Below are 72,089 nucleotides of genomic sequence, written 5' to 3'. Positions count from 1 at the left end.
TCTCTGTTGCACTCCTCTGATCACAATCTCATATCTGTATCTTGTTCTATTGCTCCAATCCCTTCTCAGGATCCCTCTAAGTGGAGGTGCCTCTGGCATTTTGGCTCTGCTAGATGGAGGGACCTGAGGAGATATTTTGCTGATTTTCCTTGGAATGACTACTGCTTCCATGAGAGACCCATCTCTGTGTGTCAAGCGCATAACAGAGGTGATAGTGTCTGGCATGGAGGTGCACATTCCTCATTCTTTTTCTTCACTGAAATCTTCCAAACCTTTGTTTAACACAGCCTGTTCTTGTGCTATACATGATAGAGAGGTGGCCCACAAAAGGTACTTAAACCTTCCATCACCAGAATCTCATGCATTTTATATTTCTGCCCGGAATCATGCCAAGTCTGTTCTCCAACTAGCCAAAAGCTCATTCATTAATATATGAAAGTGTCAAAATCTTTCGAGATCTAACTCGCCTCATGACTTCTGGCATCTAGCAAAAACCATCTCCAAAACTTTCCTCCTTCTTTGCATCCTTTATTTCAACCAGATGGCACCACTGTTATCACATCTATCTGTAAAGCTGAATTATTTGCTCAAACCTTTGCTAAAAACTCTACCTTGGATGATTCTGGGCTTGTTCCTCCCTCTCCACCCTCTGACTATTTAATGCTACCTATTAAAATTCTTCGCAATGTTGTTTTCCATGCCCTCACTGGCCTAAACCCTTGGAAAGCTTATGGACCTGAAGGGGTCCCTTATATTGTTCTCTGAAACTGTGCCTCTGTGCTTGCACAGTGCCTAGTGAAACTCTTTCAACTCTGTCTGTCAACATCTACCTTTCCTTCTTGCTGGAAGTTTGCCTACATTCAACCTGTTCCTAAAATGGATGACCATTCTAATCCCTCAAATTACCATCCTATTGCTTTAATTTCCTGCCTGTCTAAAGTTTTTGAATCTATCCTCAACAGGAAGATTCTTATACATCTATCCCTTCATAACCTTCTATCTGATCGCCAGTATGGATTCCGTCAAGGCCACTTTACTGGTGATCTTCTGGCCTTTCCTTACTGAGTCTTGGTCATCTTCTTTTAGAAATTCTGGTGAAACTTTTGCTGTTGCCTTAGACATATCAAAAGCTTTTGAAAGAGTCTGGCAAAAAGCTTTGATTTTCAAACTACCCTCCTATGGCTTCTATCCTTCTCTCTGTAACTTCATCTCAAGTTTCCTTTCTGACTGTTCTATTGCTGCTGTGGTAGATAGTCACAGTTCTTTTCCTAAATCTATTGACAGTGGTGTTCCTCAGGGTTCTGTCCTGTCACCCACTCTCTTCCTATTATTCATCAATGATCTAAACCAAACTTCTTGTCCTATCAACTCCTTCGTTGATGATACCATCCTGCACTTTTCCACGTCTTTTTGTAGATGTCCAACCCTTCAGGAAGTAAATAGTTCATGCAGGGAAGCCACAAAATGCCTGACTTTTGATCTCTCTAAAATTTCTGGTTGGGGCAGAGCAAGCTTGGTATTGTTCAATGCCTCAAAAACTAAATTCCTCTGTCTGTCAACTCAACACAACCTTCCAGAGAACAATCCCCTCTTCTTCAATGACATTCAACTGTCATTCTATAGTGAACATCCTCAGACTATCCTTTTCTTATAATCTAAACTCTCTGTGTATCAAATTTTCATCTTTAGCTACCCACCTTCTCTCCATATGTGTTCATTATATTGAGGGTTACTGTAATTTACGATAACTGAAAGAATAATCCAGACTGTTTGGGCTGAAAGACTGGCCTGGTGGTGACATCTGGCAGCTCTGAAAACTTTCCATTAGTTAGGCTAGGTCAGAAAAAAATCCGCGAATATGCAAAACCTCGAATACCGAATCACAAATATGTGGGGGAACACTGTATTCAGTATTGAGTAAATTGGACTGACATATGATAGATAGCGATTATGACATGTCGAAAAAAAGGATAGGAGTGTTGCAGAAGGTGGAGAAGTAATGATGAAATTGGGAGTGAAAATTAAAAGTGAAATATGGAGAGGGAAAAAAACAAAAATGCAAGTGTGCCAATTAAAGATAATGGAGAAATGTATACTTATTCTTGTGTACAGCCTATAACAAATATTTGAAATGATAAAGAATATAAGAAAGTAAAAAAGGATACCTTGTAGTGCTTAAGTAAAATACAGGTTGACTATCAATACTCCAGCATCATTTAATGTGGAACTTTCTTTAATCTGGCATGCTTTCATTTGCTTGTACAGAGGCTCCCACTTACAAGCAAGTTAGGTTTCAGTTGTCCATTTGTAATTTGTTATTTTGGATGTACATTAACCTCAAGAGTTTTGTGTTTGCTTTCTTCCTAAGCCACAGCACTAAACTTGAGGATCATGAAACTCAGGGTATTGAAAACACTGGAAGCACTTATACTGGCCATACAACCTGGCATTGTGATTGTTTATTCTGTCAGTGTGATGTAGTGGTGAGGCACAGTGTAAACAATATGATACTTCTTGATCTTGATGCTACAGGTGACTCAGGATTTCTCATGAGCCTTTCATTTGTACCTCCAGATGTTCATGAGTCAGGGAACGTTTGTTTTCTCAATTTTTTTAAACATGTGGACAAATTAATTTCAACATATTTTCACCATATATAGGGAGTTACACTGACAATTTGCTATTGCTCTGTTGTCTTTGTAGTATGTTAGAATAGAAATACAGCAAGAAAACAAGAGTAATAAGTGGTAACAGAACACTCTTTGTGCGAGTGTATAGATTTTACATATCATCAACATATATTTGGAGTTATATTGACAAGTAACTGTTGCTGTCCGTGGAATATGTTCAGATAAAAATGGAGCAAGGGAGTAATTTTGATGATGGGAACAATTCTTCACCACAACAACAGTCAAATTGATCCTTTCACACACTGAACATACATGTGCATCAAAATTTCTTCATGCGAAACAGCACTGACACACAAGTGCATCAGAAAATTTATTTAACCCCTTTAACATGAGGACATGTATACTGAGTCCTATTGCCACCTCTGATGTATTTGAGAATGTGTCTGCAGCGTTCTGGGTCACTTCAGCTCCATTACATGTAATTCCTTCTCAGGTATGGTGTAGGGCTCTCAGAATGCAGACCATATGTATGAGAGCTTGATTATCTCAAAATGTTATGTTGGAGTGTAAATGTGTTTGTATATATACACTCAAAGTGAACTTTAGAAGGTAATAACTGGCATGAATTAACAGAAAAAAAGGCAGAAAAATTTTAGTATTGATGTGTTTGGCACATCACTCGTCTCAAGTTGTGATTACATACATACATATAGTCTCTGCCAGCTCCCTCCCTTTCAAACACTGTTTTCTCTTCCTCTTTGCTCTCCTTTTTCCTCTCTTCCTTTCATCTCTTTTGCTTTCCTCACTGTTTCCTCCACTGGATATTGTAAAGAGAGAGAGAGAGAGAGAGAGAGAGAGAGAGAGAGAGAGAGAGAGAGAGCAAGTGTGTGTGTGTGTGTGTGTGTGTGTGTGTGTGTACTCCCTGACTTGAGTCTTGACCTCATACCACTCCTCACTACAACAGTCTTCCTCACCAAAACAGCCTTCCTTACTGCAACAATTTTCCTTACCAAAAAAACCTTCAGGTGACATCACACAGGGCAAATTTCTCCCCAAATGTTTGTCATTTTTGTTGGTGATTGGGCAAAACAAGCAGCAAACAATGTCTTGTTGCTCATTTTCTGTTATTGGAGAGAATAGAAAACAGTTATGTTGCTGGATGTGTTGTATTTGTAGTTAAATGACTGCCATTATAAGCTATAAATATAAACAAATATACGAGTGAACTATTGTACTTTATGAGACAAATTGGCAACTACAAAACAAAAACACAAAAATTGAAATACTTATGTGATTGTATGATTGTGATTTGATTGCCTCATGTTAATTTATTTATAGTCCTTATTTGACAACTACAGTTAGCAAGATGTGTCATAATGGAGTCCTGTGCTAAGTGAAAGCTTGGCACAAATTAACAGCTGTAGTGGATTCAGACCATTCAAATTGATACTTGGGCTGTTGGCTGTACCTGCTCTCTCTGTTGCCACCTCAACTCCTGAGTGATCTGACCAGATCTGACCATGGCCAGCAGGGCACAGTGTGTGGAGACAGTGCTGCATGGCCTGTATGTGTTGCCAAGTGGATTGAAAGATATGCAGTGTTGTTGTTCCATCATCATATTGAAAGCCATTCAAAAAAACATGCATTCATATATATTAACATATAATTTTGGAATGATTAAGGGAAAATAAAGTGGCTGAAGAGACACTAATTCGGGTTTGTTGTTATGGAATGACCAGGTATCAAAACAAGAGTCCTGTCCCTGTGAGATGCCAAACTTATTGGGTTCGTGGTATCACCAACAAAAACAGCCAACATGTTGGGAGGAGTTTGCCCTGTGTGATGCCACCTTTCCTCACCACAGCAACCTTTCTCACCACAACAACCTTCCTCGCCACAACAACCCTCCTCTCCATAACAACCTTCCTCTCCACAACAACCATCCTTACCAAAACAACCTTCCTCTCCCCAAGAATACTCCTCACCACAACAACCTTCCTCACCACAACAACCTTCCTTTCCACAAGCCTTCCTCACCACAACAACCCTCCTTTCCACAAGCCTTTCTCTCCACAACAACCTTTCTTACCACATCAGCTTTCCTCACAACATCAGCTTTCCTCTCCTTGCTATATGCTTCACCATTATGCACATGTTCACCACTGCCCAGCTCTTCATATCACAATCATGTTCTCCCCATTCCTTTATCAGCCATCCTGCCTTCATCTCCTCATCCTTCTCCCTCATCACTACCTGGCCCATCACATTCATCCCCTCACCACTCACCATCATCACTATTACCTGGCCCTCCTCATTCTTCATCCTGTGCTCACTCACCATCTCCCTCTTCATCTCCCATGTCCCCACCTGTGGTCTGGTGCATCACAATCATTCTGTCATTACTCACTGTCTTCCTCACCACCACCCATTGCATCAAAACAGCTGAGTCAATGTATGTTCTTTATCAGGTTGAGGAGGAATAATACTATCCACTCTTACCTGCCAGTTTGGATGAGGAGTGAAGTGAGTATAGTGTTCGTAGGTTATGTAATGAAAAGAACATTCTTATTTTGAGGTTTGTTGATATAACAAGGACATATGTTAAATTTTGCTTCTTTTGATATATAATACATTGTTAGATTTTATGGCTTATTGTAGTTGTGTTCAATGTAGAAGCCTCAAATTTTAGTGGGCATGGCAATTCTGGATATGACACCTGATGGTAGTGAAAGTTAAATTCATTAAAAATATAATTTCTGATGTAAGTGCTTCAATTTTTTGGTGAATCAGTTGTTGTGTGCAGTGATATAAGGCAATGTAAAACAAAGAAAGAAGTAAGTATGAATGAGAAAAGAATAATGATGGAAGGGAAGAGGGAGAGAGGCTGGGGATGAGACTTGGATGTGTCTCTGACACATAGCCTACGCAGCCTGAAGCTCTAGTATATTATTTATCTGTACAATCACTCATATTCCCCACATAAATTTCCTTATTTCCCCTTGTCCATTCAATTTAAGTCTCACCCAGTATTTAGTAGAAGAGTTGCTCTTGACAATAAAGTAATCAGTATTCATCTAGTCCCCTTAGTTTAATCATTAGCATTTTCAGAAGTGAAATGTCTTATTCATATAAACCCACACAGGTTACAGAGAAGCAAGCAGGTGGGTTTATGTATGTATGTATGTATGTATGTATGTTGCCACTCCCCCCCCTTCCTTGTTGCCTCCTCTAACCCCTCCCACATAGCAGCAAAGTGGGAGCATTTTGGCACATTTTCACACAGTCAGTCACTATCCAGCACTTAGAGCAGATGTATTGAGATGGGCAATAATATCTGGCTGAGACTAAGGCAAGATTACAGTTAGTTGGGTCAGTTGCTTTAAGGAAATAAGTGAGTCATTACTTGCCATATGCCCCGGCCTACTTACATAGTATAGGAGTCTCCATATCCAGGGAAGTTACTCCTCGGCTGTGTGTGTGTGCAAGCCGAGTTCTTGTACAGTGAGCGGTGAATTACCCTCCTGTGTGTTTGTTAGCACTTTTCTGTAGTCATTTCCCTTGTTAGTGAGCTCGTTGTGTTAAATGCCACTGTTGGCTGATGCTGCTTAGCTGCAGAATACTTAAGTGAAAAGCTATGTAGTGGAACTTTACTCCTTCCTCAGGCCCTGACAAGGCCTGCTGTCCAGGAGGTAATAAACAACACTGCTTTGTGAGAGATATAAGACATCTTTGGACAGTGGGAGGATTTATTACTTAAATCCAAGTTTACTTCAACCAGATGGCACCACTGCTATCACATCTATTTCTAAAGCTGAACTCTTCACTCAAACCTTTGCTAAAAACTCTACCTTGGACGATTCTGGGCTTGTTCCTCCCTCTCCTCCACCCTCTGACTACTTCATGCCACCTATTAAAATTCTTCGCAATGATGTTTTCCATGCCCTCGCTGGCCTAAACCCTCGGAAGGCTTATGGACCTGATGGGGTCCCTCCTATTGTTCTCCGAAACTGTGCCTCCGTGCTTGCACCTTGCCTAGTCAAACTCTTTCAGCTCTGTCTGTCAACATCTACCTTTCCTTCTTGCTGGAAGTTTGCCTACATTCAACCTGTTCCTAAAAAGGGTGACCGCTCTAATCCCTCAAACTACCGTCCTATTGCTTTAATTTCCTGCTTATCTAAAGTTTTTGAATCTATCCTCAACAGGAAGTTTCTTAAACATCTATCACTTCACAACCTTCTATCTGATCGCCAGTATGGGTTCCGTCAAGGCCACTCTACTGGTGATCTTCTGGCTTTCCTTACTGAGTCTTGGTCATCCTCTTTTAGAGATTTTGGTGAAACTTTTGCTGTTGCCTTGGACATATCAAAAGCCTTTGATAGAGTCTGGCACAAAGCTTTGATTTCCAAACTACCCTCCTACAGTTTCTATCCTTCTCTCTGTAACTTCATCTCAAGTTTCCTTTCTGACCGTTCTATTGCTGCTGTGGTAGATGGTCACTGTTCTTCTCCTAAATCTATTAACAGTGGTGTTCCTCAGGGTTCTGTCCTGTCATCCACTCTCTTCTTATTATTCATTAATAATCTTCTAAACCAAACTTCTTGTCCTATCCACTCCTACGCTGATGATACCACCCTGCACTTTTCCACGTCTTTTCATAGACGTCCAACCCTTCAGGAGGTAAACATATCACGCAGGGAAGCCACAGAACGCCTGACTTCTGATCTTTCTAAAATTACTGATTGGGGCAGAGCAAACTTGGTATTGTTCAATGCCTCAAAAACTCAATTCCTCCATCTATCAACTCGACACAACCTTCCAGACAACTATCCCCTCTTCTTCAATGACACTCAACTGTCCCCCTCTTCTACACTGAACATCCTCGGTCTGTCCTTTACTTATAATCTGAACTGGAAACTTCACATCTCATCTCTAGCTAAAACAGCTTCTATGAAGTTAGGTGTTCTGAGACGTCTCCGCCAGTTTTTCTCACCCCCCCAGCTGCTAACTCTGTACAAGGGCCTTATCCGTCCATGTATGGAGTATGCTTCACATGTCTGGGGGGGGTTCCACTCATACTGCTCTTCTAGACAGGGTGGAATCAAAAGCTTTTCGTTTCATCAACTCCTCTCCTCTAACTGACTGTCTTCAGCCTCTCTCTCACTGCCGCAATGTTGCATATCTAGCTGTCTTCTACCGCTATTTTCATGCTAACTGCTCTTCTGATCTTGCTAACTGCATGCCTCCCCTCCTTCCGCGGCCTCGCTGCACAAGACTTTCTCTTTCTCTCACCCCTATTCTGTCCACCTCTCTAATGCAAGAGTTAACCAGTATTCTCAATCATTCATCCCTTTCTCTGGTAAACTCTGGAACTCCCTGCCTGCTTCTGTATTTCCACCTTCCTACGACTTGAATTCCTTCAAGAGGGAGGTTTCAAGACACTTATCCACCAATTTTTGACCACTGCTTTGACCCTTTTATGGGACTGGCATTTCAGTGGGCATTTATTTTTTTTTATTAGATTTTTGTTGCCCTTGGCCAGTATCCTTCCTACATAAAAAAAAAAAAAAATGTTTCATCTTGTAATCAAATTTGTTGCATCAATATTTTCTTTTTCTGTCAAACATTTATACATCACGATCATTTCACCTCTTATCCTTCTTTCTTCATAGCTTAACCCTCTAAGGGATGGCACCATTCTTGATGCTGCCCTTTGAACTTTCTCCAGTTTGGAGATATGTTTTTTTAAGTGTAGGTTCCATACCACCACTGCATATCTAATGTGGATCTTATGAATGATGTTATAAATTTCTTTTCATCTCTTCATCTGTTTATGTGAATGCTGTTCTCATATTTGGCAACAGGACATACATATTTCTCACCTTATCATTTATATGATTATCTGAAGTTAGCTTATTATTTATTCTCATGTCTAAATCTCTCTCTTTCTCAGACTCTTAATTTTTTATTTTCTAATTTATATTTCCATTCTGGTTGTGACTCACTTCTCCCAGAATTCGGAACATGATATTTATATGCATTAAATTCCTTTTGCCATTTATCACTTGTTCATTGAACTTATTAACGTCATCTTGCAAGTCTCTACAGCAGTCTTAATTTTTTAGTTCTTTGAATTTTGCATCATCAGTAAACATGTTCACATAGCTCCCTTCTGCAATTACCTCAAGCATATCATTTACATAATCAGAACATAATCAATGCTAATACAGAGCCTTGCGGAACTCCACTACTTATATCCTTCCAAGTAGAGTATTTACCTCAATGTTCTCATTTTCCTCTCTTTTAAAAAAATTTCCATCCATTTTAATAAATTTCCTTGAACACCTCCGTAGATTTTTAATTTCCAGATAAGCCTCTGATGAGGAACCCTGTCAAAGTTTTTTTTTTTTTTTTTTTTATCCAAGTAAATACTATCAACCCATCCATCTCTTTCTTGTAGTTTTTTAGATATTTTGGTTTAATAGCTTAACAAGTTTGATACACAGGATTTTCTTTTCTGAAACTAAATTGTTTGTTTGATAGTAATTTGTTACCTACCTTGTATGTGATCTACCCAGTTCTTCCTTACTATTCTATCCATGACTTTGCATATTACACTTGTTAGAGAAACTGGCCTATAGTTGAGAGGGTTCTGTCTGTTTTCTTTCTTAAATAGTGGTACTCTGTCTCCTTTTTTCCAGCTTTCTGGCAGCTTCCCTTGAATTAGGGAATCTTGCATTAATATGTTTAGTGCCTTACTTAATTCTTTTACACATTCCTTCAATACCCAGCAGGAAATGCCATTATGACTCATAGCTTTGTTTTTGTCCAATGCTTCCATCTCAGCTTTTATTTCTTCACAACTTATTACTAAGTTATCCAATGTTTCTTTTTCTGGATCTCTATTTTTGCTCTTCCAGAAATGTTTTTTTTTCATTTTTAAATACTGACTGGAATTTCTTATTCAGTATCTCACACATTTCTTACTCAGTATAATATTTTTTTTCTTCATATGTCAGCCACTGAATTCTGTCTTTCACTTTAGTGTTGCTTTTAACATAACTATAGAATAGCTTGGGTTTGTCTTTACATTTGTTTACTGTGTCCTTTTGATATTCAATTTCTGCTTCTCTTTTCTTCGGTGTATATTCGTTCTTTGCACTTTTGTGTCTCTCATAGTCTCTTTAATCTTTATGTCTTTTGTATCTGTTCCACAACAAATCTCTCCTCTTTCTTGCAACAATGCAATTACCATCCAACCACTCATTATTGTCTTTGTCTTTTTGTAAGGGATGTATCTTCTAACTCCTTCATTGTAAATTTCACAAAACTTTGAGTACTGATCATTTTATATCCAGTTTTTCTCCCCAATTTATTGAATCAAAATATTTTCATAGTTCTTCCTAATCTCCTTTTTTATAATTAAGCTGTCTTTTTGGTTCATTCCATTCCATTCCATTGGTATTATGAATTTTTTTTTTACTTTGCATTTACTCCAGTCTATATCACTGTTAAAATCTCTAGTTAATATTATTCTTTTGGATTTGTCTTCTATATTTTGAAGCATAACTTTTATGGTTTCCTCAGTTAGGTCTTCTAACTCATTGTACTCTTCCATCTCCTAAACTCTTGTCCTTGGAGGCATATATATTGGTGCTATCATTATTTTTCCTCCTTTTGTTAATACCTCAATAGCTACTAATTCAACTTTTTTTTACTTTTAAGTCTTTACTGTGTGTGTGTGTGTGTGTGTGTGTGTGTGTGTGTGTGTGTGTGTGTGTGTGTGTGTGTGTGTGTGTGTGTGTATACACATGTGCATTACCTAGTTGTATTTACCTAGTTGTAGTTTACAGGGCCTGAGCTATGCTCATCTGGTCCCATCTCCATATCTACACTTGTCCAGGTTTTCCTTTAACTTGTGCACACTCGTTGCCAATACTACATCTTCACTTAGCTTGTTCCAAACTTATATATTTCTCTGTGGGAAACTATATTTCTTTATGTTATTCAAGCATCTCCCTTTTCTTATTTTTTTTGCTGTAGTCTTATGTGTATCTGGTATTTTATACTTCTCATACCAGTAGTTTCTCATTATCAATTTTTTCACTCTATTCCACAATTTATAAATCATTATTAAATCTCCCTGTTCTCTTCTTTGTTCCATTGTTAGCAAATTCATTTCCTTTAACCTGTCTTCATATATTAATTCTTCCAGGTCTGGTGACCACAATGATTCAGCATATTCCAGCTTTGGTCTAATTATAGTGGTAATTATCTTTCTCATCATAAAGGGGGATTCACACTTGGCAATTCGCTGCTGAATTGTCAGCCGCCGCAAGCCACATTGGCCCACCTGCTAGACTTCTGGTGTCTGGCAGCTGGAATTGCCAGCCGTGCCAACAAGACTGACAGGTTGGTCTTGTCTAGCCATGCACTGCTTTGTTTACATTGTGTCCTTGGGAAGAGTTGTGGAAGATGTAGTGTCCAGAGGCAGAAAAGTTAATGCTGGAGCTAGTGAGGGACCAACATCATCTCTGGGACCTGAAACATGATATATATATATATATATATATATATATATATATATATATATATATATATATATATATATATATATATATATATATATATATATATATATATATATATATATATATATATATGAGTAGCAATCGCTACAGATGGAGCTAAGTTTTTAATAATTACCAATCTCTCTCCCGTACCTCTTGCTAGATAACTCAATGTAAGTGTCAGGCATTCACCAGGGGCCACTGCATCCCTCATGTGGGTATCATCCTTCTTGATAAGGGGAGTCACAAACTGCAGGAAACCATGGTACTGCTCCTTGTTGAGGTGTATCCACTGTCTCATGATGGTGTTTGGGTCTTTCATGCTCAGCTCAAGCCAGAGAGTGTAGTAGATACTTTTATTCAGCCAGGGACGTGTCCACAGATGTTTTCTTTTCCATTTTAGTTTCCAGTACACCAAAAGAAATGCAATTATCACTTCGGCATCACTGGAGGAAGACATCTTGCTGAGTTGTTGTTTGTTTATATTTATTTCCTGTCAACCAGCAGCCCCTTCCCAGCTGCCTGTATGAACATACATCCAGCTGGGAGGTTGTATTGCTAGCTTGTGGTGGGTGGCAATCCAGCAGTGAATTGCCAAGTGTGAACCTGCCTTAACTTTATCCATGTAGTGGAATGCTGTTCATTATTTCTCAGCATTTTATGTGTATCTCTGATGATCTTTTTTACATGTTTCTCAAACTGTTGACTATCCTTTCTCTTCCTGTACTTTTATTATTTCTTCATTTCCCATTTTATACATCCATTTTGGTCTCTTTTCGCTTTTTTCCCATTTCCATTACATGACATTTTTTCACATTAAATTTCATCTCCCATTACTTACTCCAGTCCCAGATTTTATTCAAGTCCTCTTGTAGAATTTCAGTCTTTGTTGTTTCTTATATGTCTTTGTAATTTTGCATCATTGGCAAACAAACTCATGTAACTCTTTACTCCTTCAGGCACATCATTTATGTAGATCAGGAAAAGTATTGGTGCCAGCACTGATCCTTGTTGTGCTCCACTATCTACTTTTCTCCATTTTGATTTCACATCTTTTACTACCATTCTTGTTTCTCTTCCCTTTAAGTAACTTCCCATCCAGTTTTTTTTTTATTTTTCCATTTAATCCTCCTGTATTTTCTAACTTCCATAGTAACCAATTGTGGGGAACTTTGTCAAAAACTTTTTTTTTTATCTGAATACACACAGTTTACCCATCCATCCCTATGTTATATCAGTCACTCTTGAATAGAAGGTCATCAAATTTGTTGCATATGATTGCTTTTGTCTAAAAACATACTGTTTTTCTGTTGTTATATCATGTTTTTCTAGAAAGTTTGTCCACTGCCTCTTTATCACTTTTTCACAGATCTTACATACTATGCTTGTCATCAATACTGGTCTATAGTTTAGTGGTTCTTCTTTCTTTCCATTTTATAAATTGACACTATGTTTGCTCTCTTCCAGTCCTTGGGCACTCTTCCAATTGATAATGAACACTTTATTATATCATATACTGGTTTGATTAATTGTTTCCTGCACTCTTTTAAAATGAAACCTGCTACTCCATCTGGTCCTGTTGCTTTTCTTCCTTTCAGTTCCTCCATCATTTTATGAACTTCTTTGATTACTGTAATTTCCCACATTTTCTTTTTTGTTCTTCTCATCTTGTGGTTCTTTAAATTCTGATTCTTCTGTGAAAAATTTGCTGAAACTTTTTTGTTTTGCAATTCACTCTTGTCTTTTGGGTCTTCATATGTTTCATTTCCATCCTTCAATCTTTCTACGTTTTCTTTTTGTTTAATTTTTCCATTTATGAATTTGTAGAATAGTTTTGGTTCATCCTTGCACTTTTCAACTATATCTTTTCATATCCTTTCTCTTCCTCTCTCCTTATTTTCAAATATTAATTTCTTGCTATCATAAAATCTTTATTTTTTGGTTTGGATTTCATTTGATTTCTATCTTTTTTTTTTTGGCACATTTTGCACTGAACCTCACCTGTTTTCCTTTACCTTTAGGTTTATATAGTGGGACCTACTTATTCACTCCTGTCTTATATAGTTCCATAAAAATGTCATATTTATTAATTTGCCCTTTTCAGCTTTTCCTAGTGCATTTCTTCCTAAAGTTTCTTAAGATCATCTATATTTGCTTTCCCATAGTTTCTCCCGTTTTCTTTGCATGATTCATCCTCTTCACTGACATCATTATCAGTCTCAATTTCTATCATTACTTGGTCACTTTTTCCCATGGGGCACACATATCTTAATTCTTTAGTTAAGTTGATTCCTTTTGTTAATATTAGGTAAAGTCTTGTTGGTTCATCATCTCCCGTATATCTTGTATTTTCAGTCACCCATTGCATCATTGTGTTTTCCATAGCTTCAGAAATCTTTCTCCCCATGCAGTCTCATTTCCTCCTCTGTGTGTGTGTGTGTGTGTGTGTGTGTGTGTGTGTGTGTGTGTGTGTGTGTGTGTGTATTTACCTAGTTGTGGTTTATGGGAGGGGAGTAATCTCATAGTATCCCATCTCTATATCTATCCAGTTTGGTCTTAAAAGCACTGACAGTTACAGAATTGACAATGTCTTCACTGAGTTCATTCCATTTCTTCACACTTCTGTGAGGAAAAGATATCTTTTGATATCTCTTCTACAGTTAACTTTCTTCAACTTCTTACTGTGTCCCCTTGTACTCTGTGTATCTAAATTTATAAAACATTCTTTGTTCACTTTTTCCATACCATTTATCATTCTATAGATGTTTATTAAATCCCCTCTCTCTCTTTCTCTCGTATTTTCAAGGCGTAGGAGTTTCCAACATTCTTAATCTCTTCATAGGTTGACTTAACTACGGAACCATCTTTGTACTCTTTCTAATTTTATAATATTCCTCTTTATATGAGGAGACCACACCACTGCCGCATATTCCAGTCTTAGTCTTATCATGGAAATCAACAACTTTTTTTATCATTCCTTCATCTAAATAATTATGTGAATGCCATTCTTATTCTTTTTAACAAATTCATCATCCCTCCAGTAAATTTATCAATGTGTCTGTCCAGAACCAAGTTCTCAGTAACTGTTACTCCCAGATCCACTTCCTTTTTTGATTTCTGTAACTTCACACTACCCATCTCGTAATAATATTGTATTCTTTTCTTTCTCTTATCAACTCCATTACTTTACATTTACTTAAATTGAATTCCATTTGCCAAGATTTACTCCATCTATTTATCTTATTTAAATCATCTTGCAGTACCATACAGTCATTTACATTTTCTACCCTTCTCATCAGCTTGGCATCATCTGCAAATAAATTCATATAACTGTCTATTTCTTCATTTATATCATTCACATATATTACAAACATTATTGATCCCAACACTGACCCCTGTGGGACACCACTAGTTGCTTTCAGCCAGGATGAATTCTGGTCTTGTATTACAGTTCTCATCTTTCTATCATCCAGATAGTCATCCATCCACTCCAGCAGTCTTCCTCCAATTTTTCCATAATTTTATATCTTCCATAGCAATCTTCGGTATGGTACTTTGTCAGACAGTATCTTCAAGTTTAAATAGACACCATCCACCCATCTGTCTCTCTCCTGCACAATATTGATTACCCTTGAATAAAAGTACAATAAGTTTATGGAGTATTATCTTCCCCTCCTAAATCCAAATTGACAATTTACCAAAACTTTATTTTTTTTCCAAGTGTTCCATCCATCTTTCCTTTATTGTTCTTTCACATATTTTTCCTACAAAACTAGTCAAAGACACTGGTCCATAATTTAATGGGTTTTCCTTATTTCCTCCTTTGAATATTGGTGTAATATTTGCTCTGTTCCAGTCTTTTGGTACTCTTTCCTGTGATAGTGATGTTACCACTAGATTGTGAATTTTATCATACCATCAATATCCAGTTTGATACTCCATCTGGACCAGTTGCTTTATTTACTTCAAATTCTTCCATCATCTTAAGTATTTTCTCATAATTGACTGGGACTGTACTTAGTATATTCCTCACCAACTTATCCCTTCCAGTATCAAACTCCCCTTCCACAGTAAATACTGATCTGAAACTATTGTTCATAACCTCCTCCATCCTCATAGATTTTTCCTTCAGCTTTCAATCTTGATACACCTTCCTTCTTCATCTTCCCATTAATATGTCTAAAGAACAGTTTGGGTTCATTTATACACTTATCTATTATATCTCTTTCATAGTTTCTTCTCTCCATTCTTATTATCTCAATGTACTTATTTCTAGCATTAATGTATTCCATCTGCTCTCAGTTTTTCTCTTCTTCCATCTGTTCCAAGCATTTAGCTTACAATTTCTAGCCTCTATGCATTTTGTATTGAACCATTCTTTACCCTTTCTACATCTTACTCCTCCTCTAGGTACAAATTTCTCCATAGCAGAATTATATACCCTTATTAATTAATCCCATTTTTTTCCGAACAACTTTTGTGTCTTCAAAGTGTTTCCAATCCACAGCAACTAAGTATTTTCTTAATTTTTCAAAGTCAGCTTTACTATATTTAAATCTTTTTACCTTGTAATTTTCATCAATTATTACATTTTCACTTTTCAAGTTAAATTCCATCAACACATGATCATTTTTACCTAAAGGGCTATCATAGTGTATAGTTTCAATAATTTCCATGTCCTTGGTAAAACACTAGATCAAGTCTTGATGGTTTATCTCATCCACCAAATCTGGTATCACAATCAACCCAATGAGTCATTAAGTTTTCCACTGCCCAGTTTAACAGTCTATTACTCCATGAATTTTCACTTCCAGTAGTTGTCAATGTCTCCCAATTTATCTCCTTACAGTTATAATCACCAACACTAACTATATCACTACTTTCCATCACTATCTTTTCAAGATCTTTTAACACATCTACCAACATCTCTTCTTGTTCTTTTTACCAAGCATTGGTCATAGGTGGCACATACATTCCTACATAATTCATTATCTTTCCATTTCCACTTGTAATCATCACTTGTAGAATTTCAGACTTGTCTTCACTTTTTATTACCCTTTCCTTTCCATTTTAACACATTTTTTAGTTAGAATGATCACTCCCCCTCCCCTTGTCACTTCTATTTTTCATCCATAAATCATATTTATCATCACCAATGTCAGGAGTTCCCCATTCATTTTTCCATTTTGCCTCATAATACAGCAACATCCAGTACAGTTCTGTTTAATAACTCATTTAACTCCATCTTTGTTGACATTAATCCATTTACATTAGTATAACATACTTTACTTACTGTTTGATGTACCATTTCTTTATTCTTATATCTCTCTCTCTCTCCAGAAAACTTCTCCTCCTCCGTTCATTGTTAATATTTTTGTTTAGCCTCATTTACCAGCTCCTTTTGCCTCAACCTTTCAGTCTCATCCATATCCTTTTTTATCCATAAATTCCTATATTCTTCATCTCCAGATGACCTCCAAGACCCATTAATTACTACTTCTGCTTGTGCCTGTGTTGCAAACCTTATTCTTATGGGTCTCATTTTTTCTTCTTCATATTTCCCAATTCTATGGAACTCTTCCACTTGCTTTACTATCTGACTGTCCTCATCCATCACTTTCTTCAGTAACTTATTGAACAGGTTCTTTTCCTTTTTTCTCTTTGAATTCTGCCTACTATTTTCTCTTCCTTTATACCAAATAATTGCTTGTTTATATTTTTCTACAGTATCTCTCACCAATTTTTTCTCTTCTTTAATAACATTTACCACTTTCTGTCTCAGGTTTTGTTTGTCACTTTCTTGTTCTATTATTTTCTTTTGTGATTCTTGAAATTTACATTCATTTAACCACGTATTTGGCATCATTTCCACTTCCTTTACACTTGCCTTCATTTCCTCATTTCCTTTTTGAACAGTTTCAACTTTTTCCTTTATTTGCTTCTTTAAACAGTCATTTTCCACCTTTAACTTCTCATTTTTATCTTCCATTTTCATCAACTTTGCTGTAATAGTCACCAACTCCTTACCTTTCTCCTGGTGTGCCTCCAGTGTCTTTATTCTCTCCAATGACTTGTCCATCATATCTTCCATTTACCAAATTTTTCTACACTACATTCTATATATTAGTTCTCTTTCTTCACCTGTAAATCTTTTTTTACCAGTAAATCTTTCTTCATCAGTAAAACCTTCAAAGGACCCCCATTCTTTTAGGGTGCTGCTCTCCGCCATTTTTTTTCCTCTAGAGATGGGATAACTATACTCGTGTACTGTTTCTCCCCTCCCTACTTACCACTAGATATTCCTGTGTCTTCACAACATATCTTGTTCCACCGTGAGCAATTTGTGTTTTTCAAACATTCTATATGCAAAGCACTAGGAAACACGTCCTGTCAGTTCTGCCATCTCCGTGTGTGTGTGTGTGTGTGTGTTTACCTAATTGTATTTACCTAGTTGTAGTTTATGGGAGGGGAGTAATCTCATAGTATCCCGTCTCTATATCTATCCAGTTTGGTCTTAAAAGCATGGACAGTTATGGCATTGACAACATCTTCTGTGAGGAAAACTATACTTCTTGATGTCTCTTCTACAGTTAACTTTCTTCAACTTCTTACTGTGTCTCCTTGTACTCTGAGTGTCTAAAGTTATAAAACCTTCTTTGTCCACATTTTCCATACCATTGTGTGTGTGTGTGTGTGTGTGTGTGTGTGTGTGTTTAACCAGCGCTGATCAAAAAAGTTGTTTTCCTCTGATTTTTATTTCTGGTCCAAATTTCACACTAGCTGTGACTTCAAAAGGAGAAGGAAATGGAAGTTGTGTCACGAAATATAAACATAACACAATAATGATGAAAGGAAAGTGGAAGTGTTGCAAAAAGCTGGACTGTGGTGTTTGTGTCTATCACCTGTGTGAAGCTTATGGCACAAGATCATCAGTTGGGTATGATGTAGACGAGCAGCAGGAAAAGTTGAAGCAGCTCTTTGCTGACAATGATTCAAAGAAACATATGCATACAAAAACAATGAAAGACAAAAAGATTACAGATCATGATTGAGTAATGACAGTGATGGCGTGGATATATCTGATTTGATGATGAATAAGTTAAGGGATTTTATAGAGTTTGGTGTAGAACATCACTGAGTGTACTCAGGGATATTTGCAGAGATTCCAGAAGTGCCAAGGTATTTCATTGCTTGAGGTTTGTGGAGGAAAATAATTGGTGATTGAGGAGAATACATCAGCAAATTCATCAGGCTTGTTTCACATTTCCTGTATGCTTGTGTTTAATTTACATTTAGCTGTTTCATTTTATTTGAAAACATTCTTTGGCACACCATTTAGGTCTTTTCAGATGTATTGGGAAGTGTATTAGAGGTGTCAATGGATAAATTTTGGTTAATCTGGGAAAACAGCTAATTCAGGATGGTTCTGGAACCAAGTCTCGCGGTCCCCAGGTGCTTCACACGCAGTCTCAGGACAGCTGCGTTTTGGAGGCAAGAGCCTGCCACTTCAGGATTATATCAAGATCCTGGGCGTGTCTGTGGACCGCGGCCTACGCTTCGATCACCACATCAGTGTCGTCGCCCGCCAGACCTCTCTCCGAGTCTCTGCCCTGCGTAGGATGGCGAACACCCTCGACCCACGGGGCATCCTCACGCTATACAGGGCACAGATACGCCCATGTATGGAGTACGGTGCCCTGTCCTGGATGTCGAGCGCCGCCACCCACATGCAGAGACTGGATGCTGTGCAGCGGCGAGCCCTGCGCTTGGTGGCCACCGATGAGGACCAACAGCACCCACCACCAGTAACGTCACTGGAGCACCGCCGGGACGTGTCGGCACTAGTGGTGTGCCACAAAACTCAGGTGCAGAGGGTCCCTCACCTTGACCCCCTGAGGCTGCTGCCACACACAGTACAGAGGTGCACCAGAGTTGCAGCCAGTAGCGACGAGCTAGTGAAGGTGCCTCGATCTCGCTCTAGCCAACACCAGCGCACCTACACAGCCAGGACTTCGCGGCTGTGGAACATGTTCACGGCGGCCACGCCCCAAGTGCAGGACATGTCCACGCACCAGGTGAAGCTGGCAGCCCACAGCTGGCGTAGCACGCACCTGTCCCCACTGGCGCTTTAAATTTTTATTATTTTATTGTATTAACATTATAATCTTTATGTTAAGCATGTATAGTGTTGTTCCTGTAAAAATACTATCATAGGCTTTTTAAATAATTCCACACTCAACGTGGAATTTTAAGCCTTTCTGTAAATATTTGTTTAAAAAAAAAAAAAAAAGTATGCTGAAGTATTGATGCTTAATCTGTATATGTAATAGTAGTAGTAGTAGTAGTGTCATTATTATTATTATTATTGTTAACATTATTTTATCTATTATCTGTTCATTCATATATCTAATGCTGGTTTTTAAGAGTTCCATTTAAAAGAGGTATCTTATTGCATTTTCTTGTCCTTCCATTCCTTTTTTTGCATTCTTTAGTCTCTCTCTCTCTCTCTCTCTCTCTCTCTCTCTCTCTCTCTCTCTCTCTCTCTCTCTCTCTCTCTCTCTCTCTCTCTCTTATATTCACTGCATCTATCATGGTTGCATATTGTTTCTTTGTATTTATTTTTTTCTTTTTGTATTGCATTTTTTCTCAATCACAACAGCCAGAGTATCCCTTGATAATCAATCCCAAGAGTTATCTGCAAAAATACCCCAAAGAACAGCTGGTCTATTTAACACCTCACTGTCAAGAGGAGCTGCTGGTGTATGACCACAATGCTGTTTACATTATTGGTGGTGTAACGCTCCTTTTTATTATTTCTGTGTTTCTTTGAGTCTCCCCAATAATTGTTTTCTTTTGTAGCTTGCGGTGAAGAGGAGGATAATAGCGGTAATTAAAGGTTTAGTGATTATATGAAAAAGTATATTTATAAGGCGTGTATTCGTGGGAGTGATTTAAAAGTCTTGAAACATTTGTTATAAATAGTCTTTACTTATTTCAACTGTGGTTTTCTCTAATCAGTGGTAATACGAATAATAGGATTACATCATGTTGCGTCAGCCTACCAGTAACTCATAAGGTGTCATTCCCTAGCTTATAAAATATGTTAGTAATTTAAAATTCAATTATTAACTTCAACTAATGTCCAGCCTATATGCTCACCTTGCTAGCCAATTATTCCTGCATTTTTATTTAAACTCACGGTTCAGTAAAATTATTTGTGAAAGAAGAGAGAGAGAGAACTAGCTAAGGTTCCAATAACTTCAGAGGCCTGGGGGTGTTGAGGGGGAGAGTACAGAATGGCGTCTCCCTTCCCTCTGGCAACAGGTGGGTCTCGTAGCTCTGAAATATTTAATTTTTCTTTTATTTAGAAGTGAATATTACTGTGTTCATGTTTATTATTCATGTCTCTAGTGAAGATATAGTGACTGTACGTGTTGACAGAATGGCGTCTCCCTTCCCTCTGGCAACAGATAAAATAGCCGGTGTTTGTCCCACGTGGAGACAGGCCACAGAGTCTTGGGAAAGTGTTAGCCATGTAATGTTTCTTTAGTCAAATATAGTCTACTGTGAATGTGTTGTGGGCAATATTGTTGCCGTAGAGAAGTGATGGATGAAGGCTGTGACGCTATTTAGGGATATAACGGTGCCCAGAATCAATGGTACTCTTGAGGAGTTATAAAAGTAATTATTTTCTTGTGTATTCGTAGTGTTAAGTAACGGAATGTAAGTGTATATGCCATACCAGAATTTCAAGTGTCATAGTGGGTCAGTCAACCCAAAGAATCCCATCAGTATTATTCATGTAATTATTTTTGCTATTTTTATATTTTTCGTTCCTCATAATTAAGCCACACTGTAGGTACTGTGTGATCATTAACCTCTCCCTACCCTCTGGCCATGACGATGAAGGCGAGAACCATTACCAATCAAAAATGTTTTCTTTTTTTCTATTGTGTGTGCGTGCTTCACCTCTTCTCTCTTCCTCTTCTTTTTTCTTCTTCACCGTGAAGATCTTTGCCTCGTCTCATTAGAGCTCTGATCGGACCGGTGAGGAGGAGGGAGGAGGGGGGAACCGGAGGAGGGGGGGGGTGGCGTTACAGTGGCATTGTTGACAAGTCCTCAGGAGAACCACTGACCCTCGCCAAGGCCAAGAGGGAGGGAGTCCGAATGCAGAAACTTCCATTGGATAGGTGAGTAGTGGAGATTTTAGTCTGGTTTTGTTATTTTATTAATTTCTCCTTTTCCTCCTCCTCCTCCTCCTCCTCTTTTAAATTATCCTCCTCCTCTTGTGTTAGGGTACAAGTGTTGGATGTGCTGCATCACTGACCTACATGTGTTGTTGTTCTGTCAGGTCACATGCACTTATTGTTTCTGGAATTCATAACTCTAGTCTTAACATAACATAGCATAAGAAGGCACATTCTCCCTTGCTATACCAAACACCACAACATAATGGTGTTCAGTCTCTCTCTCTCTCTCTCTCTCTCTCTCTCTCTCTCTCTCTCTCTCTCTCTCTCTCTCTCTCTCTCTCTCTCTCTCTCTCTCTCTCTCTCTCTCTCTCCCTGCTACTTTAAGGGTGACGGAAGAAAAGATGGCATAACTTATCATATATATGTATATTAGTACCATTACCAAATTACAAATAACTTATAACACAAATAGATCCTTAACATTAATCTAAGACAAAGACAAGTGGTAGAGACAAGCATGGAAAGTGATACTCTGAGCTGAACTTCAGATACAATACCACATAATACCACGTAAAACATTTCACTTTCAACTGTAAATGAGGCTGCATGTATAGGTGTTGCTCATATGTGCTCTGTAATAATAATAATAATAATAATAATATTAATAATAATAATAGTAATAATAATAATAATAATAATAATAATAATAATAATAAATGGTTTATTCTTTAGGCAGTTTACAAACGGAAAATGTACAGAGGGGGTGGGGAAACACTTAACATTAATCCTAAAGCTAAGTCTAATCTAGAAGCAAAATACTATTGATTGATGGCTCACACCATGGTGGGAATTGCACTGAGTCTGTACCGGTCCGTGCGCGGCACCTTTAGGGGCATTATCTTGTTGTTGTGCCTGGTGGCACAGACCGGGCAAGGTGTGTCAGGCGGCAGCATGTGTCTGAGACGTGGATGATGCAGAAGTCCCCTTCCAAACTTCTTCAGAGCCTCTCGGTGCCTGATGGATAGTCTGGACAGACTCAGGGTGGTCAGGGCTTCATCATAGGTGGTGTAGGCAGGGCCAAGGATGACCCTGCACACTCTCCAGCTATAGCTGTTAAGTGTCTGTGAGGTAGGAGGACCACGCTGGGGAGGCATACATGAGTTTGGGGAGGATGAAAGTGAGGTACACCCTCCTTAACTCCTCTGTCAGTGTCCCCAGCAACCTGAGTCTGCACAGCACATACAGCCTGTAGGTAGCGGATCTTATGGTGCTGGCGACATGCTGCTTCCAGGTCAGCTGGTTGTCCACTGTGACTCCAAGAAGCTTGACACATCAGACCACCCGGAGGGGAGTAAGGGGCCACTGTGAGCTGGAGAGGGGGCACTGGTACAGAGGAGGTACAGAAATGCATCACCACAGTTTTGCTGTGGTTGATGGTCATCCTGCTCTCCTCCGTCCACGTCTGCATTCGCTCCAAAATTACTTGCAGTGGCAAGTAGTCCGGGTTCTTGTTGGAGACTGTTATGCCCACGGTGCAGTCGTCCACATACTTCCAGCAATGGGGGGTGTCATTGAGGGCGTCGTTAATCATGTAAGTGTTGGTTCAGACACCGAGAGGTGAGAGTCCTTCACTGTGTGGGTTGAGACTGATTTGACAGGGTGTTGGGCTTTCTTGTAAGGCTCCTGAGTGAAGCCTAGCTGCTTCATGTGGAAGTGATTGATGCCAAGTGATACAAAACACTTTAGGTGAGGAACCAAGGCCCCAAGTGAAGATAAATGAGACATAATGCATAACAGGAGTCCAGCGGATGTTAGAGTAGTTGGTTGTCACACCTCCACCCTGAAGATGACATAACAGCGTAGGTTAGAGTAGGAGTTGGGTAATCACACCCTTCAGAAATACTGTGGAAACACTTATTCATATAAACTAATCCCTATGAGAGTCAGTTAACGGCATTTGGCACACATCAACAGTGATGTGAGGCACAGTTTAGAGAATGTTATAAGCACTACCAACCCCATTTTGAGAAAATAACATCTGAAGATGAACATTGGTAATTTCATCCATAATAAAGATAAAGGAATGATATTTATTTTAATCTGTAAGTTTTAACTTTCAAATTTTTACAGAATTTTTCATGAAAATTGCAGGTTTTTTTTTCTTTAGCAAGAACCAGAAGTACCTCTCCTAAATTTGGATTATTTATTTATTTATTTATTTATTTATTTATTTATTTATTTATTTATTTATTTATTTACTTATTTATTTCCATCTCTACCAGTCATTAAAGCAATGCATTAAGGATAACTGTGCTTGTATTTCGATCATAATAATCGTAAAATATGAGTGGGTTGCCACAGGGATCAGTTTTAAGGTCATTATTATTATATTTAATATGCAGTAAACCCTTGTTATAGTGGATTTCCACATTTAACAGATATATATGGCCTACAGACCATTCATCGGATTTACTGGATACATGTCTGTAAATGAAGCAGAATGTCTTTTTATGTTTTTACGTAGGAGGGACACCAGCAAAGGGCAACAAAAATCCAATAAAAAAAAAAAAAAGCCTACTGAGATGCCAGTCCCCAAATAGGGTTTGAAGCAGTAACCAAAAATTGAAGTATGTTTTGAAACGTCCCTCTTGATGGAGTTCAAGTTATGAAGGTGGAAATACAGAAGCAGGCAGGGAGTTCCAGAGTTTACCAGAGAAAGAGAAGAATAATTGCGAACACTGATTAACTCTTGAATTAAAGAGGTGGACAGAATAGGGGTGAGAGAAAGAAGAAAATCTTGTGCAGCAAGGCCCCGGGAGGAGGGGAGGCATGTAGTTAGCAAGATCAGAAGAGCAGTTAGCATGAAAATAGTGGTAGAAGATAGCAATAGCTGCAACATTCCAGCAGTGAGAAAGAGGCTGAAGACAGTCAGTTAGAGGAGAGGAGTTGATGACACAACAAGCTTTAGATTCCACCCTGTCTAAAAGAGTAGTATGAGTGAAACCCCCCCAGACATGTGAAATATACTTCATATGTAGACAGATAAGGCCCTTGTACAGAGTTAGCAGCTGGGGGTTTAGAAAAACTGAAGATATCTCAGAATGCCTAACTTCATAGAAGCTGTTTTAGCTAAATATGAGATGTGAAGTTTCCAGTTTAAGTTATAAGAAAAGGACAGACCGAGGATGTTCAGTGTAGAAGAGGGGGCAGTTGAGTGTCTGAAGAAGAGGGGATAGTTATCTAGAAGGTTGTGTTGAGTTGACAGATGGAGGAATTGAGTTTTTGAGGCATTGAACAATACCAAGTTTGGTCTGCCCTAATCAGAAATTTTAGAGAGATCAGAAGTCAGGTGTTCTATGGCTTCCCTGTGTGAAATGTTTACTTCCTAAAGGGTTAGACATCAAGGAAAAGACATGGGAAAATGCAGGGTGGTATCATCAGCATAGGAGTGGATAGGAAAAGAAGTATGGTTTAGAAGATCATTGATGAATAATAGGAAGAGGAACACCACTGTTAATAGATTTTAAGAGAAGAACAGTGACTGTCTACCATATCAGCAATAAAATGGTCACAAAGGAAACTTGAGATGAAGTTCCAGAGGGAAGGATAGAGCCGTCAGATGGTAGTTTGGAAATCAAACCTTTGTGCCAGACTCTATCAAAAGCTTTTGATATGTCTAAGGCAGCAGCAAAAGTTTCACCAAAATCTCTAAAAGAGGATGACCAAGACTTGGTAAGGAAAACCAGAAGATCACCAGTAGAGCGGCCTTGACGGAACCCATACTGGTGATCAGATAGAAGGTTGTGAAGTAGTGACATGTTTAAGAATCTTCCTGTTGAGGATAGATTCAAAAACATTCAAAGCAACAGGACAGTAGTTTGAGGGATTAGGAACAGACTGAATGTAGGCAAACTTCCAGCAAGAAGGAAAGGTAGATGTTGACAGACAGAGTTGAAAGAGTTTGACTAGGCAAGGTGCAAGCATGGAGAAGCAGTTTTGGAGAACAATACGAGGGACCCCATCTGGTCCATAAGCTTTCCAAAGGTTTAGGCCAGTGAGGGCATGGAAAACATCATTGCGAAGAATTTTAATACATGGCATGAAGTAGTCAGAGGGTGGAAGAAAGGGAAAAATAAGCCCTGAATCATTCAAATAGAGCTTTTAGCAAAGGATTGAGCAAAGATTTCAGCCTTAGAGATGGATGTGATAGCAGTGGTGCCATCTGGTTGAAATAAAGGAGGGAAAGAAGCAGCAAAGTTATTGGAGATGTTTTTTCACTAGATCTTGAAAGATTTTGACACTTTCTATTAATGAAGGAGTTTTTGGCTAGTTGGAGAACAGACTTGGCATGGTTCTGGGCAGAAATATAAAGTGCATGAGATTCTGATGATGGAAGGCTCAAGTGCCTTTTGTGGGCCACCTCTCTATCATGTGTAGCATGAGAACAGGCTGCGCTAAACCAAAGTTTGGAATTGGAAGGCTTAGGTCAAGAAAAAGAGTGAGAAATGTATACCTCCATGCCAGATACTATCTCCTCTGTTATGCACTCAGCATACAGAGATGGTTTCTGACATGGAAGCTGTAGTCATTCCAAGGAAAATCTGCAAAATACCTCCTTAAGTCCCCCCCAACTAGCAGAGGCAAAACACCAGAGGCACCTCCACTGAGGGGGATCCTGAGGAGGGATTGGAACAATAGGACAAGATACAGATATAAGGTTGTGATCGGAGGAGCCCAATGGAGAAGAGAGGGTAACAGCATAAGCAGAAGTATTAGAGGTTAGGAAAAGGTCTAGAATGTTGGGCCTATCTCCAAGACAGTCAGGAATACGAGTAGGGTGTTTTTTTTTTTTTTTTTTTTATGTAGGAAGGACACTGGCCAAGGGCAACAAAAATCTAATAAAAAATAATGCCCACTGAAATGCCAGTCCCATAAAAGGGTCAAAGCAGTGGTCAAAAATTGCTGAATAAGTGTCTTGAAACCTCCCTCTTGAAGGAATCCAAGTCATAGGAAGATGAAAATACAGAAGCAGGCAGGGAGTTCCAGAGTTTACCAGAGAAAGGGATGAATGATTGAGAATTCTGGTTAACTCTTGTGTTAGAGAGGTGGACAGAATAGGGGTGAGAGAAAGAAGAAAGTCTTGTGCAGCGAGGCCGCGGAAGGAGGGGAGGCATGCAGTTAGCAAGATCAGAAGAGCAGTTACCATGAAAATAGCGGTAGAAGACAGCTAGATATGCAACATTGCAGCGGTGAGAGAGAGGCTGAAGACAGTCAGTTAGAGGAGAGGAGTTGATGAGACGAAAAGCTTTTTGATTCCACCCTGTCTAGAAGAGCAGTATGAGTGGAACCCGCCCAGACATGTGAAGCATACCCCATACATGGATGGATAAGGCCCTTGTACAGAGTTAGCAGCTGGGGGGGTGAGAAAAACTGGCGGAGACGTCTCAGAACACCTAACTTCATAGAAGCTGTTTTAGCTAGAGATGAGATGTGAAGTTTCCAGTTCAGATTATAAGTAAAGGACAGACCGAGGATGTTCAGTGTAGAAGAGGGGGACAGTTGAGTGTCATTGAAGAAGAGGGGATAGTTGTCTGGAAGGTTGTGTCGAGTTGATAGATGGAGGAATTGAGTTTTTGAGGCATTGAACAATACCAAGTTTGCTCTGTCCCAATCAGAATTTTAGAAAGATCAGAAGTCAAGCGTTCTGTGGCTTTCCTGTGTGATATGCTTACCCCCTGAAGGGTTGGACATCTATGAAAAGACGTGGAAAAGTGCAGAGTGGTATCATCAGCGTAGGAGTGGATAGGACAAGAAGTTTGGTTTAGAAGATCATTAATGAATAATAAGAAGAGAGTGGGTGACAGGACAGAACCCTGAGGAACACCACTGTTAATAGATTTAGGAGAAGAACAGTGACCGTCTACCACAGCAGCAATAGAACGGTCAGAAAGGAAACTTGAGATGAAATTACAGAGAGAAGGATAGAAACCGTAGGAGGGTAGTTTGGAAATCTAAGCTTTGTGCCAGACACTATCAAAAGCTTTTGATATGTCCAAGGCAACAGCAAAAGTTTCATCAAAATCTCTAAGGCCCCGAGCACACTAGCCACTCTGTGGCACCACAAGTGGCCGCGCAAAGTGGCGGGCCAGAGCACACTAGCCACTTTTTAGAGCCACAAGTTGCGACCACATGTGGCGACCACATGTGGTTATGTTTTGAATACCCGGCCACATTTGGTCGCCACACCACACCTCTACGAAGTTTCCTGCATCACTGATTAGCAGCCACATGTGGTCGCCAGAGGTCGCTAGTGTGCTCTCAGCCAGCCACAAAACGCCGCCACAAAATGCGCTGTTTGTGGCGGGGACGAGCGACAGCTTGCCACAGTCGCGAGCCACAGACACAAGTGTGATCGGCAAAGCTTGAAAACAATGGGAACCTATGGGAGAAAATATCCCCGCCACAAAACGCAGCCACTTGTGGCTCTACAAAGTCGCTAGTGTGCTCGGGGCCTAAAAGAGGATGACCAAGACTCAGTAAGGAAAGCCAGAAAATCACCAGTAGAGCGGCCTTGACAGAACCCATACTGGCGATCAGATAGAAGGTTGTGAAGTGATAGATGTTTGAGAATCTTTCTGTTGAGGATAGATTAAAAAACTTTAGATAGGCAGGAAATTAAAGCAATGGGACGGTGGTTTGATGGATTAGAACGGTCACCCTTTTTAGGAACAGGTTGAATGTAGGCAAACTTCCAGCAAGAAGGAAAGGTAGATGTTGACAGACAGAGCTGAAAGAGTTTGACTAGGCAAGGTGCAAGCACGGAGGCACAGTTTTGGAGAACAATAGGAGGGACCCCATCAGGTCCATAAGCCTTCCGAGGGTTTAGGCCAGCGAGGGCATAGAAAACATCATTGCAAAGAATTTTAATACGTGGCATGAAGTAGTCAGAGGGTGGAGGAGAGGGAGGAACAAGCCCAGAATCGTCCAAGATAGAGTTTTTAGCAAAGGTTTGAGTGAAGAGTTCAGCTTTAGAAATAGATATGATAGCAGTGGTGCCATCTGGTTGAAATAGAGGAGGGAAAGAAGAAGAAGCAAAGTTATTGGAGATGTTTTTGGCTAGATGCCAGAAGTCATGAGGTGAGTTAGATCTTGAAAAGTTTTGACACTTTCTGTTGATGAAGGAGTTTTTGGCTAGTTGGAGAACAGACTTGGCATGGTTCCGGGCAGAAATATAAAGTGCATGAGACTCTGGTAATGGAAGGCTTAAGTACCTTTTGTGGGCCACCTCTCTATCATGTATAGCATGAGAACAAGCTGTGTTAATCCAAGGTTTAGAAGGTTTAGGACAAGAAAAAGAGTGAGGAATGTACGCCTCCATGCCAGACACTATCACCTCTGTTATGCGGTCAGCACACAAAGACAAGTCTCTGACATGGAAGCAGTAGTCATTCCAAGGAAAATCAGCAAAATACCTCCTCAGGTCCCTAGCAGAGGCAAAATGCCAGAGGCACCTTCGCTTAGTGGGATCCTGAGGAGGGATTGGAGTGATAGGACAAGATAAAGATATGAGATTGTGATCGGAGGAGCCCAACGGAGAAGAAAGGGGGACAGCATAAGCAGAAGGATTAGAGGTCAGGAAAAGGTCAAGAATGTTGGGCGTATCTCCAAGATGGTCAGGAATACGAGTAGGGTGTTGCACCAATTGCTCTAGGTTATGGAGGATAGCAAAGTTGTAGGCTAGTTCACCAGGATGGTCAGTGAAGGGAGAGGAAAGCCAAAGCTGGTGGTGAACATTGAAGTCTCCAAGAATGGAGATCTCTGCAAAAGGGAAGAGGGTCAGAATGTGCTCCACTTTGGGAGTTAAGTAGTCAAAGAATTTCTTATAATCAGAGGAGTTAGGTGAGAGGTATACAGCACAGATAAATTTAGTATGAGAGTGATTCAAGAGCATGGGCACGAGAGCAGGTTAAGTCATTACACACATAAATGCAGCATCCAGCTTTGGATAAAAAATGAGGATAGAGAAAGTAGGAGGGAACAGAAAAGGGGCTACTGTCAGTTGCCTCAGACACCTTAGTTTCAGTGAGGAAAAGAAGATGAGGTTTAGAAGAGGAGAGGTGGTGTTCTACAGATTGAAAATTAGATCTTAGACCGTGAATGTTACAGAAGTTAATGAAGAAAAAGTTGAGGGGGGGGGTGTCAAGACACTTAGGGTCGTCGACAGAAAGGCAGTCCGACCTGGGGACATTTATGGTCCCCTCCCCAGATGGGGACTCTGAGGCTGGTGTAGGAGTCGCCATGATGATTTTAAAATTTTTGAGTGAAGGGTGTGTGTGTTATTAGGTGCTTGTAGTTTTGTGTGGAGGAAGAGAGTTGTCTTTAGAGGGCAGGCTGTGACTGCCCCCTTGTCTTGTGAGACACAAAGGGAAACATTCAGTGAGGTCACAGCTGGGTTTAATGATAAGTTCACAGCACCCCCTGAACAGTGCTTTAGACCTCACTGGGAGTAATTATTGTTTTGCCAGGTGTCTACTGCCTTCTCCAGTTGCACCAATTGCTGTAGGTCGTGGTGAATAGCAAAGTTGAAGGCTAGTTCACCAGGATGGTCAGTGAAGGGAGAGGAAAGCCAAAGCTGGTGGTGAACATTAAAATCTCCAAGAATGGAGATCCCTGCAAAAGGGAAGAGAATCAGAATGTCCTCCACTTTGGAAGTTTAATTGTCAGAGGAGTTAGATGAGAGGTATAGAGTACAAATAAATTTAGTATGGGAGTGACTCTGTAGTCATAGCCAAATGGTGGAAAACTTGGAAGATTCGAGAGCGTGGGCGCAAGAGCAGGTTGTCGTTATGCACATAAATGCAACATCCAGCTTTGGATTGAAAATGAGGATAGAGTAAGTAAGAGGGAATAGAAAAGGGGCTACTGTCAGTTGCCCCAGATACCTGTGCTTTAGTGAGGAAAAGATGAAGTTTAGTAGAGTAGAGGTGGTGTTCAACAGATTGAAAATTAGATTTAAGACTGCAAATGTTGCAGAAGTTAGTGAAAAAAAGTTAAGTGGGATGTCAAGACATTTAGAGTCGATACCATAAGAGCAGTCTGACCTGGGACATTTATGGTCCCCTCCCCAGATGGGGACTCCAAGGCTGGTGTAAGAGTCGCCATGATGATTTTGAATTTTGAGTGAAAGTTGTGTGTGTAATTAGGTGCTTGTAATTTTGTGTGAAGGAAGAGAGTTTTCTTTAGAGGGCAGGCTGTGACTGCCCCCTTGTGTTTAGAGAGACAAAGGGAAACATTCAGTGAGGTCATAGCTGGGTTACTGATGAGTACACAGCACCCCGTGGTCCAGTGCTTCAGACCTCACTGTGTGTAATAATTTCAGTAGTTGTTTAGTGCATCTTCCTCTCCCGTCCTATATATATATATATATATATATATATATATATATATATATATATATATATATATATATATAGTGGAACCTTGGTTCTAGAACTTAATTTGTTTCAGAATGCTGTTCAAAATCTGAAATGTTAAAAAACTGAGACCACTTTCTCCATAGGAATCAATGTAAAATGGATTAGTCTGTTCCCAGACACCAGTCTACTCTGTATTAGCGGCTTATGACATATGCCCCCCACAGCCAAAATGGTTGATTCACAACATTTCCAGCTCGCAAATTATTTATTCAGAGAGAATGTATTGCATGAACTTAGTGACAGAACTCATCAGAAGATTCTCTTTGTCACCAATCTAGTGAGAGAAGCCTTACATAAGGATACAGAAAGGAACAACCCACTTACTGCCAAAATGAAGGTGATCATAACACTGCTGCTGGGAAAAAATAATGGAAAAATACAGTTGTGCAGTAGAGATGATGTTGTGGGGTCATTGAGAGATAAAACTCCTGAGCACCAAAAACTGTTTGTTTACATCGAGGCTTTTCAGTGGAATCACATTTAACTTATTTCAAAGATTGAGTTACTGTCTTACAAACTGTATCTTTCCTCCAATATATAGTATCAAGATATATATATATATATATATATATATATATATATATATATATATATATATATATATATATATATATATATATATATATATATATATATATATATATATATATATATATATATATATATATATATATATTACAGTCAAAACCCGGAATCAGTCAAAACTAGTTTTAACTAAACCCAGAATCAGTCAAAACTAGTTTTAACTAGGTATTTTCAATGTGTTGGTGAACAACTAGTATTACCTAGGCAAAACTAGTTATACTTTAATGTGTTTGATATAACTAGAAATATCAAAGTTTAACTAGTTAAATCTAGTTTTATCTGATCGTGTAAGTTAAAACTAGATTCAACAACGGTACTGAATGTCAAAAGTAGGTGAGGGATATGACCACTCGTGTGAGTACCATTGCTCGTTTGAGTACCATTTTTGGGGAACTCAAACATAACATCCTCATCTAGCCTAACCTAACCTAACCTAACCTAACCTAACCTAACCTAACCTAATGCTACTTATACATATAAATGTTTTCCCCGGCACTACACCAGTTTCACTTTTAGTCTAACCTAGTTAGGTTAGGTTAGGTTAGGTTAGATGGGGATGTTATGTTTGAGTTCCCCAAAAATGGTACTCAAATGAGCGATGGTACTCAAACGAGTGGTCATATTCCTCACCTACTTTTGACATTCAGTACCGTTGTTGAATCTAGTCTTAACTTACACGATCAGATAAAACTAGATTTAACTAGTTAAACTTTGATATTTCTAGTTATATCAAACACATTAAGGTATAACTAGTTTTGCCTAGGTAATACTAGTTGTTCACCAACACATTGAAAATACCTAGTTAAAACTAGTTTTGACTGATTCCGGGTTTTGACTGTAATATATATATATATATATATATATATATATATATATATATATATATATATATATATATATATATATATATATATATATATATATATATATATATATATATATAGAAACTATAAATTAGTAATAAATAGCAGCTTTTGCTTTGTCTTTTCATAATTGAAATAAAGTAACTTTTTTCTAAAACTGAATTATGGTATTGCAACCGAAGCAATAACATGTTCAGAATTTTGTTCAAAAATTGATTTGTTCAAAAAGGGAGGTGTTCGGTAACCGAGGTTCCACTGTATATATATATATATATATATATATATATATATATATATATATATATATATATATATATATATATATATATATATATATATATATATATATATATATATATATATATATATATATATATATATATATATATATATATTTGTAAGATTAAACGAATACTTAGCAAGTGTGAAGTTTGATCGTAATTTCACGAACATTTTAACTGCGTCACTTAGGGATTAAATGAGATGCCTGTGCCACCTGCCACATACTAGTCATTTTAGAGAGTAGGTTTGAGGAGGCAGCATTAAACATTAATAAATATATCTACATAAATCATCTAGTGATTTCTACACTCAACACTGTGAAAGCAGTGTTGAATGAAGGGAAGTGAAGGGAGGGCATTTAATCCCTAAGTGACGCAGTTAAAATGTTCGTGAAATTATGATCAAACTTCACACTTGGTAAGTATTCGTTTAATCTTACAATTTCATTTCACAATATTTTAACTGCGTCACAATGGATTCAATGAGAGCTTTAGAGTGGTTCCTCAAACCTACAAGAAAAATTTTATATATATATATATATATATATATATATATATATATATATATATATATATATATATATATATATATATATATATATATATATATATATATATTCATGGAAAGGTATATAACCTGAAACACTTATGTATGCATAAGAAAACGTGGCATTCCCAAAGATTTTCTTTAATCAAGTGACTCAACTACAGAGAAACTGAGATACATTTGTTCATAAAAGTGCATAACCTTATACACAAGACAAAGTAGTTAAACCCGACATACCCAAAAACTTATGACAACACTGCTTTTGCAAACCGACAAAGTTTGTTTAATGGTCTCGTAATATTTTGCAAAAGTTGACTCATTGGTCCAACCTACAGTGGACAAAATAGTGGACAGTGGTAGCTTCAGGGCTGCTTTACTGGATGAAGCTGACCTGGTGGAATGAGGAGAAAAGATAGTGAGATCTATACCAGCAGCTTTCATGATATCTCTTGTCCAGCGTCGTAAAGTGTCTCAATGCCAGTTTTATGGATGGTTTTGTTGTTAGAAAGAATCTGGTAATTTTCCCCCTTTTTTTCTTTCGTTCTGTCAAGGTAGTGTAAACTAGTGGTGTGTACACATACTCGTCTGTCTGGTACATATGCTTCAAAAACTAGTTCAGACATATGATAACCTGGCCTAGATGTTTTGAGAGGGTCTCCTATTCGGAAAGAGATTCTGGAGTCTGAGGTACTCATGTTCCTGGTGTCCATTAAGTGTAACACTTGGCCACGTTGGCCAGATATCAGTAACATTAGCATTGTTAATTTTCTCGACAACTGGATGAGTGACAAGTCTTTATTCTGGCCTAGGCTCTTTAGGTGATTTAAAACCAATTCTGGGTCCCAAGTAGATTGAAGGCGAGCAAAGGAAGGTTTCTCCTAGAAGACTGCTTTCATGAACCTACTGACTAAGAGGTGCCTCCCTGCAGGCTGACCTTTGATAAGGTCTACTGTTGAGATGCCTGACCGGATAATGTTCATAGAGCTATAGCCTCGAGCTTTCTCTTTCTTAAATTCTAGGAATAGGTAATCCAGCAAAACATTTACAGGTGGTGAAAATGGATCCATATCCCTGCTGAGACAAAATGACATCCATCTTTCGATATGTTTCCCATATTGTAATTTTGTGCTCTTTCTCCACTAGTTAAGCAGAAATCCGGCAACCTCTGGCGAAAGGCCTTGATTTTGGAAGGCATGCCCGATAAGATCGTTGCTATTAGAATTAACCTTTGGGCCTGTGGGTGTACAAGGGAGGGATATTGAGGCAGGATTAATGAATATCGAGGGAGCAGAAGAGGAGTTTCTGCCAGCAGTTGGAGGGCTTTCAGGAACCATACTTGGGTTGGCCAAAGAGGGAGAATTGTCATAGCTGTTGCTCTTCTTGTATCTTCTGCAGTACCTTGCTGATGATCCTGAAAGGTGGAAAGGCATATAATTCCCCATCAGCCCAACTGAGCGTTAACGCATTAACATATGTAGGTGAAGGATCTGGCTTCCAGGAAACATAAATGGGTAGCTGGGCATTGATTCTACTGGCAAAAAGGTCAATATCTGGTGTATAAAAGGTCTGGCACAGTAACTTGAAGACCTTGGGTAGTAACATCCACTCAGTATCTAAGTTCTTTACTCGGGATTCTCTGTCTGCCTCTACATTATGGAGTCCCTTTATGTACTCTGCTGACAATGTAATCCCTCTTGACTCAGCCCAATCAAAAATATTTTCTATTACAGCATTCAGGTTAGGTTTAATGCTGCCACCCCGGTCTATACAGGCAACAGCAGTGGTGTTGTCCAATCGAAAGCAGGTATGTGTATCCCTGCAATCCTTGCATAGAGATTTGAGGCCCAATAGTATAGCTTTTAGTTCTAAAACATTAATATGGTCTAGTTTCACATGAGCCCAATGACCTGTCTTGGCATCTCCTGTTGTTGCACCCCAACCAGTCAGGCAAGCACAACAGCACAACATGTACTGGTGATCAGATATGAGGTAGTAAAGTGATAAATATTGAGGAATCTTCCTATTGAGGATAAATTAAAAACAAAAGAGGCAGGAGATTAAAGCAATAGGATGGTAGTTTGAAGGATTGGAGTGGTTATCCTTTTTAGGAACAGGCTAAATGTAGGTAACTTATAGCAGGAAGGAAAGGTAGATGACAAAGTTGATATAGTTTGACCAGGCAAGGTGTAAGCATAGAGGCATAGTTGTGGAGTGCAACAGGATGCACCCAATCAGGCCAGCAATGGCATGAAGGACATCATTAACAAGACTCTTAACCAGAAGCATGGAATAGTCAGAGGATGGAAGAGAACATCCCCTGAAACATCCAAGGTTGAATTTTTAATAAAGGTCTGAATGAGGAGTTCAGATTTAGCAATTTATGAAATAGTAATGGTGCCATCAGAGTGAAGCAGAGAAAGATAAAGAAGAAATTTTGAAGATGTTTTTTTGGGGCTTGATGCCAGAAGTCACAGGGGGAGTTAGATCTAGTAAGATTTTCACATTTTCTATTGAAAGTTTTTTTTAACTAAATACATGGAATAAAGAAGAATGATATGATCCCTGACAGCAAATCAGTATTTTTTTCTGCTAGAACAATATTGTCCTTTGTCTCCACCTGAATCTCATCACTTTGGGAACCAGTGAAATTCTCCTCCAGCACTGCCACATTTTGTAGTCTTTTTAGAGGAGAAAACAGATCTTCACTGACCATACTTTTATGAGAGTCAGTCATACAAGCATTATGTGGTTCTCTGTGCATGAGGAGCTGACAACAGAACTGGTTTATCCCTGTTACACCATAACATTGATCCATTCCTTTCCTGCATCTGATCCAGTCTGCTTATCAAACAAGATGCAAGAGAGCTTCCTAAAGAAGCCCTCAAGGTTGCATCACATTTATGCATGTATCAGATAGGAACCAAACTGATCATACTTGTAAGAGTATATCTGTTTATCTATCCATACATGTTGGCCCAGACAAAGCACCACACACTCATACACACATCATTCACACTCTTAGCCTTACTTGCCCTTGATAGAATGGGATAGTCTCATGGACCACCCTACTGCACCCCAGGAACTTGTGGCCACATACTTCCACATAAAGACCCAACAGTATACACTGGTTTATCCATGCCCTTTCGTAATGAGGCCATTCTCTATATTTACTTATTTTACAATAAATTAAGTGTGTGCTGTATTTTTGTTGCAGGTATTTGGCATGGGGGATTGGCAATAAGTGCCTTACACTCAACCAGATCATTAATATCATGTTGGACTTTAAGATGACAGGTGAGTGTGCATGATTTGAGATTAAGCTCATACACTCTTGTTTTCATATCCTCTGTGGAAATTAAATGATAATAGGATAGTGATCTTAAATTCTGAGACTTAACCATCTCTCTAGAGCTTATAATACCTAGCTGCAAAACTATTATGGATTCAAGGAGAAAATAATAAATAATAATAAACCTAAAAAAAAAAGATAGGAAATGTTGACAGCCAGCTAGTGTCCATTGTTCTGCTTGGGTTGCATAAGAGGATTTTTTTCCACTGTCCTGTTCTATGTATTAACTTAATAATGTTCAGTTCTATGTATGAAACAATTACTGGAGCACAGTCTTTAAGTTGGATGATAAGGAGGCTCACTGGTGGACTGACTCAACTCAAAATATTATTATATACATCATGTATCATTTTTTGCTCTTGGTCTAACTTCATAGTTTTCATGTGATATAATGCATATCACTCCATTAGATTTACCCCAGCTATTATTGATCCTTCAACCTTAAGATCAAAGAGTTAAGAGGATAATTTACACACTGGGGCCTAGCAAATGAACTTCAGTCTTCAAGCAGCCTTCTGCTGAGTTCAAGATGGTCTTGTACTGGTATGACAAGATGCATCCACAAGATTACCTGTCAACTAAAATTAGATAACCTCCCTATATTTGGGAACAGTATTCCATATTTGGACAAATAAAACTCATGTTTAGAGTAAAAAACTGGGAGGAGGAAGAATATTGGCAGAAGTGACACAAGAACACTTAGTTCTTCTCCTTACCATTCTCATTCAGTGCCAGTCATAATATATCCCTTTCTTACCATTCTCAACCAATGCTGGTCATAGTATATCAATTCCTTATTGTTCTCATCCAGTGCCAGTCATATCATATCCCTTTCTTGTCTTTCTCATCCATTGCTAGTCAGAATACAGTCTGTGCCAGAAAAGGGGATAAAAATCTCAATCAGCATGCCATCCAACTAGTTTGATCAAGTTGCATGGGAGAGCAAAGCTCTGATATTATCTGACATGACAACTCAAGACAGACAGTGGCCTTGGGTACATTGACACATTAATGGTTTTAGTATAGATTTGACAGATGAGTGATGAGAAGTCTTTTATGTGTGCACACCTGCGTTGACTTTCGTAAGTTAATGTTATACAGTGGAACCTTGGTTCTTGAACTGTTCAAAATCAAAAATGTTAAAAACCCAAACTATTTTTCCCATAGGAATCAATATAAAACAGGTTAATCTGTTCTGATGCACCTACCCACCATGTCTTAGTGGCCAGTGATCTCATTGCTAAGATGGACACTCCATAACATCTCCAGCTTAGAAATTTTCATCCATAAAGGATGTACTGAATGAACTTGATGACACAGAACTCATTAAAAGATATTGTTTAGACCATGCAGGCATTCTCTTTGTCACTGATCAAATGAGGGAATCCTTACAGAGTGACACAGAGAGAAGCAACCCACTCACCGCCAAACTGAAGGTGATCGTAACACTTAGGCACCTTGCTGCTGGGAAAAGCTACTGAGAAAATGTAGTTGTGCAGTAGTGATGGTATTGTGGGTCATAGAGAGAGCCACAGGAGACTCAGGATTACTCATGAGTGGCAAACCTTGTTTGTTTACATTGAGGTTCTTCAACTTCTTCCATGGGATGATATTTAACTTATTTTGAAGATTGAATTACTGTCTTACCCTCTGTGTCGCTCCTCCAAACATACAAAAATGAAGGAAATATTTATAGAAACTATAAATTAGTAATAAATGGCAAGTTTTGCTATGTCTTGTAGTATTTGAAATCAAGTAACTTTGTTTGAAAACCAAATTATGATACAGTATTCGAACCAATTAAGAGTTACAATTTTTGCTCAAAAACCAAATTGTTTGGAAAGGGAGACATTCAGTGACCGAGGTTCTACTGTATATGTATTTAGAAATTTTCTTCTTATATGTTTGTTTAATTTTACACAACATTAAGCAAGAAAAACTTTTGTTCAGGATTTTATCAAATTTCTGTATAAATTTTCTTTTTCATATTAAAACAATGGCTAAAAATTTTCTGAAGCAGTATCCCCACTAATTTTAGCCATGAGCTGGCACTGGTTGGCACATCTGCAAGATAGTAAAAAATGTGAGTAGGTTCTGCACTAATTGCTTTAGGTTGTATAGAATAGCAAAACTAAAGCCATGTTTACCAGATTAGTTAGTGAAAGGCAATGGCAAAGCTGGCGGTGAATATTGAAATCTCTAGTCATTGGAAATTTCAGTAAGGGAGAAGTGGTAAGTGGTTGAATATGTGTTCCACTTTACAAATTGAATGGTCAAAACATTCTACATAGTGTTGTTGAGAGATACACAACACAGATGAATTTAGTGACTGGCAATGAAGTCTTTGCCAGATGGAAAGTTCTGAAAACAAGAGTGTGGGTACAATTACACTGTATTGTTGCATACATAGAAACAACAGCTAGCTCTGTATTGTATTGTTGCATACATAGAAACAACAGTCAGCTCTGTAATGATATTGAAAGAGAGTAAGAGAAACAGAAAAGGGTTTGCTGCCAGTGGCCTCAAGCCTCTGAGTTTTAGATAGTGGTATTGTCAGTAATTGGTCATTTTAAATCACTGGAATGCTTGTATAAAGGTTTCACTGTTCAAATCTTCCACAGTCTTCTAAACGTATGACCACTGTTGAAGCACAAGTAAAATAAGAATATGCATTTTCTTTAGGAGAATAGATTCTCCTATGATCACTGTGGTCCCTGAATAGTAATCTTGAATGGCCTTAGTAATGTGACCCTATATGATGGAAGTTCTGAGGACCATGGACCTGTGTCAAGACTGACTTGATGTCTCCTCATATCAATTCCTTACAGCCTGCCTCCCTTTAGGTAGCCAGAATTGCTTTCTATTAGAATAAAACATCTAAGATGGAATAATGAGCCCTCACAAATAGTGGAATTGTGACCTATCCATCCCCTCTCCCCAGTACAATACTGTATGCAATATCATTGTGTCAGTATGCAATATCAGTTTGTAGTATGTAAATTTTGCCAGTAGATGGAGGGCTGATGTAAAGGAGATGGAAGGAGGGATCATAATCACACATGATTTATGCACTTAGAGTATAACACAACACTCAAAACTTGAAGATCTAAACACAAGCATTGTACAAGACTTGTACAGTAAGGTACACGACAATACACGGTCATTATAACGTACAACTGCAATAATGCACTGAAATTTTTAATAAGTATTTAATCAGAATAATGAACCAAAACTGGCATAACAAACTCACCACTCATGCGAGCACTGGTATCTTGATAAATATCTAATCAGAATAACGAATCAAAAGTAGCAAGATGAACTTGCCATTCGTGCAAGCACTGAAATTTTAATAAAAATTTAATCAGAATAACAAACTAAAACTCGCAAGACACACCTGTGTGAGCTGCTGCTCACCTATCAGGTACTTGTACCTTCCTCCCTTTTTTCCTTTCCTCTTCTTTCTTTCATCTTTTCTCAGACCTCTTTCCCTGTCACTTCCCCTCCCCATTATCTGTCAGAGATAAGGGATTAGGGAGTTATACCTTGCTCTCTCTCTCCAACTCATTCATTTTATGTCATCTTTGCTTCATCATTTCTCACTCATTCTCAGTCATATATGTAATTTCATTTTCATTCTCAGTCAGTCTCATTCTATTTTAGCAATCCTTAGGATTGTTCTAACATTCAGAGAGAGAGAGAGAGAGAGAGAGAGAGAGAGAGAGAGAGAGAGAGAGAGAGAGAGAGAGAGAGAGAGAGAGAGAGAGAGAGAGAGCTCCAACTTATGGGGTGTTTACTGTATGTAAACATGTGATGCCAACATGTGACCTATACTTGTCAAAGCAGTGCAAAACTTGGGATGGTAATGCGCAAAACTCAGCATAGTTAGAAGTTAGGACTAGGTGTGAAACTCGGGAGGGTACTGTATAAATTTGTTGTCATCTCAAATGCAGTAGTGCCTATTGTACTACATACACTATATTTTCCACCACTGCTAATATGGATCAATTTGGTGAGCATAAAGACCCCTGCATCCATCATGGGAAGGAATTATAATTTAACATGTGGATTCTGAATCTAAAGCTTTATCCCCTTCCTGCTTCTGGAAGCCTAGGGTACAATAGTTGACACATTGCACAGTAGTAAAGCTGGATAATCACTTCAACATTGAGAAGGAGATACACTGAATTCAGAAGAGCAGGAGTGATTGTGATGGTGGTGGTGTAAACAAGATGCCAGCAAATGCAGTACTAGTGATGTGTTACTTATAGGAGTGTGTTGGCATGTTGAGTGGTGTTTATTCCATGCAATTCTACTCATTTGTGACATCCAAGATTTTATTGATCCCTTTTTTAGATTTGTGTATGAATATTATCTAGCAACTACAATATATCAGTAATTCCTATCAAACAAATTCCAACTTAAAGATGCTGTAAACTAATGAGACAATTTTAGAATGAGTATAGAATGACAAGTATAATCAGGCATATACCCTTGACAGCTTATAATACCATCTTTGTGTAGGCAGTGTTACAACTCACCATGAATGAGAATGTTACGAGCGTAGGGACTATCAGATCGTAACAAAATCTCAAAGTAAATAAATTCCAGGATTGAGGAAATCACTGACAAATTCAAATACAACAAATACAGTAACATTCATTTATTATCTACACTGCATAACTCAGCATTAACAGTACTCTTACCCTAGATTACAGAGTTGAAAAGAAACTACTCTCAAAAATTACTTACAAACGCATGATTATTTGATTAAGTTCACCACCTGTAGTCACCTAGCAAAATTCTTATTATTAACTATGATGAAAGTTCATACTTATCAAGGAGTCACTGCTGAGGGCATGGAAGACAGGAAAAGCCAAACGCCTTCACTGCTCCTCAGTCTTGGTGGGTGAGGGAAGAGGACTGAAGGTACTCCCACTCTCCCACCACCACCACCACCTCAAAGTGTTTGTGTGCTTTAACAGGCTCTGAAACCAGTGTCTCATTGTTGATTCAAGTCTGGTCAGCAAAGATCTTGATGGTACAGGTGGCACAGGATCACTCCTGAGCCAGGCCTTTGGACTAGCAACTCCTGTAGAAGGGGGGAAAAAAAAGAAACGAACAGCATCCTCTATCCTAATTGTTCATACATGTGGCACGCCACATTCTCTCCAGAAACTCTTTCACCGCCTCAAAGTTATACTTGGCGCTGGTCAGACCTCATCTAGACTACGCTGTGCAGTTCTGGTCCCCACATTACAGGAAATATATAGGTCTATTAGAATCAGTACAGAGGAGAATGACTAAAAGGATACAGGGGATGAGGAGTATTCCTTACGAGGCGAGGTTGAAGCTGTTAAATTTACATTCTTTAGAGAGACGTAGGTTAAGAGGGGACCTGATAGAAGTCTGTAAGTGGTATAAGGGTTATAACAAGGTGGATGTAGGCAAAATTCTTAGGATCAGCAACCAGGGTAGAACAAAAAATAACAGGTTCAAGCTTGAAAAATTTAGGTTTAGGAAGGAGATAGGAAAAAAATGGTTCTCAAATAGAGTGGTAGATGAGTGGAATGGACTCAGTAATCATGTTGTTAGTGCTAGGACACTAGAGAGCTTTAAGAGAAGATTAGACAAGTTTATGGATGGGGATAATAGATGGAAATAGGTAGGTATATTTCGTACAGGGACTGCCACATGTAAGCCTGGTCGCTTCTTGCAGCTTCCTTTATTTCTTATGTTCTTATGTTCTAATCATCCTTTCATTCGCCTCTCTACACAGTCCCAGCAACAACATTATCCACTCCTTTCCTGTCTTCTCCACTCTTTCATTCCTATTATGTCCTAACTCAGTCAGTATCACTTGCATCATCTCATTCCTGTCTCTAGCATACTTCACACACTCCAACACCACATGTTCCACCGTCTCATCCTCTCCCATGTCACACATCTGGCACACTTTGCTGCGGGACTCAGACCACCTGTAACTCCTTGCATTCACATGCAGTGATCCTAAAGATTTAACCAATTTCTGCTAGACTTGGTTTGAGATAAATGATGATACTCATCCTTAAAAAATGTCTATAAATGGTTCTGATTGAAAAAAAAATATGTATAAGATATATCCATTCTGATAAATTAAAAACAAATTTGTAGTTTTAAAACATTTGCCTGACAGGGAGAATTAACAGGTTTTAGTTATAAGGTGAGGGATTAATACAGGATACACTTTAATGTTTTATTTAGACAACTGTAGCTCACTCTAGATCTTAGAATAGACTAGTGTTCACTATTCCTTTGCAGCTATGAATGTTTATAAAAAGACCGAACCAAACTATGTCATCTTGCTTACTCTTCTTAACCCCTTCAGTCCTTACTACACCACAGTCAGATGTGTGAATGGGGAAATCACTCATCATTCCAACTGCATTTTATCTAACCCTTACAGAATGCCAGAGTACAGTTTGGTTTATGAAAGACACTTGTAATACTAAATATAGTGATGCATTTCCTAATGATATCATGTTGCCTCAAATATTCCCTTCTTTTAGTCCTTCAGACTGGTGTGAAGCACAGGGAAGATGAAATACGTTAACCTCTCTCTCTCTCTCTCTCTCTCTCTCTCTCTCTCTCTCTCTCTCTCTCTCTCTCTCTCTCTCTCTCTCTCTCTCTCTCTCTCTCTCTCTCTCTCTCTCTCTCTCTCATACACACACCTAACTCCTCTGACTATAAGAAATTCTTTGACCACTTAACTTCCAAAGTGGAGCACATGCTGACTCTTCCCTTTTGCAAAGATCTCCATTCTTGGAGACTTCAGTGTTCACCACCAGCTTTGGCTTTCCTCTCCCTTCACTGACCATCCTGGTGAACTAGCCTTTAACTTTGCTATCCTCCACGAAATAGAGCAATTGGTGCAACACCCTACTTGTATTCCTGATTGTCTTGGAAATATGCCCAACATTCTAGACCTTTTCCTAACCTCTAATACTTCTGCTTATGCTGTCACCCCATCTTCTCTGTTGGGCTCCTCCGATCACAATCTCACATTTGTATCTTGTTCTATCACTCCAATCCCTCCACAGGATCCCCGTAAGCAGAGGTGCTTCTGGCATTTTGCCTCTGCTAATTATTATGTTGATTTCCTTGGAATAACTACTGCTTCCATGTCAGAGACCCATCCCTGTGTGCTGAATGCAAAACAGAGTTTGATAGTGTCTAGCATAGAGGCATACATTCCTCACTCTTTCTCTCAACCTAGACCTTCCAAACCTTGGTTTAACACAGACCGTTCTCATGGTATACAGGATAGAGAGGTGGCCCATAAAAGGTACTTGACCCTTCCATCACCTGAATTTCATGTGCTTTATATTTCTTCTCAAAATCATGCCATCTATTCTCCAGTTAGTTAAAAATCATTCATTAATAGAAAGTGTAAAAATTTTTCAAGATCTAACTCCCCTCATGATTTTTGGCACTAAGCTAAAAATATCGCCAATAACTTCACTTCATCTTTCCCTCCTTTAGTTTAACCTGATGGCACCACTGCCATCTCATCTATTTCTAAAGCTGAACTCTTCGTTCAAACCTTTGCGAAAAACTTTTGTATGATTCAGTGCTTGTTCCATGAGAACAGGCCTTGTTAAACCAAGGTTTGGAAGGTTTAGGTTGAGAGAGATAATGAGGAATGTAATGATGTGAGTAGTAAAACACATCTGACCAAATGATTGGCATTAATCAACACAAAATGTAACAGGAGTTTGTAAAGAGTACAACCCAAAATTGTAATACACAAGTATTATCCTTCCACTAGTAACTCTTAATACATGAAGAAAACCCACACTGTCAAGACATCTGCTAATACACACCTGGCAGTAATGAGGAGCTGTCAATGAGAGAAGCTGAGCCTCTCATTTCCCTCCCAGATCACTTAACGAATGTACACGCCCAAACCATACGATACCTTCTATTAAACCATCCAGTGCCTCAACAACCAACCACATTTAATCATAGTTGTCATGGTTTTATTGTTACAATTATCACCACTTTCTCCACCTTCTACAAAATTATATCCAAGATACCTCGAAGCAAGTAGGAGGATGTCTCATATTGCCTGAGGGCCTTAGTACTGAAGTATCCTCACTGCATTTGTGTTGATGAGGAGTAGTTGAAGTGTCCTCAGGAACAGAACTATACTGAAGAGTCATATTTGTAGAATCAACAGAATGAGTAGCCCAGTTGCTCATTTCAGGATTTGGCTGTACATGAGGTTCACTACTGGCAGGAACTAAGTGTTTGGTAGCTACCATGTCTTCCTTGTCATCAGAGTACCTTATGGGAGCATAATGGGGATTTGCCTGTAGGAGCTTAACCTCATCTACCAGCAGATCAGTCTTACTGGGCCATACGTGATGCCTAAGTAAGACAATGCCAGGACTGGACAGCCAAGATGGAATAGAGGTCCCAGTGGAAGACCGACGAGTGTACCCGAAGAGCCATTCATGTGGGGTCTCATTGGTTGCCATGCAGAGCAAAGAATTAATTAAATGAAGGGCGTCAGGAAGGACAACTTGCCACCACTAGATCAGCAGGCCACAGGATACCAAAGCAGTTGTAATGGTCTTCCAAATGCTCCTGTTAAACCTCACTGCTTGCCTGTTGCCTTGAGGATTATAACTCGTAGTTCTGCTGCAAGCGACACCTTTACTTGAGAAAATCTTTTAGTTCTCTGCTCATGAATGATGCTCCCCTATCTGAATGAATATAAGATGGCATGCTAAAAATGGAGAAGACTTGAGAAAGGCAATTGATAACTGTTAATGTAAGCATATTAGAACATGGGAATACAAATGGGAACCTAGAGTATTCATCTATAATAATTAGGAAATACTGATTCTTGTCTGTACTTGGAAGGGGTCCTTTAAAATCTATGTAATGCTGTTTGAATAGATGGGTAGCTTTTTTATAAGAGGAATTCTTGTAGGTTGATAGAAGTTAGGTTTGCACTCTGCACATGTCCTGCATGAGGTAACAACTCTACAGATATCTTCCACAGAATAAGGTAGATTCTTTGACCTGACAAAGTGAAGCAAATGAGTAACATCAAGGTGGCACAAGTCATCATGAATGGCAGACAGTGGCTGCTGATCAGGGCATGCCATGGCACAGTAACTCCTGGAGAGTATATCTGGAGCAATGTTATCTCGGCCTGGTCTGTACAATATATCAAAATCATAGCAAGAGATTTCCATCCTCCACCTTAAAATTTTATCATTTTTTTATTTTGTTCTTATACTGTTTATCAAACATTGGTCAGTTTTAGTAGAGAAGTGCTTACTGATCAAGTAATGCACCCAGTGGCACTTTCAATAATAGCCAAGGCCTCCTTCTCTACAGCAGCATGGTGTCCCTCAGGTCCTTGCAGAGTTCAAGAATAGAAGGCAATGGGATAACCAGCTTGGGTGAGAACAGCTGCAATAGCGGTGTCTGAAGCATACATCTCCATCTGAAATGGCTCAGATTTTTTGATTGCCTAAACCATTGATGATTCTATATCACTCTTCAGTTGCTGAATCTCTGCTTCTGTCTCCTCCATCACAGGGAAGGTATTAGTAGCAATAAGTGGACAAATCTTGTGTGAATAATCATATATTCACTATGAATAATATGCAAATGGGTCAAGAGCACAGTGTAGTGACTCTATCACACAGCACTGTTAAGTCATGAAGAGGCTTGAGGCATTTGGGATCAGGACAAATCACTCCCTTCTCCACCATTTAACCCAGAATGTGGAACTTACGAGTTGAAAAAATGGCATTTTTCTTCATTGTAGATCATATTCTTTCTTTTGACAGCCTTGAGGAATTTGCCAAGGTTAGCATCATGTTCCTCTTGCATCATTTCACATATGGTGATGTTGTCCAAGTAGGCATAGGTACCAACAAGTCCTTCTTCTTTAATTAGTGAATTCATAATTCTCTGGAAACAAGTCACTCCATTTGTAACTCCAAACAAAACTCTAGTAAACTGATACAGTTTACCACATGCCTCAAAGGCAGTGCATGGCTTGTCCTGTTCTCTGATGGCTACCTGATGATAAGCACTGCATAGGTCAGTCGTACTGAAGACATGATCCTGTGCAATCTTGTTCACAGTTTCATCTATCCAAGGCAGTGGGTAGCCATCAAGGAGTGTGAACTTACTGATTGTTTCACTGTAATCTATGGCCAAGCATCTCTTATGGGACTCATTTTTGACCACAATCACTTGTGCATGCTATGGAGAGTTGCTGTGCTCAATAATTCTTTCCTTTAACAGGCTTTCCACTTCCTTTTCTGTGAAGATACAGTGCAGTAGTGTTGTGATTTAGAGACAATAAGATGACAGCCTTTAGGTTAGTAAATAGTTCTGGAGGATCTACATTCAGCTCTCTAAGTCCACAGATTACGAGTATGGGCAAGTTTCCACTGTAAGTCAAAGTAACACTATTGTGCAGCTTCTGAAAGTCTTGGCCTAGAATTACATCAGAACAGAGTTGTGGAAGAACAGCCAGACACACATTTTCATAGGTCTGGCCATTCACTTTTGTGTCCACACTGCAAAAACCAGATGTTTCAGTCAAAAATGAAGTAGAAGCCATGCTTAGACTGTTGCACTTTTAATAAGTGGAGTTTAACTATGTCGATATACAAAACTCTCTGAGCTTCCACTGTCAATAAGTCCATCTGTTTCAGTCAAAATTTTAGCCACCGCTTTTGACAATATATTAGGAGTAGCAGCAGCTGATGTTACAGTCACCAATGTCATACAATCAATAGAAGCTAAAGCCCCAGTAGCATGAGCACTCCAATACACTTTAGCTACGCGACCCTTTTTCTGGCACTTATGGCACAACAATTCACAAACAGGACACTTCAAACATGGGTGGCGTCAAAGACCACAAAAGAAATACTTTGAATTTATAGCAGCCATTACTGTAATAGATTGTGGCTCTCCATTAGTGTTATTACACTATGTAACAAAATTTCACATTTATCTTGTCCTTGGCTCCAAACCATAATTTTCCAGTTATTTCCATCTAAACAAAATATAAAAAATTTATTTTGATCCTAAAACTTTGCTTTTGTGGTTAGAACAATTAATTTACATTTTTTGCTTATTTTATTATAGTATGGGTTACTATTGGTTTTCACGTCAGGTAAAGATCTTTGCAAAATCTCAGTTGCTTATCTGATTGCTTTTGAAATGTAGTAAATAAGTTAAAACAGTGAAAGAAAGAATATAAAGTGTCCCAAAGATTTTTAATTTTAATAAGATCATTCTTGAATTGACCAGCTCTAGCAAAAGATTTCTCATATTAAGAAGAATTTGCATACATTTCAGAAATTTTCTCAAATCTTCCAGAATGTTCTGCCAGACACTTTTAGAAGTTTCTAGAACATTTTAGAACATTCTATTCAATGTAAACATTTCCAGAATATTCTAAGACTTTCTATAATACAGTATAAATATGTAGAAGTATCAAGAATTTTCTAGAATCTACAAGAATTTTCTAGAATGATTCAGAATATTCTAAAGTAGGTTCAAGAATATTCTAGAAAGATTGAGAACATTCTGGAACACATTTTAGAAAGACTAAGGATATTCTAGAGTACTGCTTGACAATATAGAAGTAGGGGTTTGCAGACCACCAATCAGTTCTACTTTGGCTGCCTGAGAACACATCACAAGAGATGAAATGGCATTAAGAGGCGGCAATCATCCTCCAAATGCATTTTGCTACATATGTGGTCAATTCAAGACAAGAGCAAAGAAGTTCTCTGTGACAGCATGTGGAAAAATGGTAAAATTTAGATATTTGGGGCAAAAAATAATTCTAAAAAGCAGAGTTTGACAGGAATAATGAACATTTTCTATTGTTTTGCAATGAAAAGAGTTGAAAAATAACACCTGCTTGTCAAAGACAAAAATGGTGTTACATAGTATTATCCACAGCAGCACTGATCACACAAAACAAAGGAACATCACCGTAAAACTCTAAGTTCCTCTATACAGAGTCGAGAGCTCGTGCTTGGTTAGACAAAGTAGTCAGATCAAGAGTACTGTTTTTCAATAGGCATTGCCTTATCAGTGGCAACTGCAGGCCACTAATAAAGGAGTCTCTGATATACTCTTCACAGTGCTGAATCGCAGTGACAGCCTTAAGATTACACTCTTTACTCATGATCTTAAGGACCTGGAAGTACTCATCTAGAGTCTCGCCCAGCTGTTGGTGATGAGTGGCCAGTGAGTGATGCACAAATACTTCATTCGTTAGTTTCACACACAAAGCCTGTAGTGTACTTAAGGCATCATCATAAGTTGCACCCTCAGATATACTTTCGTACACTCTGAGTGACATAAAATTGGTAAAGAGTCCAAGCTTGTTCACTTTATCTTGAGGTAGAACTGCTATGAGTCTTGAAAGTTTGTATACAGTGTTTTCATTCCTGTGCTGCTGTCAGTGATCTTGGGTTTGCGTACAACCTCTCTGGTCTTAGCAGACTTTCCATTAGGTAGAAGTTCCAGGCATTGATTGCCTTATCTTATGTTGATTAAAATGATGTTAGTAGTAAAACACATCTGACCAAATGATTGGCTTTAATTAACACAAAATTTAGCAGGAATCTGTAAAGAGTACAACCCAAAAATTGTAATACATGAGTATATATCCTTCTACAAGTAACTCTTAATACATGATGAAAGCCCACACTGTCAAGACACCCACCAATACATACCTGGCAGTAACGAGGAGCATTCGACAAGTGAAGCTGAGCCAATCCTTTCCCTCCAAGATCAACTAATGTGTGTACATGCCCAAACCATATGATACCTTCAACTAAACCATCCAATGTCTCAAAAACCAACCACGCTTAATCATAGTTGTCGTGGTTTTATTGTTGCAATTATCACCACGTGTACACCTCCATGCCAGACACTATCACCTCTGTTTTGTGCTCAACTCACAGAGATGGGTCTCAGACACAGAAGCAGTAGACATCCCAAGGAAAATCAGCATAATACCTCCTCTGATCCCACCCAACTAGCAGAGACAAAATGCCCGAGGCACCTCCACTCTGTGAGATCCTGAGGAGGGATTGAAGTGATAGGATAAGATACAGATATGAGGCTGTGATCGGAGGAGCCCAACAGAGAAGATAGGGTAACAACATAAGCAGAAGGATTAGAGGTTAAGAAAAGGTCAAGAATGTTGGGCATATAAGAGCATATGAACATAAGAAATAAGGGAAGCTGCAAGAAGCCACCAGGCTTACACGTGGCAGTCCCTGTGTGAAATATACCTACCTATTTCCACCTATCATCCCCATCCATAAACCCATCTAATCTTCTCTTAAAGCTCCCTAATGTCTTAGCACTAACAACATGATTACCGAGTCTGTTCCATTCATCTACCACTCTATTTGAGAATCAATTTCTTCCATTCATCTACCACTCTATTTGAGAATCAGTTTCTTCCTATCTCTTTCTTAAACCTAAATTTTTCAAGTTTGAACCCGTTATTTCTTGTTCTGTCCTGGTTGCTGATCCTAAGAATTTTGCTTATGTCCCCCTTGTTATAACCTTTATACCACTTGAGACTTCTATCAGATCCCCTCTTAACCTACGTCTCTCTAAAGAATGTAAATTTAACAGCTTCAAACTCACCTCATAAGGAATACTCCTCATCCTCTGTATCCTTTTAGTTATTCTCTTTTGTACTGATTCTAATAGACCTATATCCTTCCTGTAATTTGGCGACCAGAACTATACTTTGTAGTCTAGATGAGGTCTGACCAGCGCCACATATAATTTTAATATTATTTTGGGCCTTCTACTTTTAACACTCCTAAAAATTAATCCTAATACCCTATTTGCCCTGTTTCTGGCCTCTTATGCATTGCTTTCCTAGACGGAACTCAGAGCTAACTATAACTCCTAAATCTTTTTCATACCCTGAACCTACCAGAGTTTTATTGTTTATTGTGTACCAACTGTGTGGGTTTCCTCTACTTATGCTAAGTACTTTGTACTTGTTGATACTAAACTACATTTGCTATCTGTCTGTCCATTCATTCATCCTATCTAAATCTGCCTGCAAGGCAGATTCTGACCTAATTAATTCCAATTAATCCTAATTCTCACCTAATTAATCTACCTATCTTTGTGTCATCATCTGCAAATTTACTAACATCACTACTAATTCCACTATCCAAGTCACTGATATATATTAAAAACAACAATGTCCCTAATACTGATCCCCATGGCACCCCACTAATTATATGACCCCACTTGGATTTAGAGCCGTTTATTACAACTCTCTGTCGCCTGTCACTAAGCCATGACTTTATCCAGCCTAACACCTTCCCATCTATCCCATGTGCCTTAACCTTTCTCAAGAGCCTCTGATGGGGTACCTTGTCAAACACTTTACTAAAGTCCAGACATAAGATGTCATAACTATCACCATTATCTACTGCCTCATACACTTTACTGTAAAAACTTAACAAGTTTGTCAAGCAAGACTTCCCATGCTATGACTGATTTATCAAGCTATGTTTGTGTAAATGCTCCCTAATGCTCTTTGCTATTACTGATTCCATTATTTTACCTACAACAGAAGTTAAGCTGACAGGTCTATAATTAGATGCTAAAGTTTTATCTCCTTTCTTAAAGATGGGTACTACTTTAGCCTGCCTCCATATTACCGGCACCTCACTTGACCCAAGTGACTTCCTAAAGACAGAAACTAACGGCTCACTAATAATCTCTTTGCATTCCTTAAGTAGTCTGGGATATATTTCATCTGGTCCTGGTGTCTTGAACTTTTTTAGCCTATCTCCTGTTCCACTATCTCCTTAGTTATGGTAATGTCTGTCAGCTTCTCATTCTCATCTACTCTAAACATCTGTTCACTATTTGGCATATCTTGCATGTTTTCCTGGGTCAAGACAGTTAAAAAACTCATTCAGAATTTTACTAATCTCTTCCCCAGAACTAACCAGCTCCCCATCTGCTGCCTTTAATGAACCTATAGTTTCCTTATTCTTCGTCCTACATACCTGATAAAATCCCTTGGGATACGTCTTCGCCTGGCTGGCTACCTTTAATTCATAATTGCTTTTAGCTTTCCTTGTTAATCTCCTGACTGTTTTAACTATTTCATTATAATGTGGCCTTAAAACCTTTTCCCCTGCCTTCTAATCTCATATATACTTTTCTTCTGCCTTATATAGTGTTTTAACCTAACAATCATCCATTTAGGGTAATTTTTCTGTGATCTTATTGCTCTGTATGGGATGTTTGCTAACTGTCCTGTATGCAATTTACAAAGTATTTATACAACTCATCTACATTTACTTCACCTAATCCCCTCATCTCGACTTCTTCCATCCTCTCCTCTCCACTCCCTCATCTACTCGCTTCGACCTCACCTCTCCCATCTCAGCATGACCTGACCCTGCAACATACCCACACACATCTCTCTCTCTCATCCTTCTCAGCCCCTTCTGGACACATCTTCCCTCCTCTTGTCCTACACCCTCACACCTCACCTCACCTCTCTCATCCTGCCTTATCTCTCTCAAGTTCGTCCCGGACCTAACATCACCCTGTATCCATTGCCAGTCAACTCCTTGGAGGTACCTTTTTAATTCCTCAAAATCTGCTCTCTTAAAGTCAGGTATTTTACTAGTGTTTTTGCTTCTAAAAGTTTCCTCCCATTTTAATTTGTACCTAATTTCCCAATGGTCACTGTTACCTAGCTGTCCTCCAATCTCTATCTGCATGACTGCTTCCTCCCTGTTAGTAAGAATTAAATCTAGAATATTATTCCCCCTTGTGGGTTCTACAACTACCTGTTTAAAAAAATTATCCTGAATTACCTTAAGAAATTCCTCTGCTTCCGTTACCCACCATCAGGCTCCAGTCGATATTCCTAAAATTAAAATCTTCCTCACATACCTGACTGTACAGTGGACCCTTGACTAACGAACGGTTTGAACTGTGAACAATCTCAGTAACAAACTGAAATAGTTGAAATATTGCAACCTACAAAACAAACTAAAAGCTCAATAACAAACTAGTGAAAATAGCATAACAAGACCTGGCACCACTGGCATAAAGTGACCTGGCAACACTGCTCCAGTTCCTTGCGCCATAAGCATAAGCAAGAGGCTGCTCTTAGTGTTTGCTCCTTGTTTAGCTTTGTTTAGCAGCATTTTGTGAGCAAGACAGCATTCAGCAACATGGACAGTACGAAGAAGTTGGAGAAGACAAGACAGCCTATTACAGTCGCTATGAAAAAGGAAATCATCAAGAAGTATGAGGAAGGAGCAACCATCACCCAGTTGTGTTGCCTTTACGATCGTAATAAGAGCACCATTGGCACCATCATCAAGGACAAAGATAAATAAAAAGATAAATAAGTTCTTAAGATTGCAAAACGAACTTTTCCTTTAACGAACCCCTCAATGTAACCAATTATGTTCGTTATTCAAGGGTCCACTGTACCTTTCTGCTCTATTTCCTGCCACAGTGAGATGTAAATTTCCTTTGTACTGTTTGGTGGGGTGTATACTACTCCCAGTTCTACTGACTGTGGTCCTTCCTTAATATCTACCCATATCGACTATGTTTTGCTATCTTTTTTAATTCTACTATTAGTACAACACTGTAATGTGTCCCTAATGTATAATGCGATGCCTCTTCCTCTCCTGTTTTCCCTGTCTTTATGGAACAGTGTATAACCATCTATCTTAACCTCTGGATTAAATACTTTCCCTGACATATCTAATCAAGTTTCTGTTAAAGCAATGATATCAAGTTTCTCTACACACGCCATTCCCCTAAGCAAGTCTATTTTATTCAAAATACTTCTACAGTTTTTATAGTAAACACTTAAGCTATTTATTACCTTCTCTGAGCTAGTTACCTTTCTAGATTTAACTAATTTGTCTTTCATTTTGACCTCATAACCTCTTCTTCCCTACTGATTGATGAAAAAAACGCTGGAGTCCAGTTACTTCCTAACTGGCCTAAACCCAGGCACCCTGGCATGATAAATGCACTCCATCCCGGATTTACAAGGAATCCCTACTCTAGAAGAGGTCCCAATTGTTGATGAATGTCTATCCATTACTTACAATGATTCATGAGCCTGCAATTCACTGTAATAGCCCTGGACAGCCAGTCACCACTAACGCCCTCCTCGGCAAGACTCCACATACCACAGGAATCCCTCCCTTGTCCCTAGTCCTCTCCAGAACCTGTCAAAACTTCCCGAACAGCTCCTCACTCCTGACCTTACCAAGGTCATTCCCTCCCACATTGAGAAAAACAATGGGCTTGGTCCAATAATTTTCCAAGTGTCTAGCCTATCAGCAACCTTCCCTATCCCACGCTCCCAGCAAACACACCCTTGACCTACGCTTCCTGTCTCTGACACAAAACGCACTATCTAAGTGCCTAACCTGACTATCACCAAGTACAAGCACTCTACCTTGGGGCAGGTTAACTGTGACTGCAAGATGATACAGTAAAATCCCTCTCATCCGGCATTCAAGTATCCGGCACATTTTTCCCCAAGCCTTAAAATCAATAAAAAATCAATGTGTCCTCATAAAATTGATTAAAATTCCTGCGCGAGGCATACTTTGTCCCCTCGCCAGAGCGCACTGCTTCGCACCAGCCACGACCCACTGCACTGTGTTTACTCAGTGACTCAGTCCTGCGTGTGCACTGTTTATCGCCTGACGCCTTCATCATGCCCAAAGTTGTAGAAAGAGGAAGCATGTTGTGCTTACACTTAAGCAGCTGATCAGATCAGCTGCTGATTAAGATCAGCTGATCTTTGTTATGGTAAGATGCGTGAGTGTAGGATGTTGATTGTGGACATAATTTCACTTCTATTACAGCTGATCTTTGTTATGGTAAGATGCGTGAGCGTAGGGTGGTGATTGTGAACATAATTTCACTTCTATTCAAGTATCTGGTAATATTCAAGTATCCGGCATGTCGGCGGTCCTGTTGATGCCGGATAAGAGGGATTTTACTGTATTTCCAAGACGATCAGGAATACAAGTTGGGTGTTGCACCAGTTGCTCTAGGGCATGAAGGATAGCAAAGTTGAAGGCTAGTTCACCAGGATGGTCAGTGAAAGGAGAGAAAAGCCAAAGCTAGTGGTGAACATTGAAGCCTCCAATAATGGAGATCTTCGCAAAAGGGAAGAGAGTCAGAATGTGCTCCACTTTGGAAGTTATGTATTCAAAGAATTTCTTATAGTCAGAGGAATTAAGTGAGAGGTATAGAGCACAGATAAATTTAGTTTGAGAGTGACTCTGTAGTCATAGCCAGATGGTGGAAAAACTCAGAAAATTCAAGAGCTTGGGCATGAGAGCAGGTTAAGTCATTGCGCACATAGACACAACATCCAGCTTTGGATTGAAAATGACGATAGAAAAAATTGAAGGGGACAGAAAAGGCATTACTGTCAGTTGCCTCAGACACCTGACAGTAACCCCTTTTCTGTGTCCTCAATTATTTATCCCTTTCACTGGTAAAGTCTTAAACTCCTTGCCTACTTCTGTATTTCCACCTTCCTATGACTTAAACTCTTTCAAAAGGGAGTTTTCAAGACACTTATCCTGTAATTTTTGACTACCAATTTTGACTCCATTTGGGGACTGGCACCTCTGTGGGCCTTTTTTTTATTACAGTTTTGTTGCCTTTGGTTGATGCCCCTCCTACATAAAAAAAAAAAAAAGAAAAAAGAAAAAGAAAAGAAAAATCTTAAAGGTAATTACCCTGCAGCTGTCAAAGTAATTATGATAAAATAAAGGACAAGAATTAAAAGCTTTTTTCTACTAAATAATTTCTATTTTATGTCTTATGTCAGGTGATTGTTAGAAACCTAAGTTTCAAACCACCAAATCAGCAAAGAAAGGTTGATTTTGTGAAGGTTCTGGTAATAATTAACATTTTCCTGTTGATATAATTACAGTGGTACCTTATGATTCAAGCTTGATTGGTTCTTTTAGGGTGTTTGAGTTGAGAAGCAATTTATCCCATTCGAATTAATGTAAAAAAATTCATCCATTTCAGGTAGAAAATCCCCCCTTTTTTATGGGTTTATGTTGTGCACTAAACTTATCATTGAATGAAAATAACATAAATTATAGAAAAAAATGTAAAAAAAAAATGAAATACCACATATTTTGGTGTATAAGATGACACGAATCATCCTAAAAAGGCAAAAAAAAAGTGGGTTGTCCTATACGTCAGATACAAAAGCAATGACCTTAAAATTTAATGCAAAATACCATTGTAAATAAATACCCACCTCAAAATGATAAATGTTGCCTCCTTCCTTCCTTCCTTTCTTTCTTTTCTCTCTCTCTCTCTCTCTCTCTCTCTCTCTCTCTCTCTCTCTCTCTCCTCTCTCTCTCTCTCTCTCTCTCTCTCTCTCTCTCTCTCTCTCTCTCTCTCTCTCTCCATCCCCCCCCAAAATAGGCACCTGGAAACAGCACTGGCTCAGTTACATATTGGGCACACCAACCTCATGCACTCCCACCTTATGAATAGCTTCCCATCCCCCTTATGCCCAACTTGTGACATAATCCTCTCTGTTTCCCACATCCTCCTCTCCTGCTTGAGACATACAGCTGCTCGTGCTGCTGCCTTCTCTCATCTCGTTTCTCTTTCCTGCCTCCCGTGTCTACACGATATTCTTAGAGCCACAAACCTTCTGTATGGACCACCTCATATCATACTTAAAACAAATTAGTATCCTCCACTTAATATAACAATCTCACCATAATAATCACTCTTCAACCTTCAGACCAGCAACCCCATTAATTATTACCCTCACTGCCCTCTCTTCCCTGACATAGTGCCATTTGAACCCAGCAGTCTGGTGCTCATACTCCCAGTTAATTAGTCAGTCTCTCTCTCTCTCTCTCTCTCTCTCTCTCTCTCTCTCTCTCTCTCTCTCTCTCTCTCTCTCTCTCTCTCTCTCTCTCTCTCTCTCTCTCTCTCTCTCTCTCTCTCTCTCTCTCTCTCTCTCTCTCTCTCTCTCTCTCTCTCTCTCTGAAGCAAAAATGACAGAATGAATGAGGGGGGAGAGAGAGCAAGGTATCACTCCCTTTTGCCTTATCTCTGACAGATAAGGGTGAGGAGAGGTGACAGGGAGGGAGGTTTGAGACCTGATGAAAAGGAAGAGAGAGAGAGAGAGAGAGAGAGAGAGAGAGAGAGAGAGAGAGAGAGAGAGAGAGAGAGAGAGAGAGAGAGAAGGGTAAGGAAGGAAGGGCACAAATGCTAGAGGAACTGACTGCTTGAATGGGTGTATTTGTTCGAATTGGAAGACCACGTTCAAATTGGAAGACAAAATTTGTTCGCCAACCCTGTTCAAATTGGGAGTTGTTCAAATTGTTTGAATCATGTGGTATGACTATTTGAATTTTGTGAATTTCCATTCAGTGAGTTTTCTCTGGCACCAGTTCATTGCCAAGTGTGAGACTGTGTAGATCTCTCTATTTTAATTAATGTTTTCTGCATGTGTCACAATGAATATTGCATTAGTGATTCTTCTGCCAAATATAAACACAGACTACATAAAACATATTTAACCCAACTTTCTCAGGTAAAGCCTTTAATGTTTCTTTGCATTAGCTTCATTAGCTAACCTGGACCAATATAACCCAATGCATGGCTTTTTCTTCCATGCACATTGACATTTACATCTTAACTACTCATTAGAAATATCTGATTCATATGTAATAGCATTTATAACCTATTATTTCATATTATTGTCTTACATACCAGTGCTACTGTATTTTCTTAATTCTTTTCCATTCCCTCTTATCATTTCCCTTCTTCCCTTTCATATATATATATATATATATATATATATATATATATATATATATATATATATATATATATATATATATATATATATATATATATATATATATATATATATATATATTGTATTCCTGCTTTCTCCCTGTACTTCCTTTTTTCTTTTTCTCAGCCTCTTCTTTTAACTCCCTTATCATCTCTTACAGGTGACTGGCCTCATGCCTTCCGCCATGTGCCTCGCAGAAAGCTCCAGTTACCTCCTTGGAACCAGCAAATAAAGGAAGAAGCGTTACTAAAAAAGATACAACGGAGACAGAGGTTAGTGAAAAGTTTGCTCTCTCTCTCTCTCTCTCTCTCTCTCTCTCTCTCTCTCTCTCTCTCTCTCTCTCTCTCTCTCTCTCTCTCTCTCTCTCTCTCTCTCTCTCTCTCTCTCTCTCTCTCTCTCTCTCTCTCTCTCTCAGATATCTTTGTGTGTGGGTGTAATTCACTACTATGCTCCAGTGTCAGCTGTGCACTGCTGCAATAGAGTTCCTCAGTATTCCATGCACAGCCTTGAGCATGGCTAACCATGCATTTTCTGCTGCTGGCCTAAGGCTTTTCAACAACTTATCTGTTAATCTTATAAATACTGAGAATATAAATGCTTTTAGGAATGGCCTGAAGACCTACGTACCTCTTTTGACAAATTTACCAAACTGACAGAGTGCTTTGTTTCTGTGGTACTATACTTGTATGTGGTTCGCTGGTTCGGATATCCTTTTCACTTCCAATCATTTTTTTGCATTCATTGATTTTAGTTTATCAAATTTTAAACTTTTACTCTTTAAAGTTTTTTTCTTTTTTTTACTATTGTCTAATTTATTTTGATTGATTTACATCACTAATTTTTACTTTGACTTTTTAATTTCTCTTCTTTTTACAATTTTTTAAAATTTAATTTTCAATTTTGAATTACCCCTTTCTTTACTTTCATGTATATATCTTCCTTTATTTCCAGTCATTGTTCTTTTTGTCTTTTTTTCTGGGTCTTTTGTAGCACTATTTTAACTATTTAACCCTATGCCCTTTTGGAACTGCTCTATTATGTACTTTGAAAGTGCATAATCAAATAACAAAAATAATAATAATAATAATAATAATAATAATAATAATAATAATGATGATGATGATGATGATGATAATAATAAAATAATAATTATAATACTGTCTCAAGAATTTTGGACTTATCTTTTTCTTTTTTTTCTTTCCCAGAGAGAGAGAGAGAGAGAGAGAGAGAGAGAGAGAGAGAGAGAGAGAGAGAGAGAGAGAGAGAGAGAGAGAGAGAGAGAGAGAGAGAGAGAGAGAGAGAGAGAGAAACAACAGCAGCAGCAGCAGCAGACTTGTTCATGAATTCCTCTCTCTCTCATTAATAATGAATTGCTTCCTCATGAGTTTTTCCTGTTAGACCACTGTCTTCTTTTCTCCTTTGGCCATTCCCTAGAGTAAGGGGTTGAGGCCATGTATGAATCTCCTTCAGTTGTTCCTCTTCTTTGCATCTTCATCTGTGATTCCCATTTTTTGCAGTTCTACTGTAATTCCACCCCTCTATCTTACTCTCTTCCTTTCAATGTTCTTCCTTCAACTGGTTTTCTCCAGACTCTTTTAATTGTTTCCTGATCTTCAATCTCTTCTTACTGCATGACCAAAACATCTAATTTTCATCTTATCACTTCTGTAATGCACTTCACTCTTGCTGGTATTCTTGCTTTTTCCATTTTGTTGATGTTTTCTGAGTGATCACACCTATTATGCACCTCAACATTTTCTTCCCTGTTCTTTTCAATTTCATCATCAACAAATTCAGTAAATGATCTGTTTTGTGTCCGTCTCCAACCTCAGCCACTCATACATTGGTTCCAGGCATCTTCTTGCCTAGTAGTAATCCAGCTTGGTCAGTGTTGCCTAGAGCCACTGCTTGGTTGGTTTCCCTTGTTGTCTGCTTCTTGAATGTAAACATCTCCAGTAACATTGGCCAAAAGCTGAGTTGCTTCTGAGTCATCTTAGGTTGACATGCATCTCTAAGAAAATTTGGAAATAATCATCTCTCTCTAAAGAATTAGTGTATGTAATATTGAAGGAATGTTGTTAAGTAGAAACTATATTATTCTGTGAGCTAACAGTACAGATTTAGTGCATAAATCTTTAAGAATTTGATTTTTATATAATTCATTTAGTGTGATTATTCAGTTAACTATTCTTGTATAAACTTTAAGAATGTTAAATGTGTTATTTCTTGTCTTTTGCTTTCCATAGCAAAAAACTCTGGCTTTTCAGTTTCAAGAATTAAGTTTTTCCTCATTCTTTTATACACATGATGCCTTATTTTGACACTGAAATCTTAAGACACTAACATCTTTAGCTAGTGTTCTAAGACCCCATGTATCAAGGTACTAAGTGCACTCTGTGAATTCATGTAACTGTAATTCAACTACTGAAATCTGAACTAAACAAGCTGTTTGAGCCAAGCCGTACTTGCAAGCTTAGTGATTGATTGCTTCTGTGTATTCACAACTCACCGATGTATATTATTTTACTGCATTTTAATTAAAATCTTGTATAATTGGAGCATTTTATCATATTTCATAAATGCCAAAAAAAATATTCAAGCCTATCATGTAAAATAAAAGATTAATGAGCAAAATCTCTCAATGAATGTAATCTAATCAATGTTTGTGTCATGTACGTGACACCACACAACTGCCACAGGCAGCACACACTGCCTTCCCAAAGTTTACATTTATTAGTGGTGTCGAAACTATTGTCCCAATAGGGTTTCATGTTGACGGGTAATAATTTCAATTATCCACTGTAACAAGTGGATAGACTAACAAGGATACAGTTCTTGTCGATCCGGGCTTCTGGAACAAAACTGTTCTCAGTTTGCTTCATATGCCAGTCAGTTACACTTGAGGAGCGATCAGAGTTATACTCCTCCCATTCAAGCAGTTAGACTCCAGCCAGTGTTCATTGCAGTTCATCATTCCTCCTATTAACCTTACTACTACAGGCAGACATCCCTTCCCAACTCCAGCTAAGTACCCTGTCTAGTCCTGTGCCTGTGCACTGATAGGTACTTAGCCTCATCCCATGTCTGCCTAGATCAAGGTAAATCTTATTCTGTAACCTGGTATTAGCCCATATATGCTAATTCACCATAGGTGTAAAAGAGTGAAGGTGGGCCACACTTTGGTGAGCATTGGCATGGGGCAGGGAGCGCCACCCTTCCTGGGCCATGGCATATGGAGTAGGGCTGCCATTTCCTTTTCTCCATTGCCATCACATTCCCAGTCACAGGTGGCTGGTGCCCATTTCAAAGCTGAGTGAACCAACAAGTAACAGGCAGACATCCCAGAAAAATCCAAGCCATGACCAAGATTTGAACTTGGTTTCTTGCTTTGTAGTTAGCTGCACTATTTGCAGGGTGCACTGCCTGTGGCAGCTGTGTTGTGACAGTGCTACATGTCACATACTTGATACTAACATTGGTGGTAAATTATATTTGTGGGAACTTTTTAGACCTTTACACTCACTCTATGGTCTCCCAGCTAACACACAAACACAGAAAACACAACTAAATATAATCATAAATAACCAATAACTTACCTGTGGTTTGGGCTGGCTGTGGTCGGTGGTGAGTTGGTGTCACTGTGCATTCCAGGCCAGTGGCTAACTGTGTCTTCATAGCAAAGACAGATTATTTGCTGCTGTGCAGGTTTCCGGGGTTCTAAGTTCTTAGCAACTTAGTGAATATTCAAAGTGGAATAGATATGACTTGAAAGGCAGCTGCGAGTCAGGCAGTTCCACTCCTCGTGGGCTCCTTCCTATATCAAAAACAATAGCTACCTATAATCATCTCCATATCTCTAATTCCCAATTTATTTATAATAGCAACTAATACTTAGTTTTTACTAAATTAACCTTAATTATCCCTTAATTTAACTTTACAATTTATATACAAATCACACCATAAACCAATAAGGCATTGGTATTATGCACAATAGTGGAAATTTCCACAACATTCACAAATATGTTTTGCTCTTTATTCCTTTATTTCACATGGTAAGTTTGAGTGTTTTGATTATTATTGTCTTTTAGTATTAATGAATTATAATAAAAATACTGCAATAGTGCAAGATTTTTATTTGAATGTATTGAAAACTGTTGTGTGTACTACTCACATACTTGGCAACATTGATGATGCATTCTTTGAGAGATTTTGTTCATTAATTCTTTATTCTTTATAGGCTGGAATATTGCGCTTATCATCTTTTAGTATACATGAAATATGATGGACCATATGAATTGCAACATAATGTAAAATGCAGTAAAAACAAAGAAATACCTGAATGGGGAATAAATGACAATGGCCAACCAACACTCAGCTTACACATTCACCTTAGTCCACTCAGCTTGCTCATTCCAGCTTCCTCCTTCCAGTGAATGAATGGAATTTAGTAACAGGTTTAATCCTTATTTTTCCTTATGAAAGCAGCCTTTTTTGTGCCTTACTTGAGATCCTCCAGTATCCAAAAAGTGCTGTGGTGTGCACCTACCCTCACCAACAGTCAGTCTACAAATGTTACAGCACAACAGGGATAGCAAACATATATTCTCCAGGCTCTGTTTATTGGTTTTACAAACATTCTTTGTTTCCATGACAATTAGTAGCATAAATAAGTTTATTTTAAGTAATCCAAGTCAAGATCATTGATGTAGCCCTCAGTGATGGAAGTAGTCAGTGGGTTAAGCAACACATCACACAGGATATGTTCCCCATTCATTAGCTTGTTTTCAGCAATTTTTATTTATTTATTAACTCATTTATTTTTATTATTATTATTTTCTATTTCCCTGCACATCAGTATCAGTATCTAACACCTTGTCTCTTCCACAGAAGTTCAAGAAACCACTAGTGGTCATCAAAAGTGGTGATAGTCAATCTGGTTCCTTACTGCATCCCAAAGTGCATAAATTGTTTTGAAGGGTAAGTACCTGGAAATAATGGAATACATGAAGGGTACATGACATGGTCAGTGTGTATGGGTGAATTGTACAAAAAGATGTTTTAGGAAGAATATTGTCATGTAAGAAATTAATTTAAATCAAGATTAAAGTATTAAATATACTTTTAAATGTAAATGAGAAATATGAAATGTATGAACATATAATTATTTTGTTTTATTGTACATTTAGCACCTAGTAACAATTATTCAGGACTGAATAGCTATTTTTATTGTATTCAAAATAGACCTAAAAATTTTATTTATATGTTTTCAGTCTTAAAGCTAGAGAGAAATGTTTTTTTTTAATTAAGCAGCCTAGAGGCTAAGGTATGCAGTATGTATTTCTCAAAAGCTCCCACAAGAGTGCATGAGGCTGAATCTTAAGAAAATTAGTCACTCCACAGTAAGCTTTTCTTGGTTCACCTTATGTTTTGACAGTACAAGAGGGGAAGGAGTTGATGATGATCATAACTGCCATGTTTGTTAAAGATTCTTTAATCCATACATCTGTCATGGCCTGAATCTGGTTTCTGCTTTATATTTGTGAATATATTGACTTACTTATCTGACAAAACCCCTTCCTTCAGTGTAGTTTTTTTTTAGATCAGATTCACTAATGTAACAGGGTTTCTGTATTTCCTGTTCATCTATCCAGTTATTTGCATCTAGAACTTCTTTGTGGAAGGGTTCCAGAGGCTCACATTAGGAAACACATTTTTTTTTTAGTTAACTAAATTTCTGCTTACTGCAATAAATACAAAAAAATTTCTTACTGCAACAACTACTAGAGAATTATGCTTATTGCAACAGGTACAGAAAATATTTCAACTTATTGCAACAGGTACAGAAAATATTTCAAAGTCTGGCTATCAATCCTCATAGTGAACATTTATTTGTTAATGAAATTCACTGAAAATATGAGGCAAAGACTAGCCAAGCAGTAATATTAACACATGCAGGCTGTTCACTTGAAGCAGCACAGTCACATACACATCTCCAAGGGATGTAAAAAGCAGGTAATGCACCATATTAAAGAGGACTTTTTAAGAGATAAAATGTATATACCTATCATAATTACTAAAATGTAACTTAAAAGATTTTCCTTACTTTGAAGTCCTGTTGACTTTTGGTAATCCTTGTATAATTCCTTCATTCTTAGGGAGCAGTCACATACTAAGAGTGGGAGGGCTCAGCCATACCATAAATCAACCCATTGGTGATGTGACTGTGTCGTCTGCTTTGGGGTACTATCAACATGATGGGTGCATGGTGGGGGTGGACAGCAGCAGGAGGCGACATTGTTGCCATTTGGGAAAGGGTCCCAATATGGACCTTCTTCATATATTTTATGGACTAATCCAGTGTTTTACTTAGATATTATAGTAGCAAATGATTTATGATTTGTTGGAATATATATCTGATAAGTTATGAAAGAGCAAATTTAACTCAAATGTTCTTATAGTTTATGAAAGACTTTGTTTATTATGGTTATAAGCCCATGGAAACATCAGTTGGCTCAACTGCTGGTTGTCTACACTTCCCTGTTTCATAGGCCATTGTGCTGATTTTTGCAGTTATCCTTGTTCATGCTTGCTTTTTCAGCTGGAATATCCTCTTGTTTATCATCTTATTGTTCTGTTGTGAGCTCCACCAGTAGTTACTTATCACCACACCAATTTGAACATTTATCCAATTGACTCATATTAGGAAAGGCATAATCAGTTGAAAAAATCTGGTCACAAAAGTGGTGGTGTGACAGCAGCCTGTGGCTTTACTGGATAGTTGGGAGAGAGTGGTGTGGTGACACACATGGGATTAACAAAGTTCAAATACAGCACCAGGCAGCCAGCTGCATTATTTACATTGTGTTTATGATTATGCTAATGTATTTGTTATTCAATCTATAATTACATGTATTATTATACATTACACTATTGTAACCAGTATGTATAAAATGCTTTAATTATGAAGTTTTCCATATGTATATGTCTGCCAGGGTTATCAACTTAGCTCACAAGCATCCCCAAGGAAGAAAAGGGAGTGGGTTCATTTGTGGTACCCAGTGGCTGGGGATCCCCATCAAAGGGAAGGGGAAGATGGTAAGGTTGATTTATAGTACAGCTGTCACCCCCCAAGGAAGCTTAATTCTCAAGGAACACAAAGCCTTAACTAAAGCTCTGATCCCACTATAGTACTGCCACCTTTAGACCATTTCCCTAATTAGCAGAGAATGGATAGACTTAATGGGAAATTAATTCATTCTTCTTACTCAATTCTTGGGACATGCAATTAGAGAAGGGCAAGAGCAGAACATTTTGCAAGAATATAATGGAAAAAAAAGTTTTGTGGGTACATCTGTGTATGAAAATTTACTATTCCAAAGTAACAAATTTACAATTTCTCATACTCATTTCTTCTTCCCATTTAATACTCAGGGATAAAAATATTCCAAGTTTGTTGGAACTGATGCCTTTGATCAGTTGCTGGGACACATGCAAAGGCAACACAAACTTACGATTGCCAAGGAAAATACATCTTTTCCCTTAGATTTCTCCAAAGTACCACACAGTACTGTTTCCATCCCTTAGAATGCTTCAATGTATTTTCAGTGGGAATGGAGAGGCCACCTAAATTCCACATCTAGTCTTTTGCTTCACTGCTTCTGTCTAACATCTAACAAGGTATCAATACTGTTTGACATTCATCAGGTTCAAAAATTCTTCTGTATGTACAATTAGTTATATAGAAAAGATTATTATCTTAACAGTCTGATGTTATATGTCACTATATCTTCAAATTTAGTCAGGAACTGAAGTCAAGAGCTAATCTGAGTTTTAATTTGACCTTATGTTGTAACGTTGTTTTAACTCATCCCTTCAGTGCAGCATCCTTGAAAAGAACAGCAGTTTGGCAGTGACTAAAAACAAACTCTCAAAATCTTATTAATATGCTTTTCTTTGATAGTTAATTGTCCACTCATCACATTCAAGTTTTACCTTTAAATTCTAGATTTTTTTGTTTTGTATTTCATTACAGTCATTACCCGTTTTATCAACTCACTGCATTATTTGCATAGGGTTTCAAGATTTGTATATTTATATCTAGTATGGTATTTGTTATGTATGCTCAAGGTGTGAATCAACCTCATCCAACCAGAACACTCAACTTTCTCTTCAACCTCAACAACTGGTGACCCCTGGACAAGAAACTACTCTTCAGCAATGGAAGAAGATACCAATGCAATGCAATGCAAAACCAACCGTTTCCACCGTCACAGTGAAGCTGTCACCTTTCTGCGCCAGTGAGGCTGCATCATGGTTTCGGCGAGCAGAAGTTCAGTTCCGACTGAGGAAAGTTACAAGCCCTCAAACCAAGGCCGACTATGTACTGGAAGCCATCCCTGAGACAATTTTTCCTCGCATCACAGCATGGCTGGACAACCAGGACAAAGATGTCATCGACGACCTCAAGCAGTATCTCCTTCAAAGAGTTCACGATCTCCGTCAGCGCCTGGCTCCGACGTCTTCTAAATCTTCGTCTAACACCTCTGGGAGACACCACAGCACATGCAGCATGGAATGAGATGCAAGCTCTAGCTACACTACTTGAACATGACTCTACTACTGGCAAACCACAGCGGGTAGACTTGCTGTGGGAGCTGTGGCTGCAACGTCTTCCCTCATCTGTGAGAGCTGCCCTACACGAAGCTGATGACTGCCCCGTGGAAGAGCTCATAAATAAGGTGGACAATCTTATCAATACCGCAAAAGCGTCCTGTGCCCCCGACACTATCTGCCCTGCCTTAGTTGACAACCTGCCCAACACCAATGCTGCCAGGCCACCTGTTTGCAAGTGGCTGCCCGACAACCAGACGTGCAACTGCAAACCAGGAGTTTCCAGCCAACATGGACAGCATGGACTGTGCTACTACCATCACAAATTCGGAGCTGGAGCTTGCAAATGCACCCCAGGTTGCCAGTGGCCAAAAAACTGTTAATGAGGCCACCACTGACCACAGCAGTGGCCTCTTCGGACCCCAAGCCTGGGAATATCAATGCGCTTGCTTTACCAGCCTCTGGTTTCTTCATCACAGACATCTTATCTGGCCGTAAGTTTCTGGTGGACACAGGCACTTTTTGTTTCCTGTTTCCAGTCACAGCAGAGGACAGAAACTGCCCTTTGACACACTGATTAGACATCAAGCTCATCGCAGCCAATGGAAGTACAATTCCCACCTACAGCACCCGCACCATCCCTATCCAAGCAGCTGAACGCAGCTTTTCTTGGGATTTCGTCATCGCTGATGTCAAGACGCCTCTCCTAGGAGTGGATTTCCTGAGTCATTATGGATTGCTCATTGATGTTGCCAACCATAAATTGCTGGATGTAGCAACATTCCGCTCAGCTCCTCTTGGCTCCCACTGCCGACACACAGAAATCTGTTCATTGAGAATAGATATCCTTTACGACATGCTCAGACAAGAATTCCCTGAAGTATTCCGCCTAGAACTCCATCAGCAGCATGGTCACTCATCAAAACATGGAATTTTCCACTACATCAAAACAACGGACCCCCCCAGTTCATTCCAAGTTTAGACAGCTATCCCCTGAAAAACTTCAAGCAGAAAAACAAGCTTAAGCCGACATGGAACAAATGGGCATATGTCAGAAAGCCTCAAGTCCATGGGCATCTCCTCTTCACCTCGTCAAGACAGCTGATGGCACCTGGCAGCCCTGTAGCGACACTACAGGCAACTTAATCTTTTTACAGAACCAGATCACTGGCAATTCCCAACATGGCAGACCTTATCTCCAATCGACATGGGGCCAAGATTTTCTCCAAGCTTGATCTCCTGAAAGGGTATTTTCAAGTTCCAGTTTACCTCAAAGACATACCCAAGACAGCAGTCATCACACCCTTTGGGACTTGCACATTCAATTACTCCACTTTTGGTCTTCGAAATTCAGGGGCAACCTTTCAGCACCTAATAGATGGCATCCTCAGAGACCTTCCCTTCTGCACCTGCTATGTGGACAACATACTAATCTTCTCCAAGAACTCAGAGGAACATGTCCAACATCTCCGAACTGTTCTGCAGCAACTACAGGACAACGGCCTGTTTGTGCATCAGAACAAATGCCAGTTTGGCGCTACATCAGTGGAATTCCTTGGACACCAGATATCATCCACCAGTGTCTCCCCCCTTTTGGGTAAGGTGCATGCTGTTTCAAAATTTCCTTGTCCCACCACCATCAAAGGACTCCAAGAATTCATCGGTATAGTAAACTACTACCATTGCTTCCTGCCGAACATTGCCCAGATCATGGAACTGCTCTACAGTTCTCTCGTTGGCAAACCAAAAGAGCTGGAATGGGGACCAAAACAGGAATGAGCCTTCAAGGACACAAAGGCCGCCCTCACCTCAGCTACAACTCTTTCCTTCCTGTGCCCCAGCACTCCTCTTACACTGACCACAGATGTGAGTTCTGTTGCTGTTGGAGCAGTCATCGAGCAGACCATCAAGGGTACGACACAACCACTGGGATTCTTCAGCTGGGAACTCCAGCAAGCAGAAACAAGATATAGCACATTCAACCATGAACTACTGGCTGTCTACCTCGCTGTTCACCACTTCAAACACCTCCTAGAAGGAATCCCATTCACCATTCGTACGGACCATCGCATACTGGTTCATGCTTTCTCCAAACAGGGTGATGCTTGGTCAGACCAACAATGGCCAGCACCTCTCCAGCATTGCTGAGTTCAATTGCACCATTGAATACACCCCAGGAAAGATGAATCTGGTGGCCAATGCCCTCTCAAGAGTGGAAATAAACTCAGTCTACCTCGGAATCAACTATGAAGAGATAGCAACTGCTCAAGAGAATGACCCTGAGACTGCAGCCTACCGCACTGACATAACGAGTCTGCGATGGGAGGATGTTGCCTTCGGAGACAGGGGCCATACCATCCTCTGTGATGTTAGCACCGGTTGTCCGCGACTTCTCATCCCGCAGCCCCAACACAGCAAAATCTTCAATGTTGTCCATGGTTTGCCACACCTATCTGGATACTCAACTGCCCATCTCATAAAGGAAAAATTCATTTGGCACGGAATGAATAAGGACATAAGGCAATGGGGCCAATGCTGCATTACCTGCCAGACAAGTAAAGTTGGCTGCCACACTGAGTTGGGGATAGGAGACTTCCACCAGCCCAAGTGTCATTTTGGACATTCATGTCAACATGGGTGGCCCCCTTCCACCATCAGATGCCTCACAGTACCTCTTCACCACTACAGAGTGTTCCACACACTGGCCAAAAGCAATACCCATGACAAATGCTACCGCACGAGATTGCGCTGAGGCCCTCTTACATGGATGGATCAGCTGCTTTGGTGTTCCAGACGACATTACTTCTGACTGGGGCCATGCCTTCATCTCTCAGCTGTGGACGTCCCTGGGAGAGTTGATGGGGACAAACATCCATTGCACCACGGCCTACAATCCAGCAACCAACAGCATGGTGGAGCGGACCTACCGCACCCTAAAAGCTGTGCTGATGGCACACTGTACCTGACCAGATTGGAAGGCCCAACTACCCTGGGTCCTCCTTGGGATGCGGTCATCACTGAAGGAGGGACTGCATGTTTCCCCAGCCGAGATGGTTTTTGGAGAAGCTCTTGTTGTTCCAGGAGAATTCTGTCCATCATCCAATACAGCCGTTGATGACAACAATCTCGCCAGACTACGGCACACCGTGGGGAAGTACCAGTCATGTGTCCAAACACACAAGACATCGCCTCCATGATACTTCCCCAAATCACTAAACTCCTCTAAGTACGTCTTCGTAAGGTACAACGCTTACAAACCACCCCTCACTTGCCCTTACTGGGGACCCTACGCCGCCCTAGAATGTAACTCCGTAGGCATTTTGCATCAGTATAGTCAGAGGCAGTGACTGGGTGTCAATCAACCACTTAAAACCTGCCTACCTTGAGGAAGAGGATTCCACGCCTATATTGCCACTTGTTGACAACCCAACTTCTACCTCACACCACCTGAGTGCATGTCCTCCTGCACCATCCCCTAAAGATGGACCTTGCCCCACCTCGTCCCGCACTGGACGGCTCATCCAACAACCTGACCGTCTTGACCTCTGACCAGGCAAGGACTCTCTTGTTGGGGGAGTATTTGTAATGCTGTTTTAAGTCATCCCTTCAGTACAGCATCCTCGAAGAGAACAGAACAGTTTGGCAGTGACTAAAAACAAACTCACAAAATCTCATTAATATGCTTTTTCCTTGATAGTTAATTGTCCACTCATCCCATTCAAGTTTTACCTTTATATTCTAGATTTTTTTGTTTTGTATTTCATTACAGTCATTACCCATATTATTCACTCACTGCATTATTTGCATAGGTTTCAAGATTTGTATATTTATATTTGGTATTTGTTACATATCCTCAAGGTGCGAATAAACCTCGTCCAACCGGAACATCAACTTTCTCTTCAACCTCAACAGTGTCAAAGAGGTGTCATTCATCCAACTCATAACTAAGATGTGGGAACTGAACAAAGATCAGTCAAGCCAGAGCATCTGAAGTGCTGTCTAGTTAAAGTATCAACCAGCCCTCTGTAGTGATGTGCACATGAGGTGAACCACACATTTTTCATGCTGTTCTTACATTCCCTGCAAATTTTACAAGACAAGATTTAGCAATAAACATCTTTAAAATGAAGAGTAACTGAAACATTTTAGCAATTAAAAGGATTTATGCACCTGATATACATATACTGCATTAAGGACAGCTTCTTGTGGGAGTAGGTCTACAATGGAATGTGTGTAAATGCTTGCTGCATTTACTTTTTCTCCTTCAAAATAATGTTACTGAGGCTCTTCAAAAAATGCAATGAATCATAAGAAAAATGGATCCATTCACTATTGACAGCAAACAATGTCATGCCAAGACTGAAAGAGGAACAATGCATTCTGTCTTGGTCAGAAAGTGCAGTTACTCTAATTTCATTGCCTTGAACTTGATGAACATGTCATGATTTTCACTCTCTGTAAATATCAGTCCTTCCCACATAAGAAAAAAAAAACCTAAAAAACATTTTCTCTTCTCACTAGCTCTTTAATCACAAACAAAAATGCATGATTCTCAAGTTTCCAACTCTTCAAATTCTTCCTTCCAATAATGAAATCAAACAACTGGTCAAAACTGAACGAATCTTTAATGATACTCATTACATGACGTACACTGCCACAAAGAAACTTCCTCTACAGGACTGCAAGAGTTTGTCGTTCCTGCTAACAAAATGTTTCTGAATGAGAATTGCAGTACTTAATCCTTTTAGGATTGTATTGACATATACAGTCTGAGTTACGAGGTAATGAGTTACAAATATTCAGAGATGCGAAGTCTATTCATAAAATGAAATTGAGCTCTCGATATTGTTCCCTTTGCTAACCAAAAGTTCAAATTTGACACTGTGCACCATATTTACCTAGTATACCACTTTGCCACTACCCACACAGCACAGCAGCATAGCAAAGGTGCCCACCACCCAAGGACACAGACCCTGTAGCAGTTTATTTTGAGATGCTAGTTTAAAATATAAATTTAATTTAGAAACTTATCATATTGCACCGCAGTGAGTCTGGCTTGAGATTCCACAGCATAGGGATCTCCACCAGTCAGCTTCTGAGAGGCATAGGGATGGGAGTGTTGCACTGCATGGCACAGAAAGCCTGTTCCATTACATTAAGTCCCCGAATAGGCAAACATACCTGTTTTATTCTTTCAGCCAGCCATATTAATAAATTATATAAATAAAGGCAAGTATACTCCAAAAAGAGAGGGAGAAAGGGAAAAATGTGCATGAGAGAGAGAGAGAGAGAGAGAGAGAGAGAGAGAGAGAATGTCTCATAACTCATGGCTACACCTACTGGACTTTGGCTATACCCACTCTAAAGTCCACCAATAGGCAAACAAATTTGTCCTATGCTTTCCAACAGCCATCTTAATTAATAACATGAATAAAGGTATGTATAACCAAAAAAAGGAGAGTATGCCTGGCATGTTCAATTCTTGCGTTTGGCAGAAGCCTCAAGCCTGTCACCACTCAGTATTATCACATCACCCATAAGACAAGGTGTTTTCTCTCTCTCTCTCTCTCTCTCTCTCTCTCTCTCTCTCTCTCTGTTATCAAGCAAGCAAGCATTACATTGTTTGCAGAACATTGATACTGAAACGTATCTTGCTTGTAATTGTAACTCAAACACCCTCTGTACTGCTAAAGCAAACCTCCTCCTCGTCTTCTTCCTCCAGTATATTAAAACTTTTAACTCTCATACTGATCAAAGCATGTCATGGATGGCCATTACCACATTTGCCAGCACATTAGACATGCTTTTTTTTCTTGAAAAAAGTATCTAATAATTACTCTGCGTCTAATACAGCCATAATACAGCTACCTAGGCCTGTATAACTGGGTTTATAGCTGTGGAATTGAAACAGTAGTACACCAAGCAAAAACATTGTAAAGTATAATATTACTACTAATAAAATTCTCTCTCTCTCTCTCTCTCTCTCTCTCTCTCTCTCTCTCTCTCTCTCTCTCTCTCTCTCTCTCTCTCTCTCTCTCTCTCTCTCTCTCTCTCTCTCT

General features: G+C 39.1%; 1 protein-coding gene across 19 annotated transcripts; it reads left to right on the top strand.

The window, feature by feature from the left end:
- The first annotated feature begins 11,779 nt into the window (after positions 1–11,779).
- Positions 11,780–69,915, top strand: LOC135109551 (mitochondrial ribonuclease P protein 1 homolog). Of its 19 annotated transcripts, none has more exons than XM_064020958.1 (7): positions 21,060–21,387; positions 36,354–36,433; positions 57,581–57,692; positions 62,308–63,432; positions 63,576–63,660; positions 65,026–65,097; positions 65,573–69,915. In XM_064020958.1, the coding sequence occupies exon 7, from the start codon at positions 65,799–65,801 to the stop codon at positions 66,411–66,413; it is 615 nt and encodes a 204-aa protein (XP_063877028.1). In that variant the 5' UTR covers positions 21,060–21,387; positions 36,354–36,433; positions 57,581–57,692; positions 62,308–63,432; positions 63,576–63,660; positions 65,026–65,097; positions 65,573–65,798; the 3' UTR covers positions 66,414–69,915. The 19 variants fall into 19 exon arrangements, 18 of the variants coding, with proteins under 18 accessions (XP_063877035.1, XP_063877039.1, XP_063877037.1 ...); XM_064020959.1 differs by having other exon boundaries at positions 65,548–69,915; XM_064020961.1 differs by having other exon boundaries at positions 21,073–21,387; positions 62,308–62,397.
- Positions 69,916–72,089: the final 2,174 nt, after the last annotated feature.

This window comes from Scylla paramamosain, chromosome 19, assembly GCF_035594125.1.
Source record: "Scylla paramamosain isolate STU-SP2022 chromosome 19, ASM3559412v1, whole genome shotgun sequence".
Taxonomy (NCBI): domain Eukaryota; kingdom Metazoa; phylum Arthropoda; class Malacostraca; order Decapoda; family Portunidae; genus Scylla; species Scylla paramamosain.
This window is presented reverse-complemented; position numbering and strand designations above follow the sequence as displayed.

What these genes read in the sequence shown, in the direction of transcription:
- LOC135109551 (XM_064020965.1), top strand. Translation starts at nt 65,799, where the DNA reads ATGTACTGGAAGCCATCCCTGAGACAATTTTTCCTCGCATCACAGCAT.